The sequence below is a fragment of the Leptinotarsa decemlineata genome, unplaced genomic scaffold (genome assembly GCF_025532065.1).
Source record: "Leptinotarsa decemlineata unplaced genomic scaffold, Ldec_3_MD MMD2_tig00026328_RagTag_RagTag, whole genome shotgun sequence".
Lineage (NCBI taxonomy): Eukaryota > Metazoa > Arthropoda > Insecta > Coleoptera > Chrysomelidae > Leptinotarsa > Leptinotarsa decemlineata.
Genome location: NW_027412688.1, coordinates 20,696,316 through 20,762,134, shown reverse-complemented (window position 1 = coordinate 20,762,134; position 65,819 = coordinate 20,696,316). Strand labels below are relative to the sequence as shown.

The window sequence follows — 65,819 nt, the reverse complement described above, 5'->3', positions numbered from 1 at the left end:
CAGTGCTTGTATTTTCCTTACATCAGAGGGTTATGGGAAAGGATGAGAAAAATTAGGTCCAGATACAACATCGGAACCTGCTTCAGATCCGGAAACACTATACGTAGCAGCCTCACGAAAACGCGGCCACCAAACGTGGACTGCGATTCCAATAATTCGCATTGTCGAGCACAAGAAACCCAATCAGCGAAGGGAAACCAGCAAATTAGGAATAGCAGAGCACGTTTGGGCCCATCAACATAACATCGAGTGGTCCCAAGCTGAGATCATACACATTGGCTGAATACATTGGTCCAACAATGTATTCAGCCAAGCTAGCGTAGAGATACGTGACATATGGAAACCCATATTCAAGCAAAAAATGGCCAACTCTCGCCAAACGGTCATCTCCCGCTTAACCGGTGAAACGGAAAAAGGAAAGCGGAGATAAGTGAAAGTACTCGAATGACCCATAAATAGTCATCTCTCGGAGGAATTAGTCCAGTCATCACCCGAAGACGATTGTGGATACCAAAAATTGAAACGTCGTGAAGTAACTTGGCTAGGAATCTTTTAATTATCATTTTTATTTTAATTTTTTGTTCAATTGTTCTATTTTTACTTGTATTTTATTTTACTGTTATTTTTTTTCAGGGTTTTTTTGCTGAATATAATTGGTATTTTCAGCTATTCTTTTTCAATTCTTCTTCTATTAATGTTTTCAGGGATTTCGAATCATTTTATATGATATCAGACAATGGAAGTCCGAACTAATGAAATTTATCATGAAACATTGTCAATCACCTTCAAACATATTTATATCATTCCAACATAGTTGGTGTTCCACACCGGTCCTGTCTATCCCCACACCTATATTCTCTGTACAGGTAATGTTCACAAAAACAAATGTAGACATATATGCAGATGATCCTGCCACATATGCCCGTCCTTACTCTAGTGAGGTGGCAACACGCCAAATACAGATTTACCTGGATCGGTTAGTTCTACCGTACATGGAGAGGAATAAGATAACGCCAAATCGGCTAAATCCGTCAAAGAGTGAACTTGTCAACTTCACGAAAAAATTCACTAACGTGAATATCTTCTGGAAATTGACGATTCAAGGAAAGTGTGTGGAAGAACAGAAAAGTGCGAAGTATCTAGTAATTATCCTACACAAGCGCTTGAATTTTCATGATCACTGTGTTACGGGTTCAATTATACTGATACCTCCTAGTTGACTCATAACTTTAATAGCGCTCTCGTAAGCCAAAACATTATAAAATATATTAAATCATTCAGGATGAATAACTTGAAGTCAGTCGGTGATCTTGCACAGCAGAAAAATATCTGAAATAAAGTCATATTTTTAAAAATGTTCAATCAGCACGAAAAGTACTTTACCTACTTTGAATGCTTTCTCATTCAAGATACCAGTTTAGTTCATTGTGAATTTCCGAAAAGAATAAGAACATTATCTGTTTTATCACCATTCCTTAACTTTCCATTTTCATATAGGTTAGTTTGTTATTGTTTGGATAGAGGTTATCTAAAAGATCCAACCCTGCTAAATATTCAAAATTTGACAGAAAGGATGTCATTCATCTTCAGTATTCTCAACTTTGATGAAATGTTACTAATATTCCTAGTTTGACCTCCAGAATCTATCTGTTTCCTTTTTCCTTTTTTATTGTAGGCTTATCAAAGTGGAACATGTGGTTCTGATCTTCTCAAGTTATAAAAACCAAAATCCACATCCAATGTGGATTTTGGTTTTTAACTAACCTTAAACGTTTCCTGACGAAACTCTCTCCGAAACCACCCTCCATCGAAGGTAGGTATTCTGCTGGGACACATTCTGGGGATTATCCTCTAATAAGTGCATTTCGTATGTATTAATGAATCCACAGGTTAGTAACTTTTCTGTCTTTTCAGGTCTCTTTTTGTTTAGTACCTAGTTTTACGTTTTCTCTGTACGAAGGATATTACCAGCTCCCACATCATTATGTCCTATAGCTATACACCAATTTAGCTAGCATGCATGTTTAGAACTTTGCTTTACACCTAACCGCTTGGAGACAGCTTCATCCCTGCTTAGTAGATAGAGCTTGCTTGATTTCCTCTGCTAGTTAAAGTACAGACTTCCCCCAATCCTGATAAACTGGACGGACCTTGTATAGAAAGCTATTGTTGGGGATTGCAAAAGAAAGGACAACCTCCAAAGGAATATACAAGTAGAATCTACTTCATTTATTAATTTTGCCTTGTACAATTTTTGCTTCTTTTTAACATATAAGGAACATTTCATATCACCAATAATATTCCGTGAACTCGTAAGAGCAAGTAGTGGTGTTTTGTAGTTAGCACCTAGAACATAGTAAATATTAGTTATCAATTAACCTTGTGCATTGAACTGACACCTTTATTATTTTAAATCAAAACTAGCTACTTACCAAGACGTCTGTGAACCAATAAATAGTATATATACTAACGGGGAAAACATTCGTAAATAATATCATTCTTGTATTATTTGAAACATCTATTTATTGATATATATATATATATATATATATATATATATATATATATATATATATTGCATTTATAATTGCGTCGGTATACGTTCCGATATACCGACGGCCCTAACTTTCGGAAATTCTATCCAGGGTTACATTGTTACAGGAAAAGGGTATTTACCCAAAGAGGGAAATTAATAAATAATGTTTTTTTTTTGTTATCTTTAGTGTCAAATAATTTATTTTACCCACCAACCCTCTACCGGCTGACTAATTTTGATTTTAGAGTTTTGTTTTTGAGTTATTTCTATTACGCCCCACTAATTTGATTTTCCATCTTAGTCGGCGTAATAACTTGAGTCTGGCAATTCAGAGAGCGGGAGCGGCGATTGAACACAACTACCCTCTCATTGCACGAAATTCCAAACTGATGTTGACAACAAGCTCCTGATATATAAACAAATTTTCAGGCCAGCTATATTGTACGCTTGTCCTGTTATCTGCAGCCTTAAGAGGACACCGTTGCGTAGACTCGAGACGATGCAAAATACAGTATCGTGCTTCGTATCGTGATTGATAACGATCGATATATTTCATTGGAGCGTTTACGTGACATAGCGAAGGTCGAGCAGATTACGGATTTGATCCGAAGGCTTGCTTACAAACACTTCAAGTGGTTCCTTCCGAAAAGTCCGCCGACTAGTAATATCACGGCAGTTAGAGTTTATCATAATCAACCACGACGTCACGGTGGGTTGATTTATGGAGCTCTCGATATTTTCCATGAGCAACATGCAAATGACCGTTTTTAATTTCATGAAAAAAACTGACATACAAAACTTCCTGCAGACATTCTGTCCTGGTTTTTTATGAACTTTTTCTAGGAGTATCTCTCCAAACAATACATCGACAGCTATACCATTTAAACGTCCTGAATATCTCCTGAAACTCCTCATGAACTACGTCATGGTAATTGAAGAAAACAGTGAGCAAAACCTCGATCGAACTTGGCGTGCTTTTTTTGGTCTTGACTCTCCTGGGCTCTTCTATTGAGACGATTGAACTTTGGTTTCGATGTCATAACCATACACCCATGATCCGTCACTAGTTGAGAACCTTTCAAGCAAATCTGGTTCTCTGTTAACGTTATTCAATAATTCCTGAGCGATGCTCATGCGACGGTTTTTCTAATCAAAATTCATAATTTTTCGAACGTATAGTATATACGAAGTTGATTCGAATAGCATAAAAACTGAATAGTTACCGAACGTCGACAGTTTCTCTGTATGGCAAGGGCGGCGTGGTATAATACAAGGTCTAATCATTATTTTTTTTGTGAGAGGTTTTCATTGGTATCACCTAGTAAATTTATCAGACCCGGTATATAGATATTTTTTTAGCTATTCGTTTCATGTTAGAAATTTATGGAACGACTGCATGGCATGATCCAACTGATATGCTGACATCCTCAGCAACATCTCTAAAAGTAATTTCATAAACTACATCACACGATTTGATCTCCACAAACGTTTGGGGAGATCAAATCGTGAGGTGTAGTTTATGAAATTACTATGGATATTCAACAAGTAACGGCCGAATCAATCAGAAAATCTCTAATAGTGATTTGACAATTCTTCATAACAATTTTCATTACTTTCCCAACATTTTTATTGGTTGTTGATGTGCTGAGGCGTCCAGGGCGAGCAACGTTAATCACATCTTCTCGACTTTCTGTGAAAAGCTTGTACCACTTGTAAACATTTTTCCGACTCAAAAAGTACAATCACCATATGCTACTTCCAACATTTCTAATGTTTTTTAGCACTAAATTCCATATTTTACACAGAATTTGATGTAAATTTTTTGAGCAATTTTTATGCCTCTCACCAACAAACTGAACGGAATAAACAGCTGAAAATATAAATATACGTGTAAAATGAGTGTACCAAAAAAAAAAATGAAAAAATTGCAAATCGAATATACGTAACCTGCAAAATTTCAACATCTACTTAACTCTTGGAACAGACCTCGTAGTTAATTTTTCAATTAGGAATGTTGATAACACTGTTTTATGCAGTGAAATTACTTTTCCAGAGGTCGGAAAATGACTACAGGTTATTCATAGCACACCAAATGTGTGAAAAGCCATTTAGATACGTATTAAAGTGCTACAATAACACTAATTGCTTTATGAAGATTCATAATATTATTGGGCTATTACAACGAAAAAGTTTTGCAAACATGTGGCTGCGGTTGATTTCTTAAAAAAAACAGATTATTTTTTCTTCGAAAATATAGAAATACACTATATGATTTATCAAAGATTCCACCGAACGATATCAAATTTTATCATTTATTCTAGTCAAGTGTAGCTATGAACCATGATGTAAAATATTTCTGTGTTAATTTCGGTGAAGAAGATGACGATCTATATGGACACAAATGAGTGTTAGGTGGTGTTGGCTGGTGTTATATATTTTTTCTTTATAGCTTAGGTTAGGTTAAGTCCAAAGTGAGTGGGTCTATACGACCAACGCAACCCACAAGGGTTTATTGTGGCGCACACTAATTCACACTCGACCAAATGAACCCAGGTTCTTAACGAAGCCGATTAGTTTATATGGTGAGTGGTCTTTCAGGTCAGATCTTGAGAGTACGGCTCTGCCGAACTATAAAAACCTGATTCGGTCCCCAGCGGGGATATGTTCTGTTCTTTCATCGTTAAAGAGATAGTCGAATAGTCAAGGTGCAAGATTCCCACCTTGATACCCGCGACAACCTTCCCATATGTGGGTTTTTGCACGTCAGCCACACCTGACGATGCCTTAGTTTCAACCGTGCAGGGCTTTATCGCCTCTGCTTTTGGTGATTCATTACTTGAGCGCAAACGTTCGCTGACCTGCTCGTGGGGGTTTGTTCCTCCACTTGAGACAGATTCTGCGTACGTCGCTCAAGAATTTGGTGCCAGGCAGTTTCATAAGGTACCGCGCTCTTGAGGAGACTACTCAGTAGTTTTCTGGCTGCACCACCAAACCTTTTATGTTCCGTTATTGGATCAGGAACTGGGGGGTTGATAAGCTCTCGCTCCTGAACTAAATTCACAGGGAGGTCAGTTGGAGTCATATACTCGATATCCATCTCCTCTGTAGACTCGCTCCTGAACTAAATTTACAGGGAGGTCAGTTGGGGTCGTAAACTCGACATTCATCTTTTCTGTAGACTCGCTCCTGATCTAAATTTACAGGGAGGTCAGTGGAAGTCGTAAGCCCGACATCCATCTCCTCTATAGACTCGTCAGAAAGAATTTTTAAGTCCCATAAAAGTCCCACGAGTAGCTAGGGAAAGAAGGTCAATCACGGCAGAGCCCCGTATTACCGTGACAAGGCGATGCTACGATGGGATCGGTATCTCGAAGGTTCCGTAGAGACAGCTGATGGGCTCAGTGTCATTAATCCTCTCGGCAAGGATGCACATACCTTAGGATCAAGCCATCGTTGGGATGTAGGGGATAACAGAACCACAAGTGATTCTGTCATTCCCGAATCCAGCGGGGCTACGTGGAAGCAGGCATCCGACAGCCGGTTTGCTCAACCCCCACATCCCAAGCCAATTCACTCACCAAAAACAGCATGCACAGTGGGTTCAGGCAGTGAAAAATGAACAAGGACAGCTAACCCGCATTCTTCATAGGTACAGAAAGTTATTCAAATTCATTTGTAATTCAAAATAACTTCATTATGAATAATGTTCTTAGCTGACAAGATTTTGTCAATATGTATCTCAAATATTGTTTTTTCATGCAATGAGTCAGTGAATCCAAGTGTACATCAAAGTACCTAGTCATCGAGTCATATCTGTCCGTTATCTGTCCGTTAACTCATACATGTTTTTCACATTACGTATGCAAATGTATCGCTTCGTTATTGGATTTTCTGTTTTCGAGTGATACATAATATCTGCCACCCACCATCAACTGATCATTTGTGTTGGCAAAAGCTGTTTCATCGAATAATCTTAATGTTCATTTCCCAATCGAAAATGATGTGGAAAAGTTTGAGTTATTTCGTTTTCATTCTATCTTGCTGTTATCAACCCCAGGTGAGTTTGAATTTTCACCTTGAATCTATAGTGTAGAATAGCAGAGGGGTTCATGTTATGTTTTTTTTTATTTAGCGGACATCATGAGAATGATCTGAATACGAGTCAAACCTTGCTATTGTGAATAAAAAAATTTGCTAAAATAGAAAAAATATTGACACTTGCAACTTGATATACATTTTTATCGACCTTTTTGGGTATTTTTACTTTCCACAATCTGAAAAAATTATAATTATAATGAAGAACTTCATACATACAAATGTAGAAAGAGCAAACTTTTCAGTTTACCCCGATGAGTTACTGCTCAAAGCCAAAGTATTTTTCACAAAGAAATATGTTCTATTTATCAGTAACTTGTCGTATTTAAAACAATTTTGCCAATCAAAAATTGCTGAGACTATCTGAAAAAAATAAGACGAATTGGAAATAGGTATGATGTTAGAACTTCTTTCAAAACGAAAATACACTGAGATCTATACTCACACACAAAACTCAACAAAACCGAATAACCTTCTTAAAGACGCCAAAATGTATTGCTATCAAAATTAAATTTGTATCCATGAAACTAATTTAGCGATTTTCTGGAGAAATCACAAACGACAAAGATTCAAAAAATGATGGGCAGATAAGGGAAATCATGACAGTTGATGGTAATTTGTTTACAGATACTGAACATGTTGCAGATCAGTTTAACGCTTTTTTTCAACTGTAGGTAAGAAAATAGCTAACAGTATCAAACAAAAACATGACGTTACCAGAAACGTCGAAAAGCATTTTCCCAATTCAATTGTGCTCCACGTTCTTTTCATTTATTCAATAAAAATCTTTCTGAACTTCATGTTTTTGAATTATTTATTGTTTTTTATGTATTGAGAAACAAAATTTGATATATCGATGTAAGTGATCCATTTCATACCTTACCTCTTGTGGAGTATATAATCCTAAATAAATAGGTGCTATTGCAGTCTTTCCAGATCCAAGAAGAATACATATGAAATATCTTAATCGAAAGTGATACTCCATGAAATTTGTAATTGAATTCATCTGTTTTGTTGACTTTCATGATATTCAAAATGAAACCGGATTCCGGTTTTTAAGCCATCATTATATTGAAAATAATTCAATTCAAAATTCACAATCGACTGAAAAATAATGTATGACACTATACGAAAAATGCTTTTCTTCGAATGTTTCTCGGTTTTTCGTGTGTGTTATTTTCATCTGGGAAAACTCAAATAATCTCATTACTCCATAGAATGAAATTATCCAAGGTTCTTCTATACCTGACACCTGATAATAGATTTATACAACAATGTCTAATAACTTGAAGAATAACTTATAAGAGTGAGAACACTATCCCTTCATACACGGAAAACATAACCTCGATTGTGTGTTAGGTTGTTTCAACAGTTTTGTCCTTTTTAATGTCATGTGTTTTTGTAGCTCCATATCTCAATAAATATCAAATATACAGTGTCGTAATATACAGTGTCACCGATAAAGTCCGCATCAAATGGGAAACTTTTTTATTTATCGTTTTATGTGAAATTTGATTTTGACAGTAGATTTTGCCTAAGAAATGATGTCGAATGGCGTCTACAAAATAGGTCACGTGATTTCCTTAACCTGTCAAAATTGACATTTAAAAAAAGAAACATCGAAAAATGACATTATTCTTCAAAATATCCAAAAATATCAAAGGATAAAAACCTTTTCTTTTGTAATTTTATACCCACACACCAAGTTTCAAACCCATAATAAGTATTTTATATTTTCACTATTTTTCCGCACTCCTGCTTTTTCTACTTATCAAAATTCAAGCACACCTGTATTAAATCATTTATTTTAACTAAACTCGTCACCGAATTTCTTTTTTTGTAATATAATAATATTTTAAGAGCCTCTTTGATGTTAAAAACAAATTTTGAAAAATAAAAGTTGTCAAACTTGATGCAAAGTTCATCTAGTTTCAACGGGGCTTTCAAAATTATACAGTACTTGAGTTTTTTAATGAGCAAATGGCCTCACAATATGAATTAGAACAAAACGGAACATTAGGAAACATCATTTCGTGATTCTTGAAGCCCATTCAATAAAAGAAAAAAACTCATAAGTATTTACATTTACCTACTCCGCTAACAACACTAATTTAAAAAAACTGGGTAGGCTGTGAAAAAATATGAAACTACATAATGTGTTTTAGAAAACGTCACTGTCACTGAATAAATTAATGCCCGTTAGTTCAATGTAATGTATGAAAATTAAAATAATATGTTATCTTTACAAGAAAAAATTGAAATTGTGCTAATTTGTGGTGAAAACACATTGCATCGACAAGTGGCTGATATTTTTAACGCAAGACATCCTGGTAGACATGTACAGCAATCCACTGTAACTAGGATTTTAAAAAAATTTAAACTGACTGGTTCAGTTGAAAATACTTTTAAAAAACGTCATAATCCATCACGCAATAATGATGAGGTTCAGTTGGCTGTCTGCCTGGATGTTATCGAACAGGGAAAATCAAGTATTACCAATATTGTAGATAGAACTGGCGTTAAAAGAGAAAGCGTAAGAGCAATTTTACATAAAAATAAATGCAAACCCTACAAACCCAAATTTTTAAATACCTTAAAGGAAAGAGATTTCGATTTTCGACTAGATTTCTCTTTCTGGTACCAAGGAGAAGTAGAATTAAACCGAGAATTTCCTCACAAAATCCTATGGACCGACGAAGCTACCTTCACATCGAACGGCGTAGTCAGTTCCCAGAATTGTAGGTGGTGTGCTCAGGAAAATCCTCATTTTGTGATAGAATGTCGGGACCAATATTCATTTAAAACAAATATGTGGTGCGGTGTTTTAAATAATCAGGTAATGGGACCATTCTTTTTCAGACACAATTTAACTTCTCAGGATTATTTGCAATTTCTGAATACTGAGATCAGTGATATAGTGGACAATATGCCGGTTGAAATAAGACACAGTCTGTGGTATCAATGTGACGGGGCTCCTATTCATAGTTCAAGACAAGTCAAAGAGAAACTATTAGAAATGTTTAGGGGCAAAGTTATTGGGCGAAATATGGAGCAAATATGGCCGCCTAGGTCGCCAGATTTAACCCCACTAGATTTTTTCTTGTGGGGTTACTTAAAACAAATCGTTTATAAACAAAAACCTTTTCGTGACGTGAATCACCTAGAAACTGTTATTAGAAACTCTATTTTAAACATAAACCCTGTGAGTATCAGCAACTCAATAAAAGATGTATTAAGAAGGACAATTATCTGCATAGAACGCGATGGAAAACATACAGAAATGTAGTGTATTTGATGTCGTGAGTCTTTTTTTCGTGTTTTTTTGCTATTAGGTATAGGTACATGTTTATTTTCAGTTCCTTTTAATTAGGATTAAATTCCACTCTATTTTTTGTTAAAAAAACAATGAACACTCTGAAATATTGTTTCCTAATGTTCCGTTTTGTTCTAATTCATATTGTGACGCCATTTGCTCATTAAAAAACTCAAGTACTGTATAGTTTGGAAAGCCCCGTTGAAACTAGATGAACTTTGCATCAAGTTTGACAACTTTTATTTTTGGATATTTTGAAGAATAATGTCATTTTTCGATGTTTCTTTTTTTAAATGTCAATTTTGACAGGTTAAGGAAATCACGTGACCTATTTTGTAGACGCCATTTGACATCATTTCTTAAGCAAAATCTACTGCCAAAATCAAATTTCACATAAAACGATAAATAAAAAAGTTTTCCATTTGATGCGGACTTTATCGGTGACACTGTATACTGATCGACAGAGAATGTTGTACTGTTAACATTGACATGTTTTTTTTGTGCAAATCTAGCTTATAACTGATGTCGTTGAGCGATTTTTCGCCAATATTTCTCTACAAATTCAAATTGAATCAAGCGCTATCGAAACAGCCCGAAAACATTTACCAGGCATTCGGCAATGGTCAAGTTAGGTCAAAATTTTGTTGGCAAAAATATCATCCAAAATTGTCAACGTCACCACAATCTACATGTCTAGCTATTATTTATATTTACGAACAAAATCTATGGTAATTTTCATTCAGGACTATTTCATGTATTTTTATTTTATGATTTTTGTTTTATTGTCGGATCAGAAGCAGATCCAATTGTGAAAATCTAATATAAAAGGAAGACATACGATCAAAACTTGTATTTCAAATCAGTCCCGATAATCAAAAGACAAAATTTTTCTTTTCGCAAAATATTGTACAGAAATGAATTATGCACTTTATTTCTTAATATGAATGATTTTTTTAGGCACTCAGCAGTGTGAAAATATCGGTTTATTATGAATGTCTCTGCCCGGATAGCGTTGATTTTATAAAAAATCAGCTGTATCCAGTTTATAAGGATATTGGAAAGCCAATGAACATTGACTTAATACCGTTCGGATTTGCATCGGTAAGTAATAAAATAAAAATTCAACAAATCTTAACCCACATAACTATAGGTTAAAAAATCGATAATGAGGAGGGTTTATCAAATCAAAGGAACGACAAGACATTATTGATAGTAGTGTCAATAATTTCAACAAACATTTCAACTTTTCCAATTGTACTAACAAAACACAGCTTATGAATCATAAATAGTAAAATTACGCTGTAGCGAAATCAGCACAAAGTAGAGAAAAGCCCTTTTTTACGAACACTAATATTTTCTCTTTGTTTCACGATATTAATTTTGCATAAAACAAAAACTAAGTTCGAAATTCAGAAAATCTTATGACAATCTTGAATGTTACACACGTTTTTTGAAATGGTGGAAATAGATTCAAAGTTTATACCACTGAGCTTCTTTCTTCCTTTCGCTTGCTGCTTCTTTCATATAATTTTTTGTGTATCTTTGCTGAAAGAGATTTTCATAATATCAGATGAAACGTGTCTTTTGTTAGGCCTCTATATCTTGATATCAGTTTATATATTTCGAACTCAGATGACCCTCCATTTCAACTGCTGAATGGGACAACATATCACGGTCGTACAAAATTTACCTATAATAGCATTATTTTTACTACATTTCTACACGATAGTGTAGCTTCATTCGTCTTCGAGAGCCAGCCATTTTTTTATTGGAAGGGGGCTCTTGTGTTATATCGTTTGATAGGTAATTCAATTTTTTATCCAACACTTTGGGAATGAATTCAGCTATTCTTAACTAATTAGCAGTAGTATACGAGTTAAATCTGCAAACAAACGATAAATATCATAATAGTATAGAAATAGTTATTTATTATACAAAGGAAAAAAGTATTAGATTTCAGCTCGCGGAGGGACAAAAAAAACCGAGAGCTAAAATCTAATATTTTTCCCGTATATACAATTTTTTTCTGTGACGTGAAAAACGACGATTTAATATTGAAAAATTGAATTTCTACCTTTACTTATGAATATATACAGATCCCCATGTACCGAAACGAATTCAAATTCGTTTCTGTTCATGGGGATCTCGTAAACGATACGAGATACAGTGTCGGTTAAACTGTGGCAAAGTTGCGTTTTTTAGAAACCTATTCAATGATGTAAAATAATCGAATATAACTCTTTTGGTTTTGGAGATCTACAGGAAAAACCAAAAAATTTCAAATTACTTTTTGTCCATTTCTTTATTGCCACACTTGATATTCTGATAGCCCACACTTGATGTGGGCTATCAAAATATGTTCATGAATTTTTTATACAGGGTGTCATCTGACTTGGGCCACCCCTATCTTTGAATTTTTAAATAGGGACCTGTATTTTTTGTTGTATTTTTTGTATCGTCGACGTTCACTTCATACTAAGAAATAAAATGAAATTTTATATTTCGCGATGTTTCGGTAATATTTCATTATAATTGTGTGAACTATTCCCTTTTAAATTACGGCCCTGGAAATTGGTTGACTGAGTTAAATGAAAACACAAAAGCAACTTTCACGTCTTCCTATGTACCGTAGAGTTCTTCTAGAGTTTTTTAAATTTTTAGGTACCTTTTTATATTTTTTCCATTGCTCTGAGTGTTTTTCACAATGAACTTCGAATAAGAAAACCTTTAACGATTATCTGAAGCATATCTACATCGAAAATATATTATATGTGTTTTAATAAGCAGAAAAAAAATTATAGCAATAATAACTTCCGAAACACACACTATAATTGAAATGAAAATTGAAATTAAGTTATTCATACACAAAACAAATTATTGGCACAATAAATGTTCAAATTGGAGTCCTTCTATTTCGAGACATTTTTGAACTTAGCTTTTAATATTATTTATTGCCCTTAATACACTTATTATTCAGAATCCTCAATCTCGAGTCTTCCACATTTGCTATCTCTCTGCCAGCGTAAATCCTATTTTTCAATGTACCACATAGAAAATAGTCGAAAATAGTAAGATCTGGTGATCTTGCAGACCATCTTATTGGTCCATTATTTGTCTTGAAATGGAAGGACTCCAATTCGAACATTTATCGCGCCATTAATTTTCATTAAAATTATAGTGTTCTTTTCGGATGTTATTAATGCTATCATTTCTTTTTCTGCTCATCAAAACACATGTAATATATTTTTGTTGTAGATATGTTTCAGATAATCATAAAATGTTTTCTTATCCGAAGTTCAATGTAATAAACGCTCAGAGCAATGGAAATATGAAAAAATATGAATAGGTACCTAAATATGATGAAAAAAAACTCTCTGAAAACTCCATGGTACATAGGAAAACGTGAAAGTTAGTATTGTGTTTTTATTCAACTCAGTCAACCAATTTCCAGGGCCGTAATTTGAAAGGGAATAATTCACCCAATTCTGTTCAAAATCTGTTTTCCATTAACCAGCTGTCGCACCCCTACTAACGCCAATCCTCAGAAGTCTAAACTTGTGAGCTAAGGATTAACGAGGTCTTATCTTTTAACGTGTGATTCCTAACACGGAATTATAACCAAATATTACCGAAACATCCGGAAATATAAAATAAAATTTAATTTCGCAGTATGAAGTCAACGTCGACGACACAAAAACTACAACAAAAATACAGGTCCGTATTTAAAAATTCAAAGATGGTGGTGGCCCAAGTTAGATGACACCCTACATAAAACATTCATGGACATATTCTGATAGCCCACATCAAGTGCCAATAGCGAAATGTGGACAAATTTTCAATATGTCTGCGAATAAAGAAGATATAGACAAAAAAATAATTTGAGATATTTTGGTTTTTCCTGTATATCTCCAGAACCAACAGAGCTATATTCGATTTTTATACATCATTGAATAAGTCTCTAAAATACGCAACTTTGCCACAATTTAACCGACACTGTATCTCTTATCGTTTACGAGATGCCCATGTACAGAAACGAATTTGAATAGCCCTGTGGGAAAAAGTAATTTCATTAAAAGTGACATTTTGTTACCTACCATCAGAGATAAAATGTCACAAAAAAAAATCAAAACTCACTACAGTTCATTGAAATAAATGTCCAAAATGTTCACCATCCACTATCTGGTGATAATAAAGTCTGTTTACCAATTCATTTCTTACGTTACGATGAAATGTTCCTATGATAATTCCGTTGCAAGCCACATTTATTTTCATTCACAAGGTGTAAAATGAATTGTGGTTGCACATCGTGTACCTACCACAAATATCACGTATTTTTTCAAAAACATCTAGAGGCGTCATAGTAGATGATCTGGGGGCCAAAAGGATTTCGTCTGCTTATCAACAGGTTTTTCCAAGGACAAAACTCAAGCATTACTGGAAAATCCTCGAGGGGCTCTAAGAGCGGTGCTTGTGCGAAAGTAGCGATTCATATAGAATTTGAATCGCTGGAAATGAAATTCGTTTAGAAAAACGTTCTCAGGAAGTTTATTCCACATAAACGCAATTCTCCAAGTGAAAGAGTTTCTAAACATTGAGTTCGAGGTGTATTGAGTTGAACCTCAAGACGATGAGCATACACAATCTGTCGCGTATTTCTGGTATGTACCGCTCTTGTTGGAATCAAATGTGCCAAGTCACTTGAACACCTACCGTGAATGTATCTCTAAAAGAGAGACAAATCCCCAATGTTTTTTCGATGTTCCAGACTATCAAGGTTGCAAGTGATGTTCGTGCCTCCAATCTGGCGGCATCCAGCAGCTTCAGGGTATGCTTAGGGGCGGAGCTCCATACATGAGAACAATTCTCAAAAGAAGATCTGATCTGAGCTTTTGAAAGCATCAAAAGTTGCTGAGGTGTGTACAGTTTTCTGGTTCTGAACAGTGTTTCGAACTTTTGAGAAGCAGCCTTTTCAATTAATCACCAACAAACTTTTCGAAGCAGAAAGCGCAATTGTCTATCCCGACATCATTATAACCGGTTCGGAGACATTTATCTTTTAGGAAAAAAACCGGTGCTTGGGTTCTCGTAGAATTGAATTAAACCTGATTACTTTCACCCCAATTTGAAATCACGTCTAGATCATCATCAAGATATGTGACCTCCTGCTGTCGGTGAAGATGTGTATTCGCAGCCGATGTCTTGGAATCCAAATGGAATGACGAGAAAAGTATGCTGTCGTCAGCAAAGCAATATATAGGATTCTTGTTTTGTGTATACCTGGTGAGCTATACACAAAAATGATCTGATATACTATAGCATCGAAGTTTGTTCAAGCCACACCGGTCAAAGGCCTTAGAAATATTAAACGCATCAGCTCTTGACCACAGTCTTGACTCTTCATGTTTCTCGATTGAGTTATTCTAAATATGGGCGACATATGATAGAAGGTCGCCTGTTGATCTTTGTTTCCGAAAGACATATTGATGATCGCTCAAGATGTTGAAACTTCCAATATATTTAAGAATATGGTGGTTTATGGCTTTCAACATAGTTTTTTATATGACTGATAGCAAACTGACTGGTCTATAGTTATTTGAGAAATGTTTCTTGACATTTTTGAAAATAGGCTGAACGCAAGCAATCTCTCAACAAGAATGAAAAACTCCTTCTTTGTAAGAAAGGTCGAAAAGTTTGCAAAATACCGGTGCGAATTCATTGGCGCATTTTTTCAGTATAATAACTGACAAATTTGAATAATTCCTCAACTGATGTTATGTTCCAGCATGATGAGCATTTTTTTATCACGAACAGATACTTTGGAAAGAGCCTAGATAAGAATTATTCAAACCGTTCGATAGTTAAACATGATTTCTTAGAAACAGCCGCTAGAACAACTGATTTGACAGCTCCAGATGTTTTTGAGAGGATACATGACTTTCGAAGTGTACGATATAAAACGATTTCAAAACTAGTGGGTAGAAAGAAAGTGTTTGAACGAAATAATCCCCGGATTAATTCGAAATTCAAGAATTACATCAGTGAATGTACTTCATTATTGCCAGGAAATGTATGATAATCATTTGAGAAATGTACTGGAATGAATTGGAATCAATTTTCAATATATTTTTGAAATTTAGATAATAATGTTTGTTCCCAGCTTCTTGAAACTCATAATCAACTGCTATTTACCAAGAAATTACCAGATCAATTTTCAAAAATGAAGCAGTGGTGGGTGGAGAAATGAGTTGTCAAACTAACGAGGTACCCCCTCTTCATTTCTATAAAAACATGTTGGTGGCTTCATATTAGAGGGGAATTTTTTTATCTTATTTCATTCGAAAGTTAAGAGGGATGAGGATTCAGGTTAGCAATGTACGTGGACTATTCAAAAAATAAGGTGAATGTTCATATTTCGCAGGCTACGTACATTAGATTTCTGACTTCTTTTATTTTTGCATATCGGTACACTCGTCCTAACATATGTTCACAGTTTCAGCTGCTTACCATATTCATTTTGTTGGTGAGAGGCATACAACTCAGAAGTTCGATCAAATGTCAAGGTTTTGCAATGTTCCCTTCGATAACCGTGGCTTAGTGCATCAGAAGTTCTTGCCACATGGCCGCACGGTCAATGAGAAGTATTGTTTTGAAGTTATTTACCGCTTATGAGAAGAAATACGAAGAAAACCTACGGTATTGTGGAGGAACAATTCATGACTGTTGTATCACGGTTATGCACCTACTCACTCGTCATTGCTTGTTCATTATTTTCTGGCCAGAAACAACGTCATGCCCCAGCCACCGTATCCACCAGATTTGGTCCTGGGACATTTTTATGTTCCTGAAATTGAAGAAGCCCATGAGAGGACGGCGTTTTTCGTTGACTGAGGAGATAGAAAGTAAATCGACGTAAGAGCTCAAGGACATATCAAAAAGTGCATATCAGAACTCTTCGAGGATTGGAAAAAAACGCTGGCACAAGTGTATTATATCTGAGGAGGACCACTTCGAAAACAACAAAATATAAATTGATGAAGAAATGAATATTTTTTGAGAAAAATAGAAAGACGCCTCATTTTTGAAAAGACAACGTATTTGAATTGAAGGGGTTATATTTTTAGAAGTGATTAATTTTTGGGAAAGAAAGTTTTTGGCTTTCTACTACTCCATCTTGATATAAAAAAATATAGAAGTATTTGTTTCGAAAGAATTTTTTCTTTCGTGTAATTCAATGTTTATATGAAAGTAGCTGTTTCAGGAGGACTTTCTTTCAGTTTGTGTCTGAAACTTACTTCTTTGCATGATCTACACATCCATGTATGAAGTTACTTATTTTCAAATTGATTACTTCCTTCCTTTCTTTGGAAGATTCCCTCATCCCTTTTTTTCATATCAAGATGGAGTAGAAGAAAGCCAAAAACTTTCTATCCCAAAAGCAACGTATTTGTTTCGTGTATACTCAATTTATGTTTCAAAGCAGATCTCCTGCAGATATTCTTGTGGTTGAAATGAGTATATAATATTTTCAGTTTATGCTGATACAGAGTTCCGAATTACTTTGTGTTTTTTTCATGTTCACCAGTCTTTCATTTTAATTTCACTTTCAAGTTGTTTCTTTAATTCCAAATCCTTCGAAAGTGGAAAAGTTCCAAATAATATGAATATTGCAAAGGTTTCGACCATATATAAAAGTGACAAAAGAAACGATTTGAACAATTATCTACCAACTTCTGTGCTTTCAGTTTAGAGGAACTGATACACACGAGGCTTTAGAATTATCTCAACAGTTACCTTCTATATAAAAGTCAATACGGTTTTCGCCTCGAATTGTGAAGAACTGTTGATTCAGTTGACCATAATATTGTTGAAAAAATAATTCAATATTCTGGGGTAATCTTCTTCAATGGTTTTGAAATTATTTGAATAATAGAAGGTGATAAAAAAGCTCTCGTCAAAATATAACTTGTGGAGTACCACAATGATCCATCCTTGATGTTGTTTTTTTCCATATTCAAACTAATAAATCCTCTAGCCAACTTGAAATTCTTTTTTTAAAAAATCTGTTCTCATTTCTGTTTGGGAAACAGCAGCAAATCTATTATCAGAAGTCTAAACTTGTGCGAGCTAAGGATTAACGAGGTCCTCCCTTTTAACGTGTGATTCCTAACAGTATAATTTATAAATTATCATATTTGGAATTAACATTGAACTTATATAAACCAAACTATTCACTGGACTTAAATTCACTATATGAATTCAAAATTAGATTCATTTCGTTGAAAATTGTACAAAAAAATCAAATTCAAATTGTATTCGAATTGAACATATTTACAACTATGCCACAGGACATATATAGCAGATATTCAAATAGAAGTTATAGAGCTTCAAATCCTTTTTGTAACTTACATTAATAGTAAAATACTGAAAATGAGGGAAAAATGAGTTGCATCACCCAAAATATATAAATAAATAAATAAATAAATATATATATATATATATATATATATATATATATATATATATATATATATATATATATAGGGAATCTAGAACTGGCCAAACAATGAAAATTGAAGACATGAAAAACCAGATGGCATGGGATAAACCATTACTAGATCAAGCAACTAATATTTCACTGAAGACAGCTTCTGACACTTCAAAAAATAAGGCTCGTCTTCTCGCAGTAACTGTAACTGTGAAAGAATCTGGTGCTTGGTTGAGTGCTGTTCCTATAGCATCACTTGGGACTCTATTGGATGACGACTCTTTCAGACTTGTCTTCGGATTTCGACTTGGTACACCACTGTGTGTTCAACACTTTTGTAAATGTGGTGCATTTGTGGATGAATCGGGTACTCATGGGTTGAGCTATATATATATATATATATATATATATATATATATAGGGAATCTAGAACTGGCCAAACAATGAAAATTGAAGACATGAAAAACCAGATGGCATGGGATAAACCATTACTAGATCAAGCAACTAATATTTTACTGAAGACAGCTTCTGACACTTCAAAAAATAAGGCTCGTCTTCTCGCAGTAACTGTAACTGTGAAAGAATCTGGTGCTTGGTTGAGTGCTGTTCCTATAGCATCACTTGGGACTCTATTGGATGACGACTCTTTCAGACTTGTCTTCGGATTTCGACTTGGTACACCACTGTGTGTTCAACACTTTTGTAAATGTGGTGCATTTGTGGATGAATCGGGTACTCATGGGTTGAGCTGCCGTTTTAGCGCTGGTCGTTTATCTCGCCATTATGCAATTAATGATCTAATCAAAAGGGCTTTAACTTCAGCAAAAATTCCTGCGATTTTAGAACCCATAGGCACAAGTCGAGACGACGAAAAACGGCCAGATGGTATGACACTTGTTCCATGGAAAAATGGTAAATCTATTGTTTGGGACTTTACTTGTGTAGATACATTAGCAACTTGCCATCTTCCTGCTACTTCTGCGAAAGCCGGTGCTGCTGCTTCTTTAGGAGAAAGTTTCAAACTACGAAAATATCAGAATTTGGGAAATAATTATATCTTTCGCCCAATAGCTATTGAAACGTTTGGTGTTTTTGGCCCTGAAGCCTTATCTTTCATCAATGAAATTGGAAAAAAGGTAACCGATGAAACCCACGAATCAAGAGCCACATCTTTTCTTATTCAGAAAATTAGTATTGCCATCCAAAGAGGAAATGCAGCTTCGTTTTTCGGTACTCTCCCTGATTCCAAAAAACTTGATGAAATTTACTTGTTTCCTGAAAACCAATTTTATAAAGAAAAGAGAGGTAATAAGAAACCACTTTATGAAATTGAAATAAAAGCAAATGAAAAAAATATTTTATCTCAGCAAAAATCTCAAATGGGTTTCAAAGATATTTCGGATTGTTCAGTGATAAATTCTTCAGTCAAAACCTTTGGGTTAAATGGTTTAAAAAATATTGGTAACACCTGTTTCATGAACAGCGTAATTCAATGTTTATCAAATAGGAGATGGTTATTGGAATATTTGAAAAAGGATGAATTCATGAAAGATATCAATACTAGTATTTCTAGTATGAAGGGTGCTTTAATAAAATCGTTTGCAGAAGTCATCAAGGAGTTGTGGCCAGAAGATTCATTTGATAAAATAGTAAATACAGCCTCCTTAAAAAATCAGATTCAAAGTTTTGCTCCTCGATTCATGGGTAATTCCCATCAAGACGCCCAGGAGTTTCTCCGTTATCTTTTAGAAGGATTACATGAAGAGGTTAATATAATTAATGAGAAACCTAAACCAATCTTAACGGAGATTGACCAAAAATTGAGAGACAGCGGAAATGCACAAGAGTCATGGCTCACATATTTGAGGATGCATAACTCTAAGATTGTAGATAATTTCGTTGGCCAATTGAAATCCACGATGAAATGCACACACTGTGGATACTCTTCAGTAACATTTGATCCTTTCTGGGATTTGTCTCTCTCCATACCACAAAGAACCAACCAATTGAGGTTGTGGCAATGCTTAGATTATTTTACAAGAGAAGAAACTATCGATGGAATTGAAAAACCGACGTGTTCGAAATGCAAGGAAAGGAGAAAATGCATAAAGTCCCTATCAATCCACAAGTTTCCCCATATTTTAGTAATACATTTAAAAAGATTCTCTCCAATGGAAAGTAGAGGAATAGTAATTGATATATCTTCCTGAATTAGTAGGTTTGACATACCAATCTGTAATTAAGGAATTATCAGTTTTACGAATAACTCTTATATCAAGAAAAGGAAGGGTCTGATTATTTTCTATTTCGATAGTGAATTGTAACTTCTTATCATATCTATTGACAACATCAAGAATTTCATTAGATTTGTCATAAGGTATTGCACAGATGACATCGTCAACATATTTCTTTAAAAAGGGAATTTCAAAACTCAATTTGGGAAGTATGTTTTCATTATTATAGCTCAATACGTAATGGACGATCTTTTTGAAAACATACTTCCCAAATTGAGTTTTGAAATTCCCTTTTTAAAGAAATATGTTGACGATGTCATCTGTGCAATACCTTATGACAAATCTAATGAAATTCTTGATGTTGTCAATAGATATGATAAGAAGTTACAATTCACTATCGAAATAGAAAATAATCAGACCCTTCCTTTTCTTGATACAAGAGTTATTCGTAAAACTGATAATTCCTTAATTACAGATTGGTATGTCAAACCTACTAATTCAGGAAGATATATCAATTACTATTCCTTTCACAAAAAATCAGTTAAAATTAATTTAATACTCTGTTTGAAAAAAAGAATAGAAAAATTAGTACACCCTTCCCTCAAGCAAAAAAATCTCAGACTTCTTAGAGACATACTGATCGATAATTCTTATCCCAGAAAACTTCTTAATAAAATAATTTTCAATACTGGCAGTAATACAAATTCTGATGTAATTAACAGAAATGTATGTAATGATAGTTCACCTATCAATATTTCTTATAAATCTATACCTAACCTTGGAAATTTATCTTCAAATATCATAAAACTTTTTCATAATGAACAAAATATCAAAATATGCCAAAAGATATTAAAACTATAAAGAATTTGAATACTAAATTGGAAGATAAAACTGATACAACAAAAAAGTCAAATGTGATTTATAACATTCCTTGTAATAATTATAACTTGAATTATATTGGAACAACATCTAGAATCCTTAATGATAGAATAACTTCACATAAAAGTGATATAAAGCTCAATAAAAAATCATGTGCATTAGCACAACACTCTATAGAAACAGGTCATAAACCAAATGTCTCTAATATCAAAGTTTTACATACAGAAAAAAATATTTCCAAACGCCTTTTTCTTGAAATGGTGGAAATTAATAAGTCTTCTGATTGTATGAATAAGAAAACTGACATTGATAATCTCAGCAGTATATACAGTAATTTACTAGAACTACATCAAAAACATAATAATAATGAAAGATGTATCAATCAATAACTCTTTCATTACAGTAAAAAATTATCAAATCATCATACCCATTGAAAGGTATGACATTTGTCAAACCCACAAAAAAAATCGTATACATGTTAACTTTTATGTCAATTCTATCTTCAATTTATTGTTTTTCACTCATTTTTACTGTAAGTATGATTTGTAATATTATTCAAAGGCGAAAATATTCAAAAATCATTAAATTATAGGCCCTGAAGAAGCTTCCCATTAGAAGCGAAAGCTTGGCAAAGTAAAGCAGAGTTTGATTTTTGATTTTTTGACTGAGAGACCCTGTTAATCCATTTCACTATATATATATATATATATATATATATATATATATATATATATATATATATACATATATTCTAAGCAAAACAAAATATCTATTATTCACTTAACGAATGGTTGAGCAACTCAGTTGAGACTGTATCAAAATATTGTCAAAATTTTTATTGAATTCAAGTTTTTTAATAAAACTATGAAAAGCAAATAACAACAGACTTATAATGTTATATGAAGATCTTCTCAACACAAAATTGTATAGCTCGTATTTCTAAGGCTGATTTTTGGCGAAAATATATGGCGCCCATTTCTACTGTGAAATCAAAAAAATACTAAGCGAAAATAAATTATAAAAATTCCAAAATTTTTTTCATTATTGTTTCATTCAAATTTTTGATTCCACTTCTAGGTTACAAATAACTCAGGAAAATTGGACTTTACATGCCAACATGGTCCACAAGAATGCCATGGAAATAAATACCACTCCTGTGCAGTAGCTCTGTTCTCTAAAGAGGCAAGTGCCGAATTTGTGTCGTGTTCTGAGGGTCAGCCCCTTCCAGCATCTGATGTAACATTGCAAGATGTAAGTAACATTCAAGGTATATTCTGGAAAGAACTTTTATTATTTGTAAAAATCTCAGTAAACAAACTTGAAGAATTGTAACAATTTGTTCAGTCCAGTCTCGACTTACCTACACTGGAAATAAGTCCATTGAACCTTTAATGTAGGCAAGTCAAGACTAGCCTGATCAAACTGTTCTTTAAGTATTATAGAGTTTTTTTTTGAATTTGCTACTACCGACAAACGTTAAGACCCATCGATTCATTTAACTCGATGAACTTTCGTGACATTAATAATAATAATAATAATAATAATAATAATAATATCGTTTACAATGCATAGAAATACATTTATATATAAAAAGAAAAGGGTTAGCCAAAAGCAATCTTCCATTCCTCCCAAAAATAATACATCAAATAGTTGCTGATAACGCTTATTATTCTTAACATTATTTTGGTCAATTTAACAATTTTATTGCACTACCATACATTGAATTTGAAATTTTTTAAATTAGCACTGAGCAGGAAGCATCTGTGATTTAATTTCTTTCTTAAATTGATGAATATTATGATTTGAAAGGGGTAAAATTTCATTCGGATAAGAAGGGGCTATATAAGAAAAACATTCTTGAAATTTGGAATTACGGTGCCTAGGTATGTTGAATGAGTTAATTCTCAAATTAACCATATGTATGTCAGAATAACTGCTTAATAAACTATATAAATAACTAGGTGTTTTAGTTTGAAGCAACTTAAACAAAAACATTTTTATCAAATATTGGACTCTGTACCTCACATTCAGCTTCTTAATTTTTAACAAAAATTGGGTGACATGTTCACCATATGGTATACAGCATACGAATCGCATGCAAGCATTTTGTATACGTTGTAACTTCTGTTTATTATATTGTAATACACCGAACAACAATATTCGATATGGGGGTAAATAAAAGTTTTAACTAACCTGAGTTTCATTTTTCTTGATAACTGATACTCGAATTTATATAGCGATTTGAGTTTGAACAATGATACTTTGAAAATGTCTGTCACATGTTCATGGAAAGACAAAGAGCTATCTATGGTTACGCCAAGATTTTTAGCATTGTCTACCCAGTCAATATCTGCGTTATCGAGAGTGAGCCTAAAGCTACACTGAGTTTCTACTATTTGTCTTTGAGACCCTATGCATACGGCCAGAGTTTTATTTAGATTGATTTTCAGTCCATGATTCTCCGAGTATAGGAATGTTTTGTGCAAATCTGTGTTTATATTGGCCACGCAACTTTCTGTATCGGTGTTATGAGACGACAAATATAACTGTATATCATCTGCGTATAGACGTAATGTGATAAGAAAGTGGGGTAGTCAAAAATAAACACTGAAAACATCAAGGGTCCTGAAATACTTCCCTGTGGTACACCTGAGATTGTTTCTTTTAGGAATGACCATGAGTAATCATCCAGTTTGACCCTCTGTGATCGGCCTGTGAGATAGCTGATCATCCATTAAAAAGAAATGTCATCGAATCCTATGAACTTGAGCTTGCTGATGAGTAAATACAGTGCATTTCATTTGAAACGAGTCACCCTGAATAACTTTTGGAACAATGATTTGTAGAAAAAATAAAAAAAAACAGTCAACAATAGTTCACAGGGTGATACATTATGACATATTCACATTTGATGTTACTTCCCCTATCGCACCCCCAGAGCATGTCATCAATTTTTTTAAATGGATCGCTCTCAATTGTTTCGCATTGTCAGATGCTCCATTATGAGGAGATTTCAACAAAGTATAAAACATATGGTCTGAAGCTTATGTGAAACAATATAGGGTGATCCAAACAAACTGGTGACATGCTCTGGGGGTGCGATAGGGAAAGTAACATCAAATGTGAATATGTCAAAATGTATTCCCCGGAAAATATTGTTGGCGTGCATTTTCATTTTTCCTGAAAATCATTGTACCAAAAGTTATTCAGGGTGGCTCGTTTATAAAATCGTATGCATTGTATATTCCCATTTGCCAGCTGAGAATTATTGTTTTAATAAATTGATGGATGTAGCGTTACTACGTGGTAGGAGATCATCATGAAAAATAAAACTTTCTATATTTCTTACCAGTAACTATAGGATAGTAACTTACAGGACGAAACTGCAGTAACGTTAGTTACTGCAGTTAACGTATTCAAAAAACACTTTATTGTGAGATTTTCACTAAACGATTTTACAAAAATGCAACACGTGTTTTGCATACAAGGGTTTTTTCGGGCGTGGGGTAAAGACACGCTCGAAGAAGCCATTGTATGGCGAAACACGTGTTGCATTTTTGTAAAATCGCTTTGTGAAAATCTCAAAATAAAGTGTTTTTTGAATGCCATAGTTATGAATTTTCATCAAGTATCGCCCAATTTCATCATATATGTTACTGTAGTTACTTTTATTTGTGTCAAATGTTACTGTAGTTCCCTTTTATGAGGATATTTTCGAACTAATACAATAAATATCCTTATAGGACAAAACTTACTAACGTTACTTCAGTTTTGCTCTATAAGGACATTTTTTGTATTAGTTTGAAAATATACTTATAGTAGGGAACTACAGTAACATTAGTCACAAATAAAATTGGTAAAAAAACATAAAAAGTTTCATCTCTCATATTTCTCATAATTTTTGTTTTCTGTGGTGTGGTATGTCCGATAGTGAGAAAATAAAAGATGAAATGGTCGAAGAAGATATTTTGAAGGACTCTAGTGTAGCACTCATTCATAACATGACTGTCAAATGAAAGTGTTTGCTGAACAGAATACTGAATCCAATATGTCGGACCGATCAAGATAACGAAATAAATAGTGTTTGTGTATTCCAATCATATGGATATCGAATTCAAAAGTTTTCCAAATTGGATACGAACAATGAACATCATGTCGGGTTTTCTGAAAAATGAAGGATATAGAATGACGACACTCCAATACATCAGACCCCTCAAGATGGTGGTAAATTTTACTCATAAAAAAAACCGCACTTTGCCAATAATTTTCATCTGTAATGCACTGTTCGGAATCTTTGGTGTGGTAATGAATATTACTGGAGTTTGTCCCCAACTCCAAACCGTTATTTTAACACCTTGACACGTGTTTCGATCACCAAGTGATCATCTTCATCATCTTAAAGAGGAAGATAAAACTGTTTGACCAAGAGAAAGATCAAACTGTTCGATCTTATTCTTGAAGATGATCACTTGGTATCTAAACACGTGTCGATAATTTAAAATGACGGTTTGGTGTTGAGAAAAAACTGCAGAAATATTAATTATTATCATTACCATAAATCACTTGACATATAAATTACCAGCCAAAAATATTGACAACCTCACCTTCAAATCATATCAGGAAGGCTCAATGTATGCTGAATTATTTTCATCTCAAAAAAATTATATTTTGCCTCATTGAAAAAACTCCATTTCACTTTCAGTGTAGCAGGAAATCTGGTGTATCTTGGACGTCGCTGCAGAAGTGCTTCAACAGTGGACAGGCCGACAAACTTCTTGCTCAGAATGGAGTGAGAACTGGAAATGTTAGCCCGAAGATAACATTCATTCCTACTATCGTTTTCAATGATCATTTTGACGAGTCACTTCAGGACCAATCCTTATATGATCTACATGGGGTAGTTTGCAAATTGTTGGAAAATTCACCGAGGTCTTGCAGAGAGGCAGAAGAAATAGATGTTGTTATGGTACCTTGAGGAGAAGATATTTTTAATTGAATATATATTGGTCTCTGTGGAAGTTTGACATCAATCAAATGATAAATAAATATTGAAAGTACATTTCACCTGTTTTATTTTCCATTTTTTTTTGTTGTAACTTTTTGAAAGACAACACGAACACACATAGTCGAATTGTTATTTTGATTGTTCGAATTGTTATTTTGTGTGAAAATCATACTTTTTCAATCAAGCACAGTTTGAAAGCTCACCTATCAACATTGTCACACTGATAAATATATGCTCGTTAAGAAGTTTTTCAAACTTTCTTTTATGTCATAGCTACCGCAGCTGTGTGATATTCCTTTTTTTGCCGTAAACAAAAAACCTTTTTGCCTTTGGACATCCATGTATAAATATTTATACCCGCTATGCCACTTGAAGACGCCGCTAACGAGCCATTAAAATAGTAACTTGTCACAAACGACATCAAAAGAGGCATCATATTGCCTTGAAGTTAATATAAATATTTAGACCTATCACCGTCCCGACAATAGAAATGAATGTTTATAATTCTTGAAAAATACAATATCCGCCCGAAATAAAAAGTAAGGAGGAAGTAGTGCAAAAATGCGCCTGTATGACCGGTGTCAGTTAGATCGACAATTTCAAGAATTCCTGAGGAACTCAAGGGAAAACAACAGCTTTTTAGAGCCGAAAGTATTCACTGGGAGAAAGTGTTTGGTTGTCGACGAAGAAGTCAATAATTCAATTTTACATAAAAAACGGAATGCCTACATTGAAATAACGTTCTGTCATTTATCATTTATTCGTGAAGACAGTTTCTTTTGATATAAGATAAACTGGATTATGGAAGATATTACCGGAGCTGAACTTTACTTTCGGCAAACAAAATAGAAAGAGCATGTTAATAGACAAATCAAAAATTGTAAAATGGAGAAGAAAGTATTTAAGAGAAATTAAGAAAGCTAAATCACTGGGTAACTCTATTTTTTGTAGAATGGAAAAGAAATTATTTAAGAGAAATTAAGAAAGCTAAAACACTGGGTAATTCTATTTTTATTTAGATAAAACATGGTTCAATGAGGATCATACCGTTTCGAAGATTTGAAAAGACATTTTTACCAATTTCCTAATTTAATCCTGTACTGGAAATCTGAAAATCTAATCCCGTGTTTGGAATCGCACGTTGAACAGTGGCAACTCGTCCACGGCTTTCAAGCTCGAAAAGCAATGACACTAGTTTCATCTAGTTTCGACTTTCGAAAGTTGCGTTTGTGGATAGAGGGCATAGCTGGTTAATTGAAAAACAGATTTGAATACAACATATTGGAGTATAAGCATTAGTATAGAGTCAATCCATTCTGGTCAGTTTGCTTACTCAATTCTTCATGATATTCCCAGATCAGTCTTGTCTCTCTGAGAATTGTTATCGCTCCTTTGAGAATATTATCTTGTTCATTTTGTTGGAGCCTCAAATTAGTATTCAAATTCAAATTCGAATTTTATTGAGTCCTATTTTTCTGTTAACATCAACTGACTAGATAAGTTTAAAAAAACATTATAAAATCACATAAACACAGAAATATATTTATATAAAAAAGCATTGCACATGGAAACAAATTGAAAACCGATTGTATAGGCTCGTTCATTCTTGGAGGTAACGAATTTATTCAAGTCCTAGAAGCATTCTGCTATCAGAAGCTCTCTGAGATTGCGTTTGAAATTTTGTCTTTCAGTGACATTATAGAAATAGCTTCCAGCCATATCTAATTATACAAGTATACATGTGTCGTCGGCATACATCAGAACTGTTCCCCATGCTAGTTGATCAGGAAGATCATTTATAAAAATCATTTCAGATCACAAACATCTCCAATTGGAAAACGATTGTGTATCATATACCTTACAATTGAGTACCCTAAAAGCGACTTTATATTATTTTCATGATGGTATTAGATACAAAAAAAATTGATTCAATAGTAGCAGGAACAACCAGGTAAGAGAAAAGAAAGGTTTTGGCTTCTTACTTCTCAAACTGTATAAAAAAATATGGGAATTTCCTGAAGGAAGGAAGAAAGCAATTTATTCCAAAATAAACTCTCCACAAATATGTGTATATCATGGAAAGGAGTAACTTTCAGACACGAACTGAAACAAAAATTCCTTTTGAAAGAACTACTACCATGTAAACATTCAATTACTCGAATGAAAAAATACTTTTGAATCAATTACTTCTATATAAGCACTGAATCTTACAAAAACCCATCTTCATATTCAGTTTGTTTTTCAAACAATTGTTACGGAATTGAATCAGATATGATTCACAGGAATACTCCACAATATAGTCAATGAAAGAGGTGAAATTTCACTTACATTACTTATTACCTTCTCATCACCAATCTGGATAACATTACACTTACAATTCATTCATGAAATTACAACTTTATGTAATTAGTGAGTTGTACTCATGTCGTCAATGACGGTACGTAATGACATTATTCGATTCAATCCCAGACATAGGAATCTTGTTTAAATTGAAAATATTTCTTTTCCAAAAATTAATTTTTACCAAAAATATACCCCTTTCAATTCAGATGAGAGGAGAACATAAGAATACCATAAATCTGTAGAGGTTTCCTAACTGAAAATTATAAACAACCCGACAATCAAACTACTTCACTTTATGTAAGATCTGCAATAATAATCAAAATACTACCACTGTTAACCACATTTCTTCTTCCTTTTGATGGATAGAAAAATTCATTCCAAAAATATTTTTCCATGAATATATTTTTTCACCTCGTTAGCAACGCTACTGTATCTTATCTTATAGTTGAAAGTTAAACATTAAAATAAAGCATGCGTTGTGCTTCTCAGCAACACAATTTTTCAACCTCGCTCCTTAGAGAGTGTTTGTATGTGTAACTAATTCATTCCGAATTGTTGTGTATCAGTAAGGATGGTTAATTCATTTATAGCAGTTTCAATAAGCTTATTTGTTCTGAACAATATCGTAGAAAATGTGGTACGTATAACTCTTGTCATATTCACTATACGTTTCCATTTTTCATCAGTCTCGTGCTTGATTATTCCATTTTCGGTTGAAGGTTGGCTGACGTCTTTGGCATATTTATAGTTATCAAGAACTGTGAAATGTTTTGATACTTTTACCAATCTAATAAATAGTTTCAACAAGAATATATATGCTCTAATAAAAACAACTCCAATTCAAAGCCAACCCAACCAATATCACAGAATTTATAATGCAATGTCAAAAACAAGTTTATCTATACAGGTAAATATCCGACAATCTTCCATATCATTTAAATTTTCTAATATCATAAACTGATGAGTCTGATTCAATTGAAGTTTATTTTTAGCATTTGTATAAAAACTCATTTTTGAAAATTTTTTCTTTTTTCATTCATCGCTAGACACGTTTCTCAATCTATTCATTTCACCTAATGCGTCTTTGTTGCATCCCTACGATATTTGTTCGTGCACCACCAAACTGTCCTTAACCTTTACCAAGTTTTATTTTCAGAATTGATATGATAGCCATCTTATTTCGCAACATTTCGAAATTTTTTCTCTAGAATCTTTTAATTTAATATTCACATTATTAGGGTGCATAAAAACCATAGCTCACCAGTTATCTTCATCAAATTGAGCTGAGATTTCATATAGACGTTAGGTTTGGATGACAATGCATACCCTCATACACTCTCACATTACGGATATCAAATGAAAGAGTCGCTGAAGAGAAAATTAAAAAAGCATGATGTCATTTTAAGCCGTATTGGGTTCATATCGCCCATTAGGTATACATCCCTATAACGAAGTGAACCACGAGGTAGCATTAATGCAAATCTCTAAAATTATCGAAAACACATTTTCTGGAAATCAAATCTTTGAAATCTTGCACTGTTTCGTTCAGAAATAAAATACAGAAAATGAAGGCTACGTATAGAATACGAATCTGTAACAATGATGATGCTATTAATTTCAGTGATCATCCGAAATCTAAATTCAAAATGGCGATTTGGCAAACATGTCAAATCGCCTCCGCTGCCCTGGCTCGAAAGCCTTACAACTAAACATCTTTCCTCTCTCCAGCGCCACCACTGTCAGGGGAATCCCTACTCCTCCGAACTCAATCCCCTTTCGTGCAGTCGGCGCGTAACGCCGGCTACACGAAGAGACGAAACCAGCGGGTTTGAAGACCCACTTTCTTTTATTTTCCAATGAAATAAAATTAATATTCATTCTTCAACATGAAGTCAACTAACTGCATTTCTCTAAAACACACTAGTCACTGACAAAAAAAGAAAAAGAAAAATAAAAATAGACATTGAAATACTTGCCACGATAACCTCCAGAAAATATTTACAATCTAGGTTCACACACAAGTCCAAATTTTAGTAGTATGCCAGGACTGGGACTTGAAATCCATTTCTTTTTTTTTTCAATTCACACCCCTAAGTTGCATTCCTCTGTTTTCTCGTTCAAGGCGCTCTTTCCATTCACACCATCCACCTTCCTCTCCTTTCATGCATCTCTCAAGCACATGCTCTGCCGTTTCAGGCTCCCCACAGCCACAGGGACACTGAACCTCCGGTCCCAGGTTGAACCTGGCTAGGTAACCCAAGAAGTTTTCATGCCCCTTGAACAGTTGGAGAGCCTTCTTCGACAGATTGAGAGTTTCAAACCCGACTATTTTACAGTATTTGTTCAACAGCCGCCCAGTCGTTCTGTCTTCCCATTCCCTCTGCCATTCTTCCGTGATACACTCTTTTATCTTTCCTCATTCTTACTGTCCATTCTCCTCACATTCCAAGTAACACTTTCGAGGTTGAGGTTTCGAGTTGTCTCTTCATGGGCCTTTTTATTGCCAGGGTTGCTGCTCTGGTGTCCCTTGCGCCACACAATTTGGGTCCGTGCCCCCTTTCTCTCCTTGCTTCAACCATTGTCTGAATCATGGCCACCCTTTTATTCTTAACTTGTATCACATTCATCCGCTCCACAGCCATGGCAGAATCACTGAACACTCTCTCGCTCTAATTATTGCTTCATGTACTTATCACTTTTTCCATCGCAATCAATTTTACCTCATTCACGCTGCCCTGTTTGGTGATTCGTTCATTTCCTCGTACCCAGTCACCCTCACTTCTTTCGGACAGCAAGTTGATATTCGTATACTCTACTTGTCACATGTCTGTTGGTCTGGCCTACATATGTTCTATCGCAATCGGAGCATGAAATTTCATATATACTTTGGGATTCATTGACAATTTTGTCCTTGGGGTAACGGAGAAATGGGAAATTTTATTGTTGGCGGTGAATATCGTTTTTATGTCCTGTTTTTGAGAATTCGGACAATTTTGCCAGTTACACCTTTAATATGGGGAAGAGAAGCTTTGTGGGGAACGTTGTTGTCTTTTGAATCTTTGGGATTGGACAGAGATTGTTTGTGAATCCATTTGAAGGAGAGCTGATTTGAGTTGAGCCAGCTCTTCTGGTTTGTTGTGGCGGTCTGTGAGGTTGATAGATCTGTGGATGAGAGAAATCAAAATAGAGTTGGTTTGTGCTGGATGATGGCGGGAGTTTGCGTTGAGGTATCTGTTTGTGTGTGTTGGTTTCCTGTAGATCGTGTGGGTGAAGGAGTTACTGGTTTCAATTCTCATTGTGAAATTTATATTTGAGAGTTTCGAAACCTTGGGGCCGTATATACAAAAGGTAGTAACTTATTGGGATATATATATATATATATATATATATATATATATATATATATATATATATATATATATATATATATATATATATATATATATATATATATATATATATATATATATATATATATATATATATATATATATATATATATATATAGCAATGAGCTTCGAGCGGTGGCAACCGGGCCTGCAGTTGGAGATTATGAATCGGTGCCATCGTCGGATTTCGTTTCATTTGCCGACTGGTTTGAAAACACCTCGTGTTACATATTCACGCAGTTGATACACTGCAGTAAACAACACACTTGCTCTCTACGGCTTCAATGCACGTATGTATTTTGCTTATCCGCCAGCACTAGCGGCTGATGTGACGTCTAGTTTGACCACGCCTCGTTTCGGTGAACGCCACATTCAACTATTAATTTGAAGGGGAAGACAAAGAGAGGAAATTCAGTTTTTTTGCAGATGTACTATTTGAAACATAAACTTTCAAATAATGAAATAAAAAAAATTTGGTAAATGAGCCCATTCAAGAGCCACTGGAAGACAGCTGTTTCAGTCTATTGGGGATCGTCAGTACCGGGCAGGCGCTCCTCGATTAAAGACAAAATGTGAAAAACCAAGAAAAGTACTTGATAAAAATAACTGCGTAAACGCAAGCGAAACATAAGTGGAACCACCTATTGGTGTAACGCCCAAGTTAACTTGCCAAGTTTTTATGACAGTGTTGGTGGTTTGACCAATCAACCGACAACTGCGGTAGCAGAAATTTGGGAATCTAACCTGAAATGCCATCAGAATTTGACAAAGGTTATTGCAGTCAAGCTGCTGGAAAATGATTCCATGAAAATCAAAAGATAAATATATAAGTACTTTCTGATCATTCCCACATTGATTTCAACATAGGTGATTCCACATATGTTTCGCTTGCGGTCACGCAGTTATTTTTATCAAGTACTTTTCTTGGTTTTTCACATTTAGTCTTCAATCGAGGACCGCCTGCTCGGTACTGACGATGCCCAATAGGCCGAAACAGCTGTCTACCGATTGCTCTTAAATTGAAATCAATGTGGGAATGATCAGAAAGTACTTATATATTTGTCTTTTGATTTTCCAGCAGCTTGACGGCTTTAACCTTTGTCGATTTCATATCATTTCTAGAAATATTTGGATTCGTTTTCCGATAGCATTTCAGGTTATCTTCCCAAATTTCTGCTACCGCAGTTGTCAGTTGATTAGTCAAACCACCAACACTGAAATAAAAACTTGGCAAGTTAACTTGGGTGTCACACCAATAGGTGGTTCCACTTATGTTTCGCGCGGAATTGTCTACTCCCAGAATCACTGGATGAACTGCTGTTGTCGACAGATACCCCCACAATTGCTGCTGTTGACTTCAACGCCAAGCAGAATCTGTGGAACAGAATCACCAATGCGAACGGCCGAGCGCTCCATGCGCATGCTGACAGGCATGAGTATCGAGTGATGGGTCCAGGTGAGCCTACGTTCTACTGTGGGGATAACAGACCTGACGTGCTTGATGTTGCACTACTCAGGAATGTTTCCATGTCCTGCGAAGTGTACACTTTGTCGAAACTAGACTCAGATCATACTCCAGTCATCCTGATGCTGGGTGATGATCCCCCTCCCCAAGACTATCGCATGAGATTATCCACGGATTGGAAAGCCTTCAAGACTCATCTAATGGAGACACCTACAGACCGCGAGGCGCTTCAAACTCGCAACGGTCTCGACGCGGCAGTGGCAGATTTCGAATTGTCTGTGAACAACGCTTTCCGCGCGACCACAACCAGGACAGAGTGTCCTCTGCGAAGCTATAATGAGTTTCCTCCCAGGATAAAGAATCTTATCCGGGAGAGAAATTGACTTAGACGAGTTTATCAGCGGACTCTCTACCCTGGGGACAAGGCTGCTGCTAGCAGGATAGCCAACCAAGTCAAACAGGCCATCATTGACTACAGAATCGAAAGGTGGAGTGAATGTTTGGAATCTCTCGAACCTGGGGATGATGAGCTATGGCGAGTCACCCGCAGGTTCGAGAAGAGGAAAACCGCTTCCTTTCCTCTTCATGGACAGCGCGGCATCTGCTACTCCCCCGCCGGGAAGGCGTTGGCCTTTGCAGACACAATGGAGAATCAGTTTCAACTCAACGTTGATCCGGATGATGATATTGACCGTGATATCCAGCTGGAACAAGCAGTTCAGCGAATCCTTAGGGAGAATGATGACGATGTGATCCGTCCAGCTTCGGAGGAAGAACTGAGGGGGTACATTAGAGCCTCCAAACCCAAGAAGGCTCCGGGAATTGATTCAATCAACAATAGGTTGCTGAAGCAGCTCCCGGTGAACTTTATAAGATACCTATTGGACATAATAAATAGCTCAATCGCCCTCAGATACTTCCCCCGAAGATGGAAGCATGCCGTAGTCGTCATGATTCCGAAACAGGGCCAGAACCCGCTGTTTCCCCAGAGTCATCGTCCAAATAGTCTGCTTTGCTCAACGGCTAAGCTGGCCGAAAGTGTTGTGCTGCAAAGACTAACCGAAGAAGTTGAAGATCGAAATGTTCTGCCTGATGAACAATTCAGTTTCAGGAGGGCACACTCCACCGAGTTGCAGGCCTTGAGATTGGTCGAAAACTCCATCTCAGAGCTTAATAATAGAAAGACAGTCCATCTTATCCTCCTGGACATTTCAAAAGCCTCCGACCGAGTATGACACGAAGGCTTATTACATAAAATGCTCGATTTCGACGTGCCTTGGGGCACGATACGGTGGATTAGGTCCTGTCTGAGGGGCAGAACATTTCAGGTCCGAGTTGAAGGAAACCTGTCTCCTGTCAGGGAAATCCAAGCTGGAGTACCTCAAGGAGCTGTGCTGTCTCCTCTAGTGTACAGCCTTTACGTGAGCGACCTTCCGAGATTCGATCACGTGAAGGTTTCCCTATACGACGATGATACGGCTTTTCTCGCGTCTTACATGGGTCGGGGGTTGGCGGTCGTCTACATGCAACGCGCATTGGATGACCTCGAACGCTGGTACCTGGAATGGAAGATTCGGGTGAACCCAGGAAAAACTCAGGCGATAGATTTGGGGAGGCGTTACGTTTTTCCAGATACAAGAGTCACGATTTCAGGCAGGGAGATCGAACGGCAAACGCGAGTCAAATACCTAGGTCTTTGGGTGGATAGCCGACTCACCTGGGTAAATCACATTGACTACATTAAGAACAGAGTACAAATGAGGATAGCCAAACTCTATCATCTGCTCAATCGAAAGTCTAAGCTCAGTCTTAGAAATAAGATTTTATTACACAACACGATGTTCCAGCCTGTCATTATGTATGCTTCAGGTGCTTGGGGACAAACCGCTCCGTCAAACCTCTCCACTTTGGAGAAGTTGCAAAATAAACTTCTCAGGATGCTGGTGAATGCTCCTTGGTTCGTGCGGAATGAAGCCATCCGCAGAGATTTGAAGCTGTTAACTATACGGCAGTCCATTCAGTAGAGGAATCAGAGAGTTTTCGAGTCAGCGGAAACTCATGATAACCCACTAGTCAGGGAAGCTGTAGATTACACTATAGACGACCCCACTCGATTCAGAAGGCCCCGTCGCTCGGTTGAGTGAAGGCTCCACGACGTCTGTTAAAACGAACAGTTTGTTCATCAAATACCCCAGTCAGGAAGGGGTACACAAGGCCAGAACGGCATAGATGTCATTGACCTTTATGCCGTCACCAAAACACCCTACGTCATAAACCACTCCTCCTCCTGAAGAAAGACAGTTGAAAGGGTAAGGGAAAATATTCCAACCTGATAAAGATGAAGGTGACTATCGGCACATTTTGTCTTCAATCGAGGACCGCCTGTCCGGTACTGACGATGTCCAATAGGCTGAAACAGTTGTCTACCGGTGGCTCTTAAATTGAAATCAATGTGGGAATGATCAGAAAGTACTTATATATATATATATATATATATATATATATATATATATAATATCATTTCATATCATTCATATGACAATGTGATTTTTTAAGCAATGTGAAAAAAACCACAGAAAATTGTTTTTCACACTTTTTGTTTATTAAACAAAATTCATGATTCTGTCTCCATTTTAGAATACCTTACAACTACCTTTGTACTAGAATTCATTATAAGTGGGGACAAAAGTCATTATTATTATCAGTTGAGGAAAATATCAAATTGGAGTTATTGTGGTGGAAACAGGCATTTAAAAAATTAGCTGCCACATGATGCAAAAGAATTGTCACTGAGAATGTATTCGAATATCTCGTAAACAGAATGGTACAGTTGCGACAATGGTGACAGTGCAAATTAAAATTCAGTTATCAGAGATATTTAAATATTTAACTGTATTGTGAAAGTAAGTCTAGCCTCAATTTTTTTATAATTTCTTGCTTCGAAGGAAATAAGGAAAGTCACTCATAAATTTTTTTTATAAGTAAATTATTTGAAATACTATATATCTTCAGTTTTCATTGGCATCCTTGAGTTACGCACCGCTACTGAATTTTATCTTTCATTTGATAGTTAAATGTTAAATAAAGCAAGCGCTCGATTTCTTATTAACATAATTAGTCAATCTATCTCGGCAAAGAATAGTTGTGAATCTCATTCTGTATTCTGTGCCAGAGACGATGACTTATTCATTTGTGTCAGTTGCGTTAAGTGTAACACTTTTGAACAATGTTATGAACAATGTGGTGAGTAAAAAGTAAAACTTATTGTCTATCAGTTTTCCATTCTTTGTCATTCTCGTGATTCATTATTTCAATTACTGACTTACGTTTACGCTTTTTTCCTTCATCTAAATGAAACTCATTTGATATTTTGTTAATTCCAGATTATTTTTGAAGGAAATGTGTGATAAGGTCACACATTTCTTTCATTATAATAGATTATACCAACATTATAATAGATTCAATCGAAAGATAGGCACAATGCGTACGGCAGCTCTTCGTCGGTATGCACTATGGGTTTCGTTCAAAAAAACTTTTCAGTATCCTGAAATTTTAGTAATTGAACATTTTTTATAGAGATCTGAGTTGAGTGCCACACAGCTAATAAATCAAATGATACGTGATATGGTCGACTGTGAAACCAAATCCAATTAAATTGAGTTCTTTGAATCACAGCAGTGAAGTGAATCTATAAAAATTATATTTTCTGAAGAGTAGAAATCAAAATATGACTGTGCTCCAAATTTGTCAGGTAAAAATATCAGTAAAAATATTACTTATAAGATTCATGTCATAGAAGAAAATAATTATTAGGAATGGTGTCAGAGTATACTTAGTTTAGGTTAACATTGTAAATGGATATCTACTGAAAATTCAATAAATGTATCATGTCGATGAATCAGTAGGTATTTCTAATGCAAAAAATACTTATTTTCGGAGGAATGAGTCAAGTGTACCTGAGTAGTACTTGCCTGTTAGTTTCTCGTCGAGCTGTAGCTGTAGTTTTCTTCGATCAGGAACAAGACAAATTTGGAGCACGTATTTTTCCAATTGATAAAATGGACTTGGACTCTCTTTTGGACATGGACAATGACATTTATCGAACTGGACGAATAGAAAACCCACCATTCGGCAATCAGAGATAGAAGTCCTTGTACATTCCTCTTCAATGATTCCAGAAAAGTTCTGTAGGAACTTTTCTGCTGAAAAACTATAGATGAAAAGTCTTCAACACTAGAACCCTTCCCAAACGAAGGGTTCCGTTAACCAAAATATCACGAAAAATGTTTTCAAAGAGTTGGCGTCGCCCGTTCTGGAAAAGTGATTGTGACTCCGTAGAATCACCAGGAAGTGCAACCTTTTATGGAACTTTCAAAATCTATATATGAAACTATATTCGAAACAATTTCGTTTAAATTCTTGAAATTGGACCAGACGGTTCACCACTAAACAAATCTCTTCTCGAGATACTTGTTCACCACTCTCTCCCAAAATGCATATCCTTGCCGTTTTTATGATCAAGGATCACCCACCGCGTTAGTCTATTCTGAGGAATTCACCGAAATAATGTTGGCAACACCTCATTCCTGACTTTCGGTTTAACGAATATAAAAATTCTACCTCGAAGGGATACGATTGAATCGGATTAAAAAGTTACCAATCTGTGCCAGAAACTAATTATCATATGTGTATAGAGAAAATAAATAACAAAAGACATTCGAGAAGACCAGAACTTTTTATGAGTACTAAAAAAGAAATGTTTCATTTATAGATATTTTGTTTTCAAAAAATAAGGAGTGAAAATCTTAGCGAGGCAAAAGATATAATTTGTATTGCCTACTCCACAGGAAACTTTTATTAAAATCATCTAGGATTACCATCGGTAACATAAAAAAGTAGCTTTCTATGAACGCTACAAATAATAACCTTTAACTGCCCACTATACTGTACCAAACCATGACCGCAAACGTACCGGCACATGCTAAAAATATTCTTTCATACGATTTATATGAACCAACGCCCATTCTTCGTGGTAAACTCTTCTACACGTTCACACTACGCTGATGAGTGAGCCGAAATAACATACAATAATTCACATTACCTACAGTTGTCAAACGGGTTTCTAACGGTTATCATACCCGTATGATACGGTCATTATACGTGTTGCTCATGGGCTTAGAACACGGTTCATCCATTACAGTGGGCAAGGTAGACCGTGTCGTATTATTTGCCGCGTCTAATACGGTCCTAGCACGGTCATGGTTTGGTGCGGTATAGTGGGCAGATACCTTCAACGCTATCGTTATTGGTAGCCCTCTTCATTCGTTCACTTTCAATGCATAAGGCGAAGATTTCATCACCACATTATAATTTATGGAGAAAAAAAGCAAAACCGTTGTCACTTACTCTTCAAAGACAAATACCCCTATGAAAACATAATGAAATCTTCGGTTTGTACAATATTCTTTTCAGCATTGTCAATTCAGGTCTATTTTCTGTCGTTAGTTTTACGTAGCTACTCAATTTTTTTCATATAATATTTTCATTAATTATGAATCATAATCGATGTTTTGTTAGGCTCCAATTCAAAATTGCTCCGTGCAATAGTGGGCTCGTTTTTACTTACAGTTATGTGCCAAATGAATAATTTTATTATTATTATTATAATTATTATTGTTTCTGAGGGTTGCACCGATAAGACCCTGTTTCCAAGAACCCGATGCATCCGGATGGGTGACTGGCATCATCAACCAATAATCACTCCCCACACCGTGTGGTGAGTGATCATTGGGTCCGAAATTCATAGGTGTTTTCTGGCGTTTAATCGTATTCGAGCATGTTTTCAAAAATAATTCGAAGTCATAAATAAAATGATTCGCCAGAATGGAATGATTCAATATATGTCAGATGTCAAATTCAATAATAAAAATAGACTTTTAATTTTCTCTAACGTCAATTATAATCGGGTTTGTGCAAGTAATTATTTTCCAGCTTTATTTTGTACATCCTGACAACGTATTTGATAAAAAGTTTTCAGCAATGTATTAACTATAAAGATCAAAATAAAGCAGAAACTGACAACTGACGTAACGTAATGTCAAACTTCGGCTCGAAACCAAACTCACGCTAGTTTTCAATGATCATGAATACGTTTCAAATCCTAGTTGATGTGACGTCATCGTTTCAACGCTGGGATTGATGTATTTGAATCAAAGACGAATACGTTTTGAATGCGTTTTCCGCATTTGTCTGGCTAAGATTTCTGCCTCAATGCGGCAAGCCGGCGTGATCTTGAGAACCAAAAGTACAGTATCATTTAAACAAGGACTCAAATAATCAGGAAAACCATCTAAACAGAATGATCTAGATAAAATCTTCGGAGATCGAAGCGGTAATCTCCATTTTTCATCCGTTTCTTCTTCTATTTTTGGACGATATTCATCTCACCAGGAGCTGAAAACTCTATAACAAATATCTTCCCACCCAAATAATCGGAAAAACCATCTTAACAGAATGATCTAGATAAAATCTTCGGAGATCGAAGAGGTAATCTCCATTTTTCATCCGTTTCTTCTTCTATTTTTGGACGATATTCGTCTCACCAGGAGCTAAAAACTCTATAACAAATATCTTCCCACTCTGACAGTCGGGAAGAACTACATCAGGCCTGAAGGTACTTGTCATTCCCCACAACGGATTCAATATCTATCGGAGCGTAAGGATCATCAATGTCTCGTGAATACCGTAGAAGTGCCGAAGATAGTTAAGTCAAACAATACACTAGACATACCGACAGGAAGTGCATTAGAGTCTCAGGTTCCTCACGGCAGACACCTGGTGTCTTATACGGGGGTGGTCTGAAAAGGTCCCGACCTAAAAAAGATACAAGTAATTTTTTTAATTTTTTCACTCTTCAACATAATCTCCTTTTGACTCTACTCACTTCTCCCAGCGATGCTTCCATCTCTGTCACTTGTCCAGATGTTACTCGGCGTATTTCTCTTCAAAATAATTGTTCACGAAAGTGATTGCCTCTTCATTTGACAAAATAATTCGTCCTTCGAGCGCAATTTTCGGATGAGGGAAAAGAAAGAAGTCGCTTGGGGCTAGATATGGTGAGTAAGGCGGATGGTCAAGCAGTTTAAAGCGTAGTTTGTCGATTTTCGCCATGGCAACCTCTGAGATGTGAGATGGTGCGTTGTCTTGGTTAAATAACATTTTTTTCTGCAAATGTAGCCGTTATTCTGCAAATTCTGCCTTCAGTTTGTCAAGTGATGATTCGTAATTTCATGACTAAACAGTCGCGATCACTTTCTCAGCCGAAAAAATAGTTCTTGCTTTTTTGAAGCCGGTGTCCCCTTTGCAGTTCGATGTTTGGACTGTATTTTTGTTTCGAGCGTATAATGGTGTATTGAAGTTTCATCTACGGTAATTATTAGGTGCCAAATCTCGGATTTATCGCACCTAAACTGCGCAAACAAAGCGTTGGAAATGATCATTCGAACATATTTTTGATCTAACGTGAGCAAACGTGGCACGTAACGCGCGGACAGCTTTCTCATGCCTGAATGTTGATTCAATACGTGACAAACACATTCATGTGATATGTTCATAACCTCTGCTATCTCTCTCACTTCAATTCAGCGGTCGCCTTTCATCATTTGGTGAACTTTGGTGATGTTTTCGTCGGTAGTTGCAGTTTTCGGGCGTCCCGAACGTTCATCATCTCCCAAGCTTTTACGGCCACGTTCAAATTCAGCTGCTCAAAATTTCACTATGGGAAATGATGGTGTAGAGTCCCCATACACAGAATACAACTCATCTTCAATTTGCGTAGGCGTATTGCCTTTCAACAACAACTACGTAATGACAGCTCGATACTCGAATCTGTTCATTTTCATAAAAACACTCAGATGAACTCACTCAAACGACTGTGACGTAACACAGAAGAACGTTATATTCATTTTACTTTAAAGAAGAAACACCCACCATTGTCAAAATGAAGGGAACCAACGGGATCAAAGATGTATCTGATGATAGGCAGACACAATTTGTGGAAAGCAATTGAACTTCAGCTGGGAAGAAAAAACAGGCTTACCGAAAGATATACATTTGGAAAGATGTGGTGGGACAAAAAAAGTATGAGCCATCACGGGACTAGATGTTCAATCATTAAATGAACATTTATTTTCATCAAATACAGAAATTGAGAATCCAAAAATTTATCTCAAATTATGACTTCGGTAATAGTTATATTCTATGTTGCCTCTGACGGTATCACATTTGGTCGATAAAAACTGAAATATGTTACAAAAGTGTTCGATATAACATTATTATCATTAACTCTGAAAAAAATATGAAATATTTATAGAAACTGGTACTATTGGATCAATAAAATTTTACATAACATTGAGAGTATACCTTGTCTGATCTTGGTGATGTCAAATTTCTTATTTTTGAATTCAAATAGAACAAGTTGTGTGTGAGAAAACATCGAAATTTTTTATTTGTTTCAATGACCTATTTATGTCATTATGTGTGAAATTTATCAAAGTTCAAATGTCCTTTCAAACGTCCAATTTGTCCATGACTCTGATGCGTGAATCAGGCTGAATTTGATCGATGTTATGGGTAATGTAGCTTTGAGGAACGCTGTGGTTTGTGGCTCATTCGCATACACCTGCGACTTGAAAAAACACACAACAAAATCTAACCGGGTCAAATCGCACGATCTCGGTGGCCAGTTCACATCACCCTCACGTACAGAATGTCCAATGTGGCATAAGCTGTGTAGCACGTAGCGCCGTCCTGTTGAAACCACATCTCGTTGATGTCCAGACCATTCAATTCAGGCCAAACGGAGTTGTTAATCATCGACCTATAGTGCTCGCGGTTGACAGTGATGGCCTGGCAAACGTCGTCTCCAAAAAAATATGGATCGATGACGCAGCCAGCGAACATCGACAGGTGACTTTTTTGGGATGCGTTGGACGCTCTCGGCTCTCGTGTAACTTAGTGTCGTCCCAAATTTGGTTTGTTCACGTACACATTCATTCAGAAATGGGCCTCATAGCTAAACTTGATTTTTGAATGAAAATTAGGGTCAGTTGCTGACTGCTCGAGAGCGAACAAACGTCGTTATCATTAGTCGTTTACCTTCAGTTCCTGCAGGCCAAAGACACGCCACAAAATTCACCAAGTTGTGGTCTGCGAATGGCGGCAAAATTGATTGCTTTGGATTCTCTTGCACATTCTCACAGACAGCTGCGATGTTCTCGGTAGATGTTGCATTTCGTTAACGTACCGGTAATGTTTGTTCGTTTACTGAACCAGTGGACTCAAATTTATCCACCACACATTGCGAATAGACCTCATGATAGGACGATTAAGGCGACCGTAAAATGGGCGAAACGCACGGGTACGTTGCTCGAACGGAACACCCATTTTGATCAAACAATTTATTCATTTGCAAATGTTGATACATGCTATATCCTCTTATGGTGATTTGGCAAAACAGACTGAATAAATGACAACAAAATTGACAAATGTAGCTTCATCAAGATGACCGTTATGAATTGTCAAAGTTTGGAAGTCCCTATTAGAAGATTGAAATATTCATAAAAAATATGTTGTTGAAGTATACATGAAAAAATTTTAATGTGGCTTTAATATACTAGTAAGCTCAAGAATATTAGCTAGTTATTGCAATATATTACTGAAGATCCTAAATTATAGATACCTACCAATAATAAATATTTCGTTTGTTTAAAGGTGATTGACAATGTTTCATGATGAATTTCACTAGTTCGGACTTCCATTGTCTACTATATAAAATGATTTGAAATTCCTGAAACAACTAAAAAAGAAGAATTGAAAATGAATAGCTGAAAATAAGAATTATATTAACCAAAATAAACCTGAAATGAAATGATAGTGAAATAAAATACAAGTAAAAATAGAAAGAAAATAAAAATAAAAAGTGGAGCGATTCCAAGTCACGTTAGTTCACGACGTTTCGATTGTTAGTATCTACAATCGTCTTCGGGTAATGACTGGACTGATTCCTCCGAGAGATGACTATTTATAGGTCGTTCGAGTACTTTCACTTATCCCCGCTTTCCATTTTCCGCTTCACTGGTTCCGTGGGAGATGACCGTTGTTGGACAACATGTATGCGGCTTTCTTGAATTTTCTCCTAAACCAATGTTCCTCTCTGTGCAAGATCTCAGCTTGGGACCACTCGATGTTGTGTTGATGGGTCCAAACATGGTCTGCTATTCCTGATTTGCTGGTTTCCCCTCGCTGTGTGTGTTTCTTGTGCTCGGCAATGCGAACATTCAATGGCCTCTTAGTTCCACCAATATAGGATTTTCCGCACTCACAAGGTATCCGGTAAATGCAATTCTTGGAATCGCAGTCCGCGTTTGATGGCCTGGTTTTCGTGAGGCTGCTACGGATTGTGTTACCGGATCTGAAGCAGGTTCTGATGTTGTACTTGGAACCAATTCTTCTTATCCTCTTCGATAATCCTCTGATGTAGGGAAGTGCAAGCACTGGTTGTGACGGCTTCTCTTCCTTGCGAGGACGACACCTTGACGACACCTTCGTAATATGGAACCATGGGAATACTGAACTAGACGCCTTCCTGAAACACATCAACAGTGTGAGACCTTCCATCAAATTCACAATGGAGAAGGAAATCCACAACGAACTGCCATTCTCAGACGTTTTGGTGAAGGGGACCGACACTAAGTGGGAAACATCTGTATACCGAAAACCCACTCATACGGGACAGTATCTGAACCACGAATCCAACCACCATCAATCGACTAAAAGAGGAATCATCAAGACACTATTAGACCGTGCTTTTGGGCTCTGTAATACGAAGGAAGGTCTCGAGAAGCAACTAGACATCATCAAAAATTAAGCCGTCAGAACCAGTGCTTGCACTTCCCTACATCAGAGGATTATCGGAGAGGATAAGAAGAATTGGTTCCAAGTACAACATCAGAACCTGCTTCAGATCCGGTAACACTATCCGTAGCAGCCTCACGGAAACCAGGCCACCAAACGCGGACTGCGATTCCAAGAATTGCATTTACCGGATACCCTGTGAGTGCGGAAAATTCTGCATTGGTGAAACTAAGAGGCCATTGAATGTTCGCATTGCCGAACACAAGAAATACACACAACGAGGGGAAACCAGCAAATCAGGAATAGCAGACCTTGTTTGGACCCATCAACACAACATCGAGTGGTCCCAAGTTGAGATCTTGCACAGAGAGGAACATTGGTTCAGAAGAAAATTCAAGAAAGCCCCATACATGTTGTCCAACAACGTATTCAGCCAAGCCAGTGTAGAAATACGCAACATATGGAAACCCATCATCAAGCGAAAAATGGCCAACTCCCGCCAAAACGGTCATCTCTCACGGAATCGGTGAAGCGGAAAATGGAAAGCAGAGAAAGTGAAAGTATTTCAACGACCTATAAATAGTCATCTCTCGGAGGAATCAGTCCAGTCATCACCCGAAGACGATTGTAGATACCAACAATCGAAACGTCGTGAACTAACGTGACTTGAAATCGCTCCACTTTTTATTTTTATTTTCTTTCTATTTTTACTTGTATTATATTTCACTATTATTTCATTTCAGGTTTATTTTGGTTAATATAATTCTTATTTTCAGCTATTCATTTTTAATTCTTCTTTTTTAGTTGTTTCAGGGATTTCAAATCATTTTATATAGTAGACAATGGAAGTCCGAACTAGTGAAATTAATAAATATTTCAATACAAATTCCATCATCATTAGAGAATTATTCAATTAATTGATTTTTTGCTGTTCCTGTGAATAACAAATAAAAAAACAACCATACGGTACTCCCTATCATGAAATTTTTTCTTCAAGCAAGTGTTTTAGTGCATTATTTTTCAAGAGAATGAAATTAAAATTTAATCATAATTAATTCAAAGATATATGCTATGGAAATTGTGTAAATTTTAATCTACCAAGAGAGTAGAATTCACTGACCCTTGAGAACACCAATAATATGCGGGCTCAATGCACATTAATGAAAAAGATCTTTGCTTCTGCTGTTGCTTTGATGAATACACACTTCAATTATAGAATATATGACTATGATTAACTCATTGCTGACTTGCAGGATGCTGCTTACTTTCTTACTTTCTGTCATAAATTATTACGTTTAGACATATTATATTTTCAATTATTTTCAAAAATTATTTTTTTTGGTTATGTAAACTGTAGTAAACATAACCGTATACACTATAGATATTCGAGATCAGTTTGTCGAGAGAGACAGCGTTACGCCAAACCAGTAGAAGGAGAAAAGGATAGTCGCTTGCGCGTGGCAACCCGTCGCCATGGGATGCGTCGCCAGACCATCAATCGGTTTTACATGCGACTATGGATGTTTCACATCATATTATCACAAGTTCACGTCGAGCATTTCCAGAAGGCTGGTCCACTGGGTTGGAATCGCTATCTGATTAAAGAAAGAGACTGCTAATTGTTCACTTCGAAAGTGTTGATGGTTTTGTTGAGCCCGATTTATTGGTTCAAAGCATTCTGTCGATTACCATAAAGATATGAAAGGCGATATATTTGGAAAATATTTTCAGCAAATATGTAATATAATGAGCTTCCTTGGCGTGCGCTACCTATATTGTTGTAGATAATGTACCGTAAGATTTTTTATCTTAAAAAGTTCTAAATAAAAGTCCGCGATAGCACATATCCATCTCTTATGTGGTAGCCACTATATGCAAAATACTGAGTAAAAAATACGATTGAATTGGATACTGTTTTTACAATGCACATTTTGAAATATCTGTCAAATTACGATTTTCGTTTCTAATATCCAATTGAGATAAACTTTGTATTTTACACTAAGTAATTTGGATGAATCGTTCAAAAGTTATCACGATAATTTTAACTTGGCGCAACGCAGTGAGCCATTACGCGTGGCGTATACTAAAAGACGACGGAGGACGATGCGCGGAGGTAGAGAGGCCGTCTAAGCAAAGTGTATTCTGCTCGAAAGGGTTGAAAAACGAAACAATTCCTTCAATATTTTTTTCTTACAGAATGGCATGAAGGTCGCTGTGTACTATGAAGCCTTGTGTGGTGACAGCGTCGATTTCATTACTCATCAGTTGTATCCGCATTTTAGTGAATTGTCCGACTACATAGATCTGGAATTGATACCCTACGGAAAGGCAGTGGTAAGTTTTATATTATTTCAGTTAATCCCCACTGAAGCTGATTTCATACACTCTGCTCGTAACATCCGCATTTCCATGTTTCCTTGAGAAGAAACACAACAGGCATCTATCATAATGGGGCACAACAGGAAATAACAAATCACAATGAACCTTTTTCTGAAGTACGAAAAATCTCTCACTAGCAGTGCTAGTAGTTCGGTAGGGACAAACACTGCCTAATCCTCATATAAACATATGGTAAAGTACAATTAAAAAAGAATGTTTTTAACAAAAGAAAATGTTCCTGGAGCAAAACTGAAATTTACAACTTTGAAGGATAACAATGTTGTAACATTAAAACGTTGGCTTGCACTGAAAAAAAAGTGAATTGAGAGACAGGTTAGTATACAGACTCTAGTAAAAGAGTAACGGTAGATTCAAACTGTAATAAAAGAAATTTAAAATAATTATGAATTTCAGATTTATTTCTGAGTGAAATATGTATCAAATATAGATGGTAATGAAATTATTTTAATTAAATATAATAAATGAATATGATTTAATAAACGATTGAGGTTATATCTCATTCTAATCAATAGTAATTGACTATGGAAAATTTACTATTCATTTCATGTTTAGAGCATACATATGAATATTTATTTATTTTTTGCACTGTTTAATCCACTCTCCTCGAAGCATGTATCCATTTCTTACATCTAACCTCATCAATACGGGGTTTTATAAATGGTATAAAAACACGTTTTCTTCCGGATATCGATTATCCGACGTACAATTCGCCAAACAGCAATGCTTTGCTGGCATAATCCTAGCATAAAATAATTTTTTTATATCAGATTCATATTTTTAAATAATAAATTAATATTACGTAAATAACACTGTTTTACATGTGAATAGTTTGTTTGTCCCTACTACTGGTGCTGCCTCTCATGACACGTTCGCTGTACTATTCCCAAGGAAAATTCTCATTGCGAAGTTAGAACCTATACGGCGGCAATCCAGTATTATTTGCAAAATGTTTTCTTCTAAATAATGGAAATAAAGGAACGCTCAATCGCTTCTATGATTCGATTGAGAGAGTTTGTATTCCAATGAAACTGTAATCTTGTCTAATTTCATTATTCACTTGTGTATATGCCTTTGTGAAAATCGAAAAATACGTCAAGTTCGAGTGATACTCGATTTTTTATCCATAGTTGATGCTTTGCCTTTCTAAAGATTCAAAAGTGGAATGTACTTTTGATAAAAACGTATTGATCCAAATGTCACATGGATTCCTTCCGAACAATCATTTTCATAACCTTTTGAATTCATCAATTAGGAACTGAGTATTACGGGAGATTTTTCCCAACATCAAATCGTTATTTCAACACCTCGACACGTGTTTCGATCACCAAGTGAACATTTTCAAGAGGAAGACATTCCTTTTGAAGATGATTACTTGGTTCCAAACAGTACACCACAAATTAGGGACTGCTCGATTCCACAAAAGGAATAATTTTCCCTTTCGAAGACTAGCGAACCGACTCGCCATTGCACAGTTTGCAGGACATATATGCCTATATTTTCCCCAGTTATGGTTTCACTTCAGTTTATCAATGAAGAAGGTTTCCATTTTCTTATGAAAGAGATACTATCAAGATATAGTGGCTACAATTGTCACCTTCAAATTTCTAGAAATATCCAGGATCGAAAGTACTCGAGAGCGTCCCACAATTCTGGAAACACCACTGTAGATGATAACAGAGGTACCTAACTCAATTGAGAACCTGAATTTTGTTCACCTGTGACAACGTAGGTGTGCTAATTTGAAAACCAGTAAGTAAACTAGATCGATTTGATAACATAGCAGGTTACATCTGCATTGCTTATGCTAATGAGTTTCCAAGGATTCCAAGTAATTGCATTACCAACCCTTGCTTGCATAGTGCAAAATTTCCGTATCGTTTTGATTCGGGAATTTGTGGTTGCATTCCAAGGAATGGTTTGAAAACGTCGAATCATTTTTAACTAGTCAAGGACCTTTCATGTGCAGCATATCCTTTTGAGAAATTTCAGCTACATTTTCTCACATAAACACTATTACACTCCGAACACTTAAGCTTAAAAACTCTAGATTCATCCATTTTTTACACTTGATTTTTAGCATCAAAAAGGAAATTAGATAAGCTGGCATGTGGTCTGAATGCCACTTTCACATTTTCTGAAAAAAACCCACAATTGTCTCTGTTCTTCCATCAATATTTGTCAGTTACAAATTTTTTGATATCTGAATGTTTGATCTGGAGGCATATTAATCTGTACGTGAATTCGAGGCTTTGTTTTCCTAATAACTCTTGGATTGTGTCTGCAATGAAACCATTTAATGTCCTGTCTGTATAATTATTTCAAAACTTGCATAACTACAAGATAATACTTCTCATTGACCGTACAACCATGTGTAAAGAACTCCTGATGTAGTAAACCAAAGTAATCGAAGAAAATCATGAGTGAAACCATGAGTAAAACCTTGATATTTGATCGAACTTGACCTGTTTTTTCGGTCTTGACTCTCCTGGGCTATTCCATTGGGACGATTGGACTTTGGTTTCCATGTCATAAACATATATCTATGATTCATCACCAGTTATGACTATTCCGAACAAACTTGCATCGTCGTTGACGTCTTTCAACAAACAATTCCTGAGCGATGCTCATGTAACGATTTTTTTAAAATTCAGCAACTTTAGAACGAACTTCGCTGTCACACGCCACATGTTCAAAATTTTCGAAAAAATTGCTCAAGCCAACCGGTATGCCAAGATCCTCAGCAACTTTCTTTACTTTCTCAGCATTTTCTTCGGTTGTTGATATGATAGGACGTCCAGGGCGAGCGTCATCATTTACATCTTCTCAACCTTTTGTGGCAAGCTTGTACGAATTGTAAACATTTTTCTGACTCGGAGTACAATCACTGTATGTCACTCTCAACATTTTATTTGTTTTTCAGCAATCGATTCCTTCGTTTACACAAAATTTGATGGGCATTCTTTCTTCCAAGCAGAAAATTACTGAACACAAAACACTTCTAACTTTTATGCCTCTCATAAACAGTGTAAACATGCCAAACAGCTGAAACAGTGAACATATGTTCAAGACGGGTGTACCAATATGAAATCGAAAGTATGTAGCACGCGAAATTTGAACATTCACCTTATTTGTTGGACATCTCACTACATTACAAGATGGAAAATCTCGTAAAAGAACTTTCGATGTCATAATGGCAATCGCCATTATGACATCGAAAGTTCTCTCTCTTATCTATATCGATATATTGATACCATTGGACATATTTTCGTCAAAAACCGTTGATAAGAAAAATGTTCCTTGATGTGAAATAAGGTGTCAAACGGTTTGGAACTATCGGTAAAAAATTCATTCATTCAACTTCCATTTCTTTCCAGTTCGTATACAGTGTGGTCCACTAACTCTGCAACAAAGGGGAAACTTTTTAATTTTTGTGCATGTTCCAAAACTATACCAAGTGTACCTGAAATGGCTTTATGAGAAATACCATACAGGACAGACCAAAAAATATAAAGTTCGTTCAGGAGTAAAGTACCCTTATTTCAAAAAATACAGAAATATGTTGAAAAGAAAAGTTGCTTGAAATTAGAAGTTATGTTCAGATACGAAGTCATGGCCTGCTATTGAGATTTTTTTTTTAAAAATCTGAATTACATCCGTCTGATACATATTTTTACTATTTTGATTTAATATGTATTTGAAGTAGCCACAATCAAATGAGTTTGAAGTATTTTTCATCAAATTGAAGTGTTTTTGTACAATTTACTTGGATTTGTATTTTTTAGGTGACCGTCAACTTCATGTTTGTTGCAACGATATTTAACAGAACTCTAGAATAAAACAAATACTCTTTTTGATAAAAAATACTCCAAACTGATTTGATTGTGGCTACTTCAAATACATATTTAATCAAAATAGTAAAAATATGTATCACACGGGGGTAATTCAAAATTTTCCAAAAGAAAAAAAATCTGAATAGCAGGCCATGACTTCGTATCTGAGCATAACTTCTAATTTCAAGCAACTTTTCAACATATTTCTATATTTTTTTAAATAAGGGTACTTTACTCCTGAACGAACTTGATAATTTTTTGGCCTATCCTGTTAGGTGTTTGTCATAAAGCCATTTCAGGTACACTTGGTATAGTTTTGGAACATGCACCAACTTTTGTCAAGAATAAAATTTTCTGAGAAATCGATAATAAAAAAGTTTCCCATTTGTCGCACACTTAGTGGACCACACTGTATGTTCATAATTGATTAATTAATCAAATTTTTGTGAGAATCAGTTAGGTGATTCCTGAGAAGTTTTGTTGTTATTATCAAATTTTCATCAGTTTTCATGCCGAAATAATATATAAATAAAACTGATTCAGTTACTTTTTTCTTCAGCATAATTATAATAATGGTAGCTACGAGTTTTCGTGTCAGCACGGCCCCTCAGAATGTAAAGGAAACAAATTACAGTCATGTATTCTGGCCCACAACGACGATCAACTGAAACAAGTACAATTCGTCAACTGTATAATGAGACGAAGGAGTCGATCTTCTTCCTCGACTGTTAAGGGTGTAAGTATTTCTGTAAATTTATACTTTTCTTTGAGGACTCATATTGTTACATATTTTGAAGAAGAGACGAATTTCACGTGTATTGCAGTTGTACTGTTATTATTTTTCTTGTAACTATGTTCTTGCTGCTCGTTAGTATGTTCATTCCTTTCTGCGTTTATGTGGAATAAACTTCCAAATGGATTTGAAATCCAGTAATTCAAATCCAATGTGAATCGCTACTTTCTACCAGGCACCGCTCTTGGAACGCCTTTAGAATTTTCTTGTAGTGCTTGTATTTTGTCTTAAAAAAACTGAAATAATTTTGAAAACCTAATGGAGAAGAAAAAGTTTCATTCGATAAACATTGGTAAAATAACTCACCTCCACTGACAGAATATTATTCCAGAAATTTTTCATGATTGAAATAGTGATGAACATGCAGTAACTCAATTGGTGAATTTTCCCGTGGTTTTCATAATGATACGTTTTTGTGTAGGTAATTCAATGCTCATATTTGTATATCATATGCTCATATATGTATATCATTGTGAAGAGTTTTTATTGACATATTTATTTTTTTCGGCAATGATGATGGTGATGATGATGATGATGATGATGATGGGAGAGAGAAAATCAAAAAGAAAAACGCGGCACGAAACCAAATACTTTTGCTTGAACAAAAGCCACAACCGGTATTCCAAACAGCAATGCTGATATTGCCAACAGCTGGAAAATAAGGAAGCCACCATTCAAACCGAAATAAACTGAGAGGATGTGATGTGTCACAAATTGGTTGTATCATCGATGCTTGTGACCAGAATAACCATCATATTTAATATTTCGTTTGTCAACTAGATACATAATCCAGAACGCATATCATCGTTTCAAAATAAAGAATATGAATTATCAGGAACTGGATAACTTATATACATCGGTAGTAGGTAGGACAGAGTCAGATGCTACAAATGCAATACGGATTTATACAGATGGCTCAAAAACCAAAGAAGGCTCAGGATGTGGAGTGTACTCCAGATCACTAAGCCTAAGGATTAAGTGGGGAATGGGAAGAAATACCAGCGTGGTCCAAACAGAACTGGCTGGTATATCAATCGCCACAAAAGAAATAACCAAGAAAAGAATTTCTGGCAAAAACATAACAATCTGCACTGACAGCAGATAAGCACTATTAGCCTTGAACAGACAGCGTGTTTACACAGGGTTATTACTAGAGTGCCACCAAGATTTAGCCAAAGCCTAGGTAGATAATAACATTATCCTGAGGTGGGTTAAAGGGCACGACAGGAGTTAAGGTAATCGCATTGCCGACTCTTTAGCCAAGGAAGCGGCTGGACTAAGAATTTTAGGACCCAGTGGCACCCACGGCCTGTTGACTTTGACAATTGCGAAACTAGTCGAATGTTACCCCCATGCTCAACCTTTAAAGAAATGGGATGAAATCAAAGAATGTAACCTTGCCAGGATCCCCTTGGGCGACCCTGGGAAGCTGGCGCCGAAGAAATATCTGGCGATGACCAGGAAAAATCTACGCCTTACAGTAGGATTTCTGACTGGCCACTGTCAGCTAAGGAAACACCTACATAATATGGGGCTAGTGGACACACCTCTATGCAGGATGTGTGAACAGGAAGATGAGACTATCAGGCATGTCCTGTGCGAGTGCCCGGAGTTATCGTCAATAAGAGAGTGTGTGTTCGGCGAGTCTTGGCCTACACCTGCCGATATAAAGGAGATGTCTCACAGCGACCTGTCCACCTTCCTGGAAAGGACAAGATGGACGATGACCTAGAAGGACAACTTCTCGGGAGGATATACAATGGGTCACATGTGGCCTGAGTGCGTGGGCTTACACTCACCCTCCCTACTCTACAGATACAGATACATCGGTAGTGATGTATATCCCAGAAAGTACAGGTTTAGTTCATATACCACGACCAGTAACAAATAACTAGATAAAGTCGAGTGAGTCATCAAAATAATTGTATTTGTTGAGTCTACAGCGTATCAAAAAATTGTTTTTACAAATATTTCAACCTAAATTCATGTGGCATTCAATAAGAGCCCTCAAAAAGCCTGAATGCGTGTTGGCACATATGTAAACTTGTTAGTTTAGTATGTTTCTCCGAAGGTAATATTACAACTGAAAAAAAAAACTTGTAGAAACATCATAAAGTGTTTTAGCAAATCATACACTGAAATATGTCCATCAATAAAGATACTCGTAATCTTTCACATATCTAACTCCTATAATTTATAATCTGGTGAATTTCTAGTTTCAATACAATATGTTTGTTACATTTTGCCAACCCATTTGAAGTTTTTTTTTTCAATTCAAATATTAGTTTCAGATCATATTTATTCATGATGATTTCATTGTTTACAGTGTGCTAGACAATACCACCTAGACGTCGAAAACTTTGACTCCTGTTCAAAAGGATCCGAAGGCGACAGACTCTTAGCAGGAATGGGAGATAAAACGTTGGCTCTTGATCCATCTATTTCTTTCGTTCCAACAATCATTTTCGATGGGAAATATAACGAAGATGTACAGAATGATTCCTTGGTGGACTTCGTTGCTGTTGTTTGTAGTAAAATAGGTGGAACAAAACCCTCCATCTGTGAAAATAGACATTTACCGAGAAGATTGTGGAATTAATAAAAAACAGAGTTTAATGTACTAAAGGTTTGTTTCTATTCGACTGTATCCTGTACCTTGAAGAATGTAGAAGAGCCTAATATTTTGTGAAAAATCAATATTCAGCGATTTTCAGTATCAGAGAGAAATTTGTCGAAATGAAACAGAATTCTTTTGAAACTGCCCCCGTACTGCCGCAGCCTTTATGTCCCTACATTTTGAATCTGTTAAATCTTTGAAAATATTGATTTACATTATATGTTGTGAAGGGACATATTCATCTATATTAAATAGACAATGTATTAAAAGTACCTATGTATTCAAAGCCATTATTTCTCGAGGATAAAAGTGTTATTATAGATTATCCCTAAGAGATAGACATATACCATCGTGGACTTTTTTGTAGACCTTTTCAAGGTGACAATTGATACTTGAACCATAAAAAAAGAAATTCACTGAAACACCAAAAATATATATGTTCTGAGAAAAAAGTTTTGAGCTATATTTTCATGATGCCTTAAAATAGAATGAGAATTACGGTTTTCATTTGAAAAAACAGTATCGTAATTCAATGATTATTCATCCTCAGCAATACAAATCAACGAGTGTTTCATTTTCCAAACAAGTCAGGTGAATTGAATGAGTCGATTCGAATATCGTAGATGGATAATTGTTAAGAAACAAAATTCTGAATTTTTTTTTTTTGGCTTGATTACCAACTTCAATATACTGGAATATTGTTTTTCTCACGATAATACCTCGTTTGATTGATGGCCTATTCATTTTATAGAAATTCATATCAAATATAGGATGAAGAGAATAACTTTTGTCTGATTTCTACCAAGTTTTTTTTTCGATACGACCGGTTGCGTTTTGTTAAACCATTCTCAGTGTACTTCATTCAGTTGTAAATGAACATGAATATGTTCAAATGAAGCTACCTTGGTTGGAATTTTGGCTAAACAAATTTACATCTCAAAAAGTTAATGCAGTGTGTCCCTTCTGCAAAGATATTTGGTGGAACAGTTGCACTAACGGTGTATTTAAAATCAAACATGAATCAAATTAGTTGTTGAAAATTTCAATTCGGCGCTGCGGTCGAACGGATCATTACCGTATTATCACCAACAGTGTAGATATATGAGATCATTTGAAGGATATATAGAAAAAAACAAATGTTCTTGCTTGTCTCTTTACTATCTATAAGTGTTTTGTTGTATAAATTGTGATTAGGTGATACATGAATCAAATTGATTGTTGATGATTTCAGTTTGGAACTGTGATGTGACGGAATATGCTAGTACTATCTATAGACAAACTTGTTGCCAGATGTGAATCTTCGCTCAACGCCATTGGTGAATTGAAAATACCAACAATAATTTTTAATTCATGTAACTATAATGACTAATAGTTCTATTCGTTGTTTAGCAAAAATCTAACACATAGAAAATCAACGACATTTTTTTGTGTACAACTCAATATTCTATACTGTTTTTTTGGGTATCTGTATCTGAAGGGTAGTGAGGGTGAGTGTACGCCCACAGCACTTAGGCCACACGTGACCCATTGTATATCCTCCCGAGGAGTTGTCCTTCTAGGCCATCGTACATCCTGTCCTTTCCAGGAAGGTGGACAGGTCACTAGGAGACATATCCTTTATATCGGCAGGTGTAGGCCAAGACTCGCCGAACACACACTCTCTAATTGAGGATAACTCCGGACACTCGCATAAAACATGCCTGACAATTTCATCTTTCTGTTCATACATCCTGCATAGATGTGTGTCCACTAACCCCATAATATGGAGGTGTTTCCTTAGTTGACAGTGGCCAGTCAGAAATTCTACTATTGAGTATAAGTTTTTCCTGGTCATCGCCAGATATGTCTTTGGCGCTTCCCAGGGTCTTCCAGGGTGATTCTGGCAAGACTGCATCCTTTGATTACATCTCAACTTTTTAGGAATTGACCATGGCTGTGACGTTTGGCTGGTTCCACAAAAGTCGAAATCATCAGGCCGTAGGTGTCACTAGGTCCTGAAATTCTTAGTTCAGCCGCTTTCTCGGCTAAAGAGCCGGCAATACGACTACCTTTACTCCTGTCGTACCCTTCAACCCACCTCAGGATAATGTTATTAACTACCGAGGTTTGTTTGAAGGTGATTGACAATGTTTCATGATGAATTTCACTAAATCGGACTTCCATTGTCTACTATACACTGTGTCCGTAAAGTATGGAACAAATTCATTTTTAGCTTAACAGGTCATTTTAAGAAATAATCCTGAAACACGTCGATTTTTGATGTTAATTTACCGTATTTTAAAATAATAATCTAATATACAGCGTGAATTACGTTCGAGTAATGACGTCACCGTCATTTTTTTTAAATGAAACACCCCATTTTGTCTCAATTTTCGGATTACTCTAGCTGAGCTGATTCCAAAAATGTATCACATGTTGATTCCAATTGGTACAGGGTGGACAAAAATACAGTAGTTGTGTGTGTGCTAATAAAGTAACGCGTAACATTCTTTATTAGGTAAATTAACAATATTATCAAAAATACTTATAGTCTAGTGGCAATTGGTTTAAATGTAACACCCCGTAGTTTGCTACATGTTTAGAGTAATAAAAATGAGCTGTTTCCAAACATGTTTGGTACTTGTGGTCTAGCAGACAGAATATTAAAGAAATTATTTATTATCTACATTTATAAAAAACATAGTCGTCTAGTTTTTTGTGAAATATCATTATTTGTTTAGTAATTTATTGATGTTCAGTGACAGTTTAGTACTACATTAGTTTTGGTATTCGTGAATATTCGAATGATTGCTTAGATTTAATTGGAAGTAGAAATGGAGTTTAGTGTAAAACAAAGAATTGAAATACTTATGATGATTAGGTATGGAGACAGATCGCGAACTCAGATGGAAGTGTGCAATTTGTTTCAATGATAAATATCCAGAAAGACCTATAACGCGTTCAACAGTCAGTAAGCTGGAAACGAAATTTCGAGAAACTGGTACGGTTGCAAATGTACGCAAATCAGGTCGTCCCCCTGCAAATGCTGATACAGCATTAGATGTTTTACTGAGTTTTGAAGAAGATGCGCACATTTCTGTTCGTAAAGTTAGTCGCGAAATCGGTGTTGACAAAACAACGGTACACAAACTATTGAACCTTGAAAAATGGCATCCTTATAAAATCAAACTTATAAAATCAAACGACAGATCGCGAACTCAGATGGAAGTGTGCAATTTGTTCAATGATAAATATCCAGAAAGACCTATAACGCGTTCAACAGTCAGTAAGCTGGAAACGAAATTTCGAGAAACTGGTACGGTTGCAAATGTACGCAAATCAGGTCGTCCCCCTGCAAATGCTGATACAGCATTAGATGTTTTACTGAGTTTTGAAGAAGATGCGCACACTTCTGTTCGTAAAGTCAGTCGCGAAATCGGTGTTGGCAAAACAACGGTACACAAACTATTGAAGCTTGAAAAATGGCATCCTTATAAAATCAAACTTGTGCAAGAATTAAACGAAGATGATCCCGATAGACGACTCCAATTTTGCGAAGAAATGATGGATAAATGTCACCGAGACCCTCTCTTGATACAAAACATTATTTTTTCTGATGAGTCCACTTTCACGTTAAATGGTGAGGTTAACCGTCAGAATTGTAGATACTGGGCAAAAGAAAACCCCCACTGGATGCGTGAGCATCATACACAATACCCTCAAAAGGTAAATGTATAGGCTGGAATTGTACGAAATCGAATCATTTGACCCTACTTTATCGAAGGTAATTTAAACGGGGCAAAGTACCTTGAGTTTTTAAGTGGGTATCTCGTACCTACTTTACGTAATTTATTTCAGACGTGATCCTGGAGGTTTTGATGAAAGTTTATGGTTTCAACAGGATGGTGCACCTCCACATTATGCTGTAAATTTTCCCGAACAGGTGAATGGCCAGCGAGGTCACCAGATTTAAATCCTTTGGATTATTTTCTGTGGGGTCATCTGAAGAATGTTATTTATAAAACGAAACCAGGAAATATTGAAGATGTACAAGTGAAAATTCGAACAGAAATAAACAATATTACGCAAGAAACCATACACAAGGTTCAACAAGAATTTGTTCACCGTTTGGGTTACTGTCAAATACAGCAAGGGCTGCAGTTCGAACATTTAATATATAGTCATGTATTCCAGCATATTCTGTCCGCTAGACAATAAGTATTTTTGATAATAATGTTAATTTACCTAATAAAGAATGTTACGCGTTACTTTATTAGCAACACACAACTACTGTATTTTTGTCCACCCTGTACCAATTGGAATCAACATGTGATACATTTTTGGAATCAGCTCAGCTAGAGTAATCCGAAAATAGAGACAAAATGGGGGTGTTCCATTAAAAAAAAATGACGGTGACGTCATTACTCGAACGGAATTCACCCTGTATATTAGATTATTATTTTAAAATACGGTAAATTAACATAAAAAATCGACGTGTTTCAGGATTATTTTTTTAAATGACCTGTTTAGCTAAAAATGAATTTGTTCCATTCTTTACGGACAGAGTGTATAAAATGATTTGAAATCCCTGAAACAACTAAAAAAGAATAATTAAAAATGAATAGCTGAAAATAACAATTATATTAAGCAAAATAAACCTGAAATGAAATGATAGTGAAATAAAATACAAGTAAAAATAGAACAATTGTCACGTTAGTTCACGACGTTTCGATTGTTAGCATCTACAATCGTCTTCAGGTGATGACTGGACTGATTCCTCCGAGAGATGACTATTTATAGGTCGTTTGAGTACTTTCACTTATCCCCGCTTTCCATTTTCCGCCTCACTGGTTCCGTGGGAGATGACCGTTTTGCGGAAGTTGGCCATTTTTGGCTTGATGATGGGTTTCCATATGTTGCGTATTTCTACGCTGGCTTAGCTGAATACGTTGTTGGACAACATGTATGCGGCTTCCTTGAATTTTCTCCTAAACCAATGTTCCTTTTTGTGCAAGATCTCAGCTTGGGACCACTCACACAACATCGAGTGGTCCCCATGGAATGGCTCTATACGTTAACATACGTACGTTATAATTGCGGTGTAGATCCGGGTAACCACGCGGAAGATTTCGGAAGGTTTAAAGCCTGAATTTTTTTTTTTCCTGGTGAAAAGGACCATCTCAGTCTTCTTGGGATTGATCGACAGTGAGTGTTCCTTACACCATGTTTCTAATAATTTGAGTCCATCCTGCGCTCTATCGCACAGTGTGTTTACAAATTTGCCAGTCTGCAAGATAACTATGTCATCTGCATATACAATTGTGTAGAATCCATTATTGTTGAAGTGATTGATCAGGGTATCCAGAACTATGTTCCAAAGAAAGGGTGATAATACCTCTTCCTGTGGACATCCCCTCATGAACATTTCTCTCACTGTGCTGTCTTCTACATTGATACTTATTGCTCTACTGAAGATCATCTTGAGTATCCATTCTTCTAGTACCAGGGTTATTTTTGGATTTATAACCTTCCACAATCTGGAAAAATGAAAACCAAATCAATAAAGAATATGTTGAAGTGTAGGTAAGGGGGAACTGAAAAGTTTCCCGAAAAGTTACTGAAAGTCCACTTAGTTACTAGTATTCATAAATTTTGCCCACAAATTGAAAAAAAAAGCAATTGAGAGTGACATGAAAAGTCACACTTTAGTGAAGCAGGGTCGGCAAAAATACGGCAACAGAGGATTTTCTTCTATACTACGAAAACATTTCCCAGATGTTGATTGCGAACACTTCGAAACAGGCTCCACTTCCAAAGAAATCATACTCATTCCATATATATATACAGGGTCCTGCAACAGTGGCGCGGTGTTCCATATCTCTATATAGGAAGCAGATAGGAATCTAATTTTCTATAATATTACCTTATTGCTCGAGCTCGACAAAATAGAAATATTGGCGGTCACACAGGGTGTTCGATTTTTTCTGGGCGGATCCCAACTGTGTCTTTTTAAATGGCAACCTATATTTTTTATCGTTTTTTCGGTTTCTTCATAGAAAATAAAATAAACTTTATGTATATCTGCACTTCGAAAATATTGACGGTTTTCGAGATACCTAGCATGACAGGTTTTTTTTCCAATATTCGTCACTCAGAATATTTGAAATTATAAAGTGGTGCCAAGTCCAGTTGAAATTTTTTTTTGGTCGAATATTCTACATTGGTAACTCTCTCAAACGATATATCTGAAATCGACCTGTGATATACAGGGTATGAAAAACCGCTTGCCAAATATTGTAAATGAAAATTTGCAAAATCTTCCTTATATTAAATGGAACACCCTGTATATTATTGATCCATAAGAAGCGCCAACAAAACCTCTACAAATTTCATTAAGTATTCCCTATGGCTAAGTTCAATAGTTTTTCTTAAATGAGCATTTCTTTTGAAAAATGGTCATTTTTTCAAAGCGAAATCCATTTGACGACTGATAAAAATATACGAAAGATATCTTGTTTCAATTTTGTACATTAGAAGGTGTCCAAACAAATATTTTTTAACGAAATAAATGTATGTACCATTCACTTTTTGCTAAATGGAAAATTATTTTTTCATTGGATGCAGAATTTCACTCATAAATCGTGCAATATCAAACCAAACAAGTTAAAAGAAAGAAACATTATAAATAACTATTTTTTTCATGTTATTATATTCATTCAGAGCAGGAGTTCTAGATATTCCAATTTGTGAACTGGCAAATTACAAAACTACAAAAGGGAGAGTTTAATTAAGGTTGATAATGAAACTTTTATAAGATATGTTCAACATGTCTTCCATTTTCTTGAATGCAGAGCTGAAGTCTATGTTTGAAAGACTGTTCTACCCTGCGCAAGACAGCTGGTGTAATGCTGCAAAAAGCATTCGTTATTCTAAGTCGCATATTTTCGGGAGAAGTTGGTGGCTCAACGTAAACCATATTTTTTATGTATCCCCATAAGAAAAAATCTAGTTTCGTCAAATCTGGTGATCTAGCGGGCCACCGTACAGGCCCATTCCGTCCTATCCATTTATTGGGAAATACTTCATTTAGATGATCTCTCACTTCTGCCGAATAGTGAGCAGGTGCACCATCATGTTGTAACCACATTCTATTGCGGAGGTCAAGAGGAATATCATCTAACAAACCTGGTAAATCATTTCGTAAGAAATTGAGATACATTGCACCATTCATATGTCCCTCAAAAAAGTACCAATTACATATTCTCCAATGATGCCTCCCCAGACATTTATCGACCACCTATGTTGATAATCCACCTGTCTCAATAAGTGAGGATTTTCTTTCGCATAATAATGGTAATTATGTCGATTTACAAATCCATTTTCATGGAATGTCGATTCATCCGACCATAAAATATTATTGAAAAAATATTCGTTTCGACGAATTTTGTTCATGGCCCAATTGCAAAATCTCACTCTTTTCTCGAAATCAGCATACAGTAGTTCTTGATGTAACTGAACGTGGTATGGATGCAAGCGATGTTTCTTCAATACTCGTTGCACTGATCTCTCACTTATATCCACTATTTCCCCAATTTGTCGTTGACTCCTACTAGGATCTCCTTCAACAGCAAGAAGAACTTGCAATTCATTATCTTCATCAGTAGCTGGCTTGATGCGCTCATGTTTGGAATAATTAATAGATCCAGTTTCAACGAATCGTCCCAAGACCTTTCGGAAAGATCTTTCATCTGGATGCCTTCTATCTGGATACCGTTGAGAATAAATTCTACTTGCCAATAAACAATTCCTGTCTGATTCACCTAATATGAAAATCATATCAATCAAATCACTTTTTGATAACAACATTCTGATGAAATTATACCGACAGTTCAACTTCACGATTGACTAAAAATTTCAATATTCATTTGCAGCCAAATATTTTGTTCTGTCATTAGCCAGACTACTTGATTTCCAATAAATATTTCATTCGCTGAAAGGTTGTTTTAGACCGAAAGAATATGGCACAAATTCCGAGATTTTTGAAATTATTGTAACTATTCAAGAACGTCCATTTTGTGGTGTAATTCGCAACTTGTTTATCTAGCAACAGGTAATTTTAGGAATGGGCGATATTTTAAGGAAAGGGTATTTTTTGTATATTCTTATCAGTCGTCAAATGGATTTCGCTTTGAAAAAATGACCATTTTTCGAAAGAAATGCTCATTTAAGAAAAACTATTGAACTTAGCCATAGGGAATACTTAATGAAATTTGTAGAGGTTTCGTTGGCGCTTCTTATGGATCAATAATATACAGGGTGTTCCATTTAATATAAGGAAGATTTTGCAAATTTTCATTTACAATATTTGGCAAGCGGTTTTTCATACCCTGTATATCACAGGTCGATTTCAGATATATCGTTTGAGAGAGTTACCAATGTAGAATATTCGACCAAAAAAAAATTTCAACTGGACTTGGCACCACTTTATAATTTCAAATATTCTGAGTGACGAATATTGGAAAAAAAAACCTGTCATGCTAGATATCTCGAAAACCATCAATATTTTCGAAGTGCAGATATACATAAAGTTTATTTTATTTTCTATGAAGAAACCGAAAAAGCGATAAAAAATATAGGTTGCCATTTAAAAAGACACAGTTGGGATCCGCCCAGAAAAAATCGAACACCCTGTGTGACCGCCAATATTTTTATTTTGTCGAGCTCGAGCAATAAGGTAATATTATAGAAAATTAGATTCCTATCTGCTTCCTATATAGAGATATGGAACACCGCGCCACTGTTGCAGGACCCTGTATATATATATATATATATATATATATATATATATATATATATATATATATATATATATATATATATATATATATATATATATATATATAAAATATATTTATAATTATATTTATATTTATAAAATAATAATTCAAGCCAACTTACAGTGTATGTGAGGTTATGTGGCAGGTTGAAAGAAGTATGGACGTAACATATATGAAAAATTACTAAGATGTCACTTAGGACGTTACAGACAAACAATATAGGTATAGTAGATTTAATGATATATCATTATATTATCAAATTTAAAAAACCACCTGTACCTTGAAGAGAAAACCACGTGCATGATTCAAAAAAATTGGATGACATGTAATCCAAATTAGCATGCGCTGTATACGCCAATTACGGGGCTCAAAACGAATTGACATTCGACATCAACAAAATTGTTTGATCTGTGGCATAAAACCTTAACATTGTTGCAAATTGATTTTCGGGCAATGTCTGGCATCTAAACATGCGATGTCTACAGCCAGGATGGTTTTGGTTGAATATCCTTGCCGCTCGGGCACAATTTTGTTTTTGGTAATAAAGGCTAACCAGCTCAACACGTTCTTGCAATATGTACAGCATATTTTTCGAAGTTTAATTTCTGAAATGATCGAAGAAACGTTACAACCAGATAATCACCTTCTATGCACAAAAAATTAAGGCAAAATGAGGAATTGTTTTAATAAATTGGTAGATGTAGCCGTTACTACGTAGTAGGAAATCATAATGAAAAGATAAATGGAAATTTCTATGTTTTTTACCACTTTTATTTGTAACTAACGTTACTGCAGTTTCGTCATATACGGTCATTTTTGAAGTTATTCAATAAACTTGTATACGTTTGAAAATGTCCCTATAGGACGAAACTGCAGTAACGTTAGTTACAAATAAAAGTGGTAAAAAACATAGAAATTTCCATTTCTCTTTTCATTAGGAAATGTTTTGCTATTTTTTTTTATTTATTAGTTCAAGAGAAAGTATTATTGTATGGAGGACAATTTGAACATTGGATTCAAACACGCAGATTTGATTTTTTTGATTGTAAGCATGATGATAACACAATTAAATTTTTCAAGAAAGTAATTTTTGACGATCGTTTGAGTTTGTAAAAATGGCTTAATAAAAATGGGCTTGACATTGTAAAAATAAGCAAATTATTCAAGGTCTGCAAAATAGATTTTTGGCGAAAACGGATCATCAAATTTACGTTTTTCATATACCCTTGTAGAGGGGCTTCCAAGACCTTTCAAATAAAGTTTCACTCAACCCCTTTCCCCTATTCAAATTTGAGGGGTTGAAGAGTCCCCTATTAGGGGGTTGCTCGTTCAAGCCTAAAATATAAGTCAAAAGATGTCCCCCAAACAAAATCATTTGATGTGTTTCGGGAAATTTTCCCACTCACTATGGAATAAGAAATATACGGAGATATATAAGATATATATATATATATATATATATATATATATATATATATATATATATATATATATATATATATATATATATATATATATATAATCTAGAAAGGTTAATGCAGTCAAGCTGCTGGAAAATCATTCCATGAAAATCAAAAAATGAATAGATAAGTACTCTTTGATCATTCCCATATTGATTTCAATTTAAGAGCCACCGGTATACATCGTCAGTACCGGGCAGGCGGTCCTCGATTGAAGACAAAATGAGAAAAAACCAAGAAAGTACTTGATAAAAATAGCTGCGTAAACGCAAGCGAAACATAAGTGGAACCACCTATTGGTGTGACACCCAAGTCAACTTGCCAAGTTTTTATGTCAGTGTTGGTGGTTTGACCAATCATCCGACAACTGCGGTAGCAGAAATTTGGGAAGCTAACCTGAAATGCCACAGGAAAACGAATCTAGAAATGATATGAAATCTAAAATGGTAAATGTAGTCAAGCTGCTGAAAAATAATTCCATGAAAAACAAAAAATAAATAGATAAGTATTTATATAAGTGTTAATATTTCATTGGTTTTTTTCTCATTTTGTCTACAATCGACAACCGCCTGCCTGGTACTGACGATGCCCAATAGGCTGAAACAGCTGTATACCGGTGGCTCTTAAATTGAAATCAATATGGGAATGATCAAGGAGTACTTATCTATTTATTTTTTGATTTTCATGGAATTATTTTTCAGCAGACCTCTGAGGAATTAGTCCAGTTATCACCCGAAGACGATTGTGAATACTAACAGTCGTGAATTAATTTGGTTTGGAATTTTTCAATTCATAATTTTCATTTTTTGTTGATATTTTTTATAATTTCAATTTCGTGTTAATATTTCATTTGGTTTTTTCTCATTTTGCCTTCAATCGAGAACCGCCTACCCGGTACTGACGATGCCCAATAGGCTGAAACAGCTGTATAAAGGTGGCTCTTGAATTGAAATCAATATGGGAATGATCAAGGAGTACTTATCTATTTATTTTTTGATTTTCATGGAATTATTTTCCAGCAGCTTGACTGCATCAACCTTTAACATTAACATTTAGACAAGATAATGGATCAGTTCCCAGATTTTTGGAAAGGCATACCAGGCAAAATGAATAGCTTGAACCACGTTAATACGAAAAATCTGCTGTCCTGTTCAATTCAAGGCATTGTCACGCATTTCTTCAGATTTCATTAAGATCTATATATCATCCCAATAATTTCTACAGTAAAAAATAAGGTATACAAGT

The 65,819-nt window shown here is 35.4% G+C and overlaps 2 protein-coding genes across 5 annotated transcripts; both read left to right on the top strand.

Annotated features, from left to right (window-relative positions):
- Positions 1 to 6,388: 6,388 nt before the first annotated feature.
- LOC111515083 (gamma-interferon-inducible lysosomal thiol reductase-like protein) lies at positions 6,389 to 26,601 on the top strand. The gene is made up of 4 exons (XM_023171322.2): positions 6,389 to 6,593; positions 10,902 to 11,045; positions 22,620 to 22,793; positions 26,245 to 26,601. Exons 1-4 carry the CDS (start codon positions 6,513 to 6,515, stop codon positions 26,515 to 26,517), a joined length of 672 nt encoding a protein of 223 aa, XP_023027090.1. The 5' UTR covers positions 6,389 to 6,512; the 3' UTR covers positions 26,518 to 26,601.
- A 2,765-nt stretch (positions 26,602 to 29,366) lies between these two features.
- LOC111513333 (GILT-like protein 1) lies at positions 29,367 to 54,306 on the top strand. 4 transcript variants are annotated; one of them, XM_023169534.2, is made up of 4 exons: positions 29,367 to 29,527; positions 46,855 to 46,992; positions 51,448 to 51,624; positions 54,008 to 54,306. In XM_023169534.2, the coding sequence occupies exons 1-4, from the start codon at positions 29,462 to 29,464 to the stop codon at positions 54,278 to 54,280; spliced, it is 654 nt and encodes a 217-aa protein (XP_023025302.1). In that variant the 5' UTR covers positions 29,367 to 29,461; the 3' UTR covers positions 54,281 to 54,306. The 4 variants fall into 4 exon arrangements, 3 of the variants coding, with proteins under 3 accessions (XP_023025302.1, XP_023025303.1, XP_074038841.1); XM_023169535.2 differs by lacking the exon at positions 29,367 to 29,527 and adding an exon at positions 29,680 to 29,797; XM_074182740.1 differs by lacking the exon at positions 29,367 to 29,527 and adding an exon at positions 36,829 to 36,987.
- The last annotated feature ends 11,513 nt before the right edge of the window (positions 54,307 to 65,819 follow it).

What these genes read in the sequence shown, in the direction of transcription:
- LOC111515083 (XM_023171322.2), top strand. Translation starts at nt 6,513, where the DNA reads ATGTTCATTTCCCAATCGAAAATGATGTGGAAAAGTTTGAGTTATTTC. An exon ending in CTTGCTGTTATCAACCCCAG is followed by an intron (nt 6,594 to 10,901) that starts GTGAGTTTGAAT and finishes TGATTTTTTTAG; the next exon opens with GCACTCAGCAGTGTGAAAAT. An exon ending in CTGATGTAACATTGCAAGAT is followed by an intron (nt 22,794 to 26,244) that starts GTAAGTAACATT and finishes TTTCACTTTCAG; the next exon opens with TGTAGCAGGAAATCTGGTGT.
- LOC111513333 (XM_023169534.2), top strand. Translation starts at nt 29,462, where the DNA reads ATGGTTAATTCATTTATAGCAGTTTCAATAAGCTTATTTGTTCTGAAC. An exon ending in ACAATATCGTAGAAAATGTG is followed by an intron (nt 29,528 to 46,854) that starts GTACGTATAACT and finishes TTTTTCTTACAG; the next exon opens with AATGGCATGAAGGTCGCTGT. An exon ending in TACCCTACGGAAAGGCAGTG is followed by an intron (nt 46,993 to 51,447) that starts GTAAGTTTTATA and finishes TTTTTTCTTCAG; the next exon opens with CATAATTATAATAATGGTAG.